Source organism: Somniosus microcephalus, unplaced genomic scaffold (genome assembly GCF_052327205.1).
Source record: "Somniosus microcephalus isolate GS21.2 unplaced genomic scaffold, FLI_Smic_1.0 unresolved_chr1, whole genome shotgun sequence".
Taxonomy (NCBI): Eukaryota; Metazoa; Chordata; class Chondrichthyes; order Squaliformes; family Somniosidae; genus Somniosus; species Somniosus microcephalus.
Genome location: NW_028225179.1, coordinates 130,705,587 through 130,775,184, shown reverse-complemented (window position 1 = coordinate 130,775,184; position 69,598 = coordinate 130,705,587). Strand labels below are relative to the sequence as shown.

General features: G+C 47.7%; 1 protein-coding gene across 1 annotated transcript; it reads right to left on the bottom strand.

The window, feature by feature from the left end:
• Positions 1–9,046: 9,046 nt before the first annotated feature.
• nrm (nurim) lies at positions 9,047–53,109 on the bottom strand. Its single transcript, XM_085974850.1, is given in 5 exon segments — positions 9,047–10,169; positions 14,495–14,640; positions 14,643–14,670; positions 37,966–38,168; positions 52,911–53,109. Coding segments are annotated over 5 exon segments (861 nt in total). The 5' UTR covers positions 53,068–53,109; the 3' UTR covers positions 9,047–9,842.
• Between the last annotated feature and the right edge of the window lie 16,489 nt (positions 53,110–69,598).

Here is a 69,598-nt window from a genome sequence, read left to right as displayed (position 1 = left end):
CTGGGCACCACACCTTAGGAGGGATATATTGGCCTTCGAGATGGTGCAGTGTAGGTTTACCAGAATGATATCCGGACTCCAAGGGTTAGATTACGAGGAGAGACTACACAAACTATAACAAAAGCAAAATACTGCGGATGCTGGAAATCTTTAGCTGTGGCCTAACTAACGTTCTGTACAGCTCCATCATAACCTCTCTGCTCTTATATTCTATGCCTTGACCCAGCATCAATTGCCGTTTGCGGAAGAGAGTTACAAACTTCTACCACCCTTTCTGTGTAGAAGTATTTCCTAATTTCACTCCTGAAAGGTCTGGCTCTAATTTTTAGACTGTGCCCCCTAGTCCTCATCTCCCCAACCAGCGGAAATAATTTCTCTCTATCTAACTTAGTTATCAAGATAGGCTAAAAGAGTTGGGACTCTATACCTTAGAGAAGTGTAGATTAGGGGGGATCTGATTGAGGTTTATATGATAATGAAGGGAATAGATTGTGTTCCAGCTGGCAGTTTATTTCAATTAAACAGGTTAGGCAGGACTAGGGGTCCCAAATTTAAGTTGTATAAGGCTAGATCTCAGTTAGATGTCAGGAGGTGGTTCTTTTCCCAGAGAATAGTGGACCTCTGGAACAGGCTGCCGTCTCGTGTGTTGGACGCAGACTCGCTGAATTCCTTCAAGCGAGAGCTGGACCTGTTTCTGGCTGGGGTGGAGATCACCTCTTACAGAAGGTAGGTACTGCAGAGAATTCAGGGCCAGAGTGATCTCCTGGACTAGTTTTGATTGCCTAGATGGGTTGGAGAGGAAATTCCCAGATTTTTTTCCCCAAATTGGCCTGGGTTTTTTTTCTGGTGTTTTGCCTTGGCTAATGAAGGCAAGTATCCCATATGCCTTTTTAACCACCTTAACTACCTGTCCTGCTGCCTTCGGGGATCTATGTACATGCACACCAAGGTCCCTCTGATCCTCAGTCTTTCCTAGCGTCCTACCATTCATTGTGTATTCCCTTGCCTTGTTAGTCCTCCCAAAATGCATCACCTCACACTTTTCAGGGTTAAATTCCATTTGTCACTGTTCTGCCCATCTAACCAACCTGTCTAAATAGTCCTGTAGCCTGAGGCTTCCCTCCTTGCTATTTACCACTCCACCAACTTTCGTGTCATCTGCGAACTTACTGATCATACCTCCTACATTCATATCTAAATCATTAATGTACACTACAAACAGCAAAGGACCCAGCACTGATCCCTGCAGTACACCACTGGACACAGGCTTCCAGCCACAAAAACAACCTTCGACCATCACCCTCTGCCTTCTGCCACTAAGCCAATTTTGGATCCAATGTGCCAAATTGCCCTGGATCCCATGGGCTCTTACCTTCTTGACCAGTCTCCCATGTGAGACTTTGTCAAAAGCCTTACTGAAGTCCATGTAGACTACATCAACTGAACTACCCTCATCTACACACCTTGTCACCCCCTCAAAAAATTCAATCAAATTGGTTAGACATGATCTCCCCCTGACAAAGCCATGCTGACTATCCTTGATTAATCCTTGCCTCTCCAAATGGAGACTAATTCTGTCCCTCAGAATTTTTTCCAATAATTCCCCTACTACTGATGTTAGGCTCACTGGCTTGTAATTCCCTGGTTCATCCCTACTACCCTTCTTGAATAATGGCACTATGTTAGCTGTTATTCAGTCCTCTAGCCTCTCCCAGGCGATCACATGGTTTCGGGTGGGGTGGAGTGTATATGTTGTGATGCACAAGGTATTGTAATTGCGTGGGATAGGCTCGATGGACCAGATGGTCTTTATCTGTGAGGCTATCAGTGCATACTGTTATTAAGGAGTAAATCGGACAGCAACTTCCGGCGTCCTCCCATATGCAATTAAAGAAAGAAAAGAAAGTCTTGCATTTCTACAGCGCCTTTCATGACCTCAGGACGCCCCAAAGCGCTTTACAGCCAATGAAGTACTTTCAAAGTGTAGTCACTGTTGTAATGTGGGAAACGCGGCAGCCAATTTGCACACAGCAAGCTCCCACAAACAGCAATGTGATAATGACCAGATAATCTGTTTTTGTGATGTTGATTGAGGGATAAATCTTGGCCAGGACACCAGGGATAACTCCCCCGCTCTTCTTCGAAATAGTGCCTTGGGATCTTTTATGTCCACCTGAGAGGGGCCCATCCAGAAGCCTGAAATGTTTCATTAAATGCGGAAATCAGGAAGTTGCTGTCCAATTTGGCCTGCTCCTCCACAAGCTTCGCTGAGTGAATCGGCATTGAAACACATGCAGGGCATGAAGTTGAGGTACTTACCCATTAGATACCCACTAAACACAGTAAAAAGTTAGGGCTGGTCCATTCAAGGGTAAGTGAATTTTTAACGCTGTGATAAGTCTTAATTACTACCAAACAACCTCTCTGGCATGGAAAATTTACTTTTACAAGTGTGGTGTGGAGAATTAAAAAAAATTAAAATCAAAATAATGTTTTTTACTTCTTCTTTCTGTTTCTTCTAACTCTCTCTCTTAATGCCATCTTTCTGTCCCTCTCTTTATTTCGCTTTTTGTATATGATTTTACATTGAATTAAATATTCAAATTTATATTTCCTGGTTTTGACTCTACAGCCTAGAAATTCGTCCCGGGCGGTGTTGCAAAATGGGCAGTATCGGAGCGGCTGGCCATTATATGCAGTGCCTGGTATTCAGTTCCATTGACTGCAAGGAGAGAGAGGTAGCGAGGCGGAGAGGATTGGGGAGGTAATTCCAGAGATTAGGGCCTTGGCAGCTGAAGGCATGGCCGCCAATGGTGAGCCAATTGGGGATGCGCAAGAGTGCAGAATTGGAGATGCGCAGAGATCTCGGAGGGTTGTAGGGGTGGAGGAGGTTACAGAGATAGTGAGCGGGCAAGGCCATGGAGGGAATTTGAAAACAAGGGTGAGAATTTTAAAATCGAGGCTTTGCCAGACCAGGAGCCAATGTAGGTCAGCAAGCACAGGGGTGATGGGTGAACGGGACTTGGTACGATTTAGGATACGGGCAGCAGAGTTTTGGATGAGTTCAAGTTTATGGAGGGTGGAAGATGGGAGGCCGCCGGGATAGTTTTGGAATAGTCAAATCTAGAGGTAGCAAAGGCATGGATGAGGGGTTCAGCAGCAGATGAGCTGAGGCAGGGGCAGAGACGGGCGACGTTACAGAGATGGAAGCAGGCGGTCTTGGTGATGGCACGGATATGTGGTCGGAAGCTCATCTAGGGTCAAATAGGATGCCAAGGTTGCGAGCGATCTGGATCAGCCTCAGACAGTAACCAGGGAGAGGGATGGAGTTGATGGCTAGGAAACGGGGTTTGTGGCGGGGACCGAAGACAATGGCTTGGGTCTTCCCAATATTTAGTTGGAGGGAATTTCTGCTCATCGGCCAAGCAGTGTGAGAAATCAGAGACAGTGGAGAGGTTGTTAGAGGCGGTGGTGAGGTAGAGCTGGGGGGTGACCTGCTGACAATGCTGCCTCTAAGATTTGTGCCTGCACGGCTGCGCAATAATCTGCAAAGTCCCGCGCAAGCCGCTCACAAGCGTTTACGTTGGAAATCCCGCGCATGTGCAGAAATTTAAAGGGAAGGCGCATTGAAAGAAACAGACTGCGCTGAACATAGTGCAACCCACAGGGAACATTGCCTGCAGGTCGCACTTTTTTTTAAAGTGCGTCGATTGTTTTTTAATCAGCGTAGGCACCACGAATTCCCAACTTTGGGCCTCAAAGTCCTGTCTCCCGATCGCCCCTTGTAGAGATGCTTGTTCATCCCAACTTTCAGTTTTAGTTGCGCATTTTCAGGCGAAATAGATAGATTTCGCAACATAATGGGAGGAGAAATTGGATATGGATGGGGACGCAGACTGGGCGGAATCAGTCACCCGTTATACGCCCGGCCCGATATTCAGTTCCATTGACTCCAATAGCATTGACTATCGGGCGTGCGGTATAACGGGTGTCAAAAGTGAGCCCTACCCAAGTCCCAATTTCACTCCCGGTGTGTGATTCTTACGCGATTGAAGGCGTGCAAACGCTACCCACTCGTGCGCGTTCCTGCCTCTATGGAGTCTTAATGGCACAGAAGGAGGCCATTTGGTCCATCGAGTCTGTGCCGGCTCTCTGTAGAGCAATCCAGTCAGTCCAATCCCCCGTTCTATCCCCGTAGTCCTGCAAGTTTATTCCCCTCAAGTGCCTATCCAGTCTCCCCTTGAAAACATTGAGTGTCTCCGCTTCCACTACTTCCGTCGGCAGCGAGTTCCAGGTCCTCACCACTCGCTGCGTAAAAAAGTTTCCCCTCACATCCCCCCTGTATCTCTTGCCCAAAACCTTAAATCTGTGTCCCCTAGTCCTTGTACCATCAACTAGTGGGAACAGCCTTTCCCCGTCTAGCCTATCTAAACCCGTCATAATCTTGTACACCTCTATCGAATCACCCCGCAACCTCCTTTGCTCTGATGAAAACAAATCCAGCTTCTCCAACCCGCCCTTATAGCTAAGATTCCCCCATCCCCGGAACCATTCTGGTAAATAATCTCTGCACCCACTCAAGGGCCTTCACATCCTTCCTAAAGCATGGTGATCAGAACTGGATGCAGTACTCCAGTTGTGGCCTAACCAGCACTTTATAAAGGTTAGGGAATGAGGTCCATTCATTTGTCTTTTGCCGACACCGCCCGCTTTTACTGGCGCGCTCCGTGATGAATTTCTGGTGGCAGTAGGACAGAAGGAGGCCATTCGGCCCATCGAGTCTGTGCCGGCTCTCTCTAGAGCAATCCAGTCAGTCCCATTCCCCCGTAGCCCTGCAAGTTTATTTCCCTCAAGTGCCTATCCAGTCTCCCCTTGAAAAGATTGAGTGTCTCCGCTTCCAACACTTCCGTCGGCAGTGAGTTCCAGTTCCAGGCAGAATGGCCGGTGCTTGGAATTCATTCCTGCAAGCAAACAGTTAACGGTGCATCTTTTACCCTTTCTTCGACAAATGAGGGCTCATATGTAAAATAATACCCTGCACGCACACAAATGTTCATTGTATTCATATGGCGGTGTATTGTGTGTGTGTGAGAGAATGACAAAGGTGTTTATTTACTGATAAACTGGACATAACAAGAAACACATTGAATAATACCAGGCAGTTGAAAAGGTGTGTCCTGGTTATACGTTAGCTCTGGTCGTTCGCTTTGAGTTGCAAATGAACAAAATTTAATATTAAACTTAATCAGCACAAACCTTATCTTTTGTCTTGCCCATTCCTACTTTAGCAGACCGAAAGGTGGAAAGCCTAATCATGAATAGAAACCTGAAGAGAGAGCTGGGCGGGCCGTGACGGTAAAAGGAAACCATTAAAAACGCGCAGGGTGCCAATCTAGGCTGACCTCCTACTGCGATAACACTACAGGTGTCACCCGTGTAGCACGCTATCATCAGTGGTAGCACTGAGTCAGAAGGGCTTGATTTCAAATCCCACGCCACAGACTTGAGCACAAAATCTAGGCTGACACCCCTAGTGCTGCACTGAGGGAGTGCTGTACTGCCGGAGGTGCCATCTTTCAGATGAGATGTTAAACCAAGGCCCCGTCTGCCCTCTCAGGTGGACGTAAAAGATCCCATGGAACTATTTCGAAGAAGAGTGGGGTGGGGGGGGGGGGGGGGGACGGGGGTCATGGCCAATATTTATCCCACAAAACAAAGATTATCTGGTCATTAGCACGTTGCTGTTTGTGGGAGCTTGCTGTGTGCAAATTGGCCGCTGCGTTGTAACAGTGATTACATTTCGAAAAGTACTTCATTGGCTGTAAAGTTGCTTTGGGGCATCCTGAGGGCGCTACAGAAATGCAAGTTCTTTCTTTCTTTAAAGAGGCATTAACATCGTGCATTGTCAAGGCCACCTTTCACGGTTTTTACAGAAAAACATGTGGAACTTTGGACCCTTCGCCCCCCCCCTCCCTCACCCCCCCCCCCCCGATGTAAGAATCCCTAATAATAAAAATGGAACTTGGCACTCCCCGCGATTGTTCCGATAAGATGACCGCTGTGGGCAAGACCCTACGGGGAGAGAGGGGAGGTTGTGGGGCTGTGGAAAATTCCACCTACTCAGGTCGCCAGAAGCCAGTGTCTGAACATCGGGAAACTTATGCAGTAGGAGCTGAGTATTCAATCTCCAGCTGAGCAGAGTTGAATCAGTGTTTACTGACCAGTCGGGGGCCTTATGTAATATAGAAACATAGAAAATAGGAGCAGGAGTAGGCCATTCGGCCCCTCGAGCCTGCTCCGCCATTCAATGAGATCATGGCTGATCATCCAAACTCAGTACCCTGTCCCTGCCTTCTCCCCATATCCCTTGATCCCTTTAGCCTTAAGAAATATATCTAACTCCTTCTTGAATATATTTAATGAATTGGCCTCTACTGCCTTCTGTGGTAGAGAATTCCACAGGTTCCCTGTTTTCTCTCTACCACCTTTTTTAAATAATGGAGGAGTAGAAGACCGCGTGTGGCTTTCTTCATCTCAGACATCATCAATAACAACAACTTGCATTTATGTAACAGCTATAACATAGTAAAACGTCACAGGAGTGATTATCAGACAAGAGTTTAGCACCGATCCACCTAAGGGGGTATTAGGACAGGTGACCAAAAGCTTGGTCAAAGAGGTAGATTTTAAGGGGCATCTAAAGGAGAAGCGGTAGAGAGGTTTAGGAGGGAATTCCAGAGATTAGGGCCTGTTGTGCTGAAGGCACGGCCCCAAATGTGGGGCAAAGGAAGAGGCCAGAACTGGAGGAACGCAGAGCTTTCGGAGGTGTTGTAGGGCTGGAGGAAGTTAGAGAGATAGGGAGGGGGCGAGGCAATAGAGGGATTTGAACACAAGGATGAGAATTTTAAATCTGAGGCACAACATTAAGTTTCACACACGCTAAAATCAGTTTCCCAGAACCAACCAAGCTAGGCTCAACTCTTGTGACTTGTGAAAGTTGCTTGAAGAAAAAGAATGCAGCGACACTCCAGCGTTTAAAGGGTTAACACAAAGGAAGTTTAATACTGGGGTATCACAAAAAGACTGGAACTTCACCAGACAGTGGCAAAAAAAAAACCCAAAGAATTTCTCAATCCGGCAGTCCTGTCATGGGCATGAAGTGGCTGTATCACCATGGCAACCATCTGGGCCCATTGTCAAAGATCTAAAATTGGTCAATAAATGGGGTTTCTATGCAGCTGAGTAAACTGACATTGGATGTTATAGGAGATTAAATGAACATGCATTAAAGTCACTCAAAGCAACAAGCTGCCTGGAAATGGAAAACAATCAGAAACCGTGTAGGAGGAGATTACAGAATAAAAAGGGAAGGCTGCTGGGCACAGTATATACACTGAAGCAAATCGTTCAAAATCCTATGATGCGCAGAAGGTTCATTAATAAATCCAGGGATGAGCACAAGGGACAATCGGGAGCTGACTGGTGGAAAGCTTCCATCACTGTGTGCTGCACAGTGGGGGGGGGGCTGCACCTCTATGATTGGGCTAGGCGAGAGCGGCATTTTGGTTGGTGATTTTCTGAATTCCGACCTCCTCCTTCTGCATTCCCCACCGACAGTGCTAGGGAGGTTAGGACAAGTCTCAGGTGCTAGGGGGGCGGGCGGGTAGTCTAGGACCAGTGGGGTGCTCAATGTGGCTTAATTTTGAAGTTGGGTTACCTTTGAAGGCAATATTCTGACGAGGCCTGTTCCCGAGAGCGACAGAATGCGCACATGGGTCCAAGTAGACTCGCGAAAGATTGGCCTTGGTAGTGCAGCGCAGCTTTACCAGAATGATACCCGAACTCCAGGGGTTAAATTATGAGGAGAGATTACACAAACTAGGGAACTTAGAAGGTTAAGGGGTGATTTGATCGAAGTTTTCAAGATATTAAGAGGAACAGGTTGGGTAAATAGAGAAACTATTTTGGCTGGTTGGGGAGTTTAGGACTGGCGGGGGGGTGTGGGGGGGCATAGTCTAAAAATTAGAGCAAGACCTTTTCAGGAGTGAAATTAGGAAACAATTCTACAAACAATGGGTGGTAGAAGTTTCGAACTCTCTTCCACAAACAGCAATTGATGCTCGATCAATTGTTAATATTAAATCTGAGATTGATAGATTTTTGTTAACCAAAGATATTAAGGGATATGGGCCAAAGGCAGATATATGGAGTTAGGTCACAGATCAGCCATGATCTCACTGAATGGCGGAGCAGGCGCGAGGGGCTGAATGGCCGACTCCTGTTTCTACATTCCTGTATTACACACATGATTTTTTGCATCATCTGAAACTTGTTCAGTCAAACTGTAACCTGCAAAGTAACAATACATTCTCCACTTTATTTCTTAGTCCTCAAACTAGGTTCTTGGTAAACTCTCTCTTACATCCTCATCCTATAGAGTTCTCTGTGAAATTAGGCAGCAACCCCTTTATACAGTTACCAACATAATAGTCCTTGCACTCCAGTAGTTAACTCACTATCTGAAGCAATTTCAGACAGGATAAGGCGCTGTCTCAAAGCAACTATTTCTTATTCTAAGTATATGTGCTTTTCTTATAAAAAATAAAAAATATATATATTTTACACATCGGATTTTCAATCACTATTTTTTGTCACTTTGAGTGAAACTGAATCGTCTGTATACTGTCCCTCTCCACGGCTGGGATTCTTCAGTCAATTTAACCTAGAATCACCACAGCCATCACCGGAGGACTTGCCTCCCACTGCTCTGGGCTGAAGACAGGCCTCCTACTGGACTAGAATTGGGCGACAGTCACAAGAGTCACCTCTCACTTGTTACCTCTGTCCTAAATCACTAGCATCCCTGACTACGTCACACCTTACCCCACACACTCTAAATGGTTATCCTGTGGAAACCAACCGCCCCCCCCCCCCCCCCCCCCCCCCCCACCACCAAATATGGCACCAATGTGGCACTTTCCACTCATGAAAGGCCATGGGATGGCTGGTAATGGAACATTGGAATTGAAACACGACACGTTGGAAATGGAACACGACACGTTGGAAATGGAACACGACACGTTGGAAATGGAACACGACACGTTGGAAATGGAACACGACACATTGGAAATGGAATACGACACATTGGAAATGGAAAGTAAGACATATTGGAAATGGGAAGTAAGACACATTGGAAATGGAACACGACACATTGGAATTGGAACACGATATATTGGAAATGGAACACGATATATTGGAAATGGAACACGACACATTGGAAATTGAATACGATACATTGGAATTGGAACACAATATATTGGAAATGGAAAGTAAGACATATTGGAAATGGGAAGTAAGACACATTGGAAATGGAACACGACACATTGGAATTGGAAAGTAAGACCCGGGGGCAGTAAGAAACTACCCCTAAAACGTCATAGATTGCCACTGATTTAGCAATTTCACTCAAGGCAGTCGACAGGGATGGCTGAGATTGGAAAGCGATACAGTGGTGCAGTAGTGGGGGGAGGGGGGCTCTTCTGAAGTTGGGGCAAAGGCACATTGTTGGGGCAAAATAAATGGAGCTTTACTCCACATCTGACCCGTGTGATACCAAAGCGCGATGGGATGCTGGGTGACAGCAGCTAAAGAAAACGGGCAAGTCTCCAGCACTGACCACTTCAGCAAGCTTGAAATATATCTAAATTTTTCTTTTAAAAAAAAAAACCCCCCCGCTTATCTGCAGCCAAGGTCGCCATGGCAGTGTGCGGTTGCGAGCTACGGCGCAGACGTAAAGCGGCAATCGATCCGGAAGGTCCTCGGCTGGGCGCCCGGCTCGGTGGCTACTCCTGGTGCTCGGTGGGCTCTCTGACGCCGTTGCGAGCTGCCAGGTAGTCATAGGTGGCCTCCTCCCGGGAGAAGATCTCAAACTTCTTGTTGAGCTGCGAGCGCAGGTAGCGGTAGTCCTGGTGGTCCAGGCTGTGGCCACAGATCATGTACAGGGTGAAGGTGGTGGACAGCAGCAGGCGGTCAAGGGGCAGGCTGGGCACCACCCACAGGATGACCAGGAACTCCAGGAAGACGGGGTGCCGCAGGTGGCAGTACAAGCGCTGGGCCTTCTGCGATTTCAGTACCATGGGGTCCCCAAGATCGAGACAGTGGTAATAAACCTGCAGGACACAATAGAGCAATTTTAACTTAACAGGTTTGAAGTCAATGAAAAGTAATATCGGGCGGGGTGTAAAACCGGCGTTCCACCCGATCCCAAGGGCTTCCCGCCTGTGCGTATGGTTAAAATTACCACCCCCCCCAGACCGTTTTTATACAACTCGCTATCCATCAGTCTCCTTGCACCATCATCCCTTTTGTCTCTTAATCTCTCCCGCCTTCCATCCGATCACAGACCTTCCTTTGTGTCCTTTCCTCCCCTCCCCCCTTTCCCTGCCCCTGCACTTGCTTAAAAACCTGTTCCATCTCTAACTTTTTCCAGTTCTGAGGAAGGGGGGTCATCGACCTGAAACGTTAACTCTGTTTCTCTCTCTCCACAGATGCTGCCCTGACCTGCTGAGTATTTCCAGCATTTTCGGTTTTTATTCCAGGATTCATCCTCCCATCAATTATAGTGCCCTTCGTGGTAACAACCTTTTTCAGGAGGGACTAGAGCATCGAGGACTCTTTTTCATTAGAACAAAGAAAGCCGAGGAGATGTGATTGAAGTCTTCAAACATTATGAATGGTTTTGACATACTAAAGCAGGAAATGCTATTCCCACTGGTTGGTGAATTAGAACTAGAGGGCATAAATTTATGATCATCGCCAAAGGAACAAAGGGAGAGGTTTGGAAATATTATTTTTACCGCAGAGAGTTGTTAGGTGGTTGAATGCCCTGCCAGAAACAGTGGTGGAAGCAGAACCCGTAATCACTTTTAAAAGAGAAGTGGATAAATATTTGAGAAAGAAAAATTTAAGAGAGTGTGGTGAAAGGGCAGGGGAGTAGAATTAAATGGATAGCTCATTCAGAGAGTAGGCTCAGGCACGATGGGCAGAATGGCCTCCTTCCGTGCTGTAAAATTCTATGATTCTGGTGTATTTTAGAAAGGGACTCGTCTGTTACCACCTCTGTCGACGGTGAAGCAGGCTGTTGTAAGAGGCCCCACAGCAGGCCACTGCTCCTCTTTGACCACCAGGTGAGGTCCACAGTCGAAGCCTGGTCAATCGTTACTGGCCAAGTAAGGGCCGCCTTGTCGGGGAGACCACTGGATGAGCAGGTTTATCTGAATTAAACTCAAACAGAGGACTGCTGCCGTGGGACCGGGTCTGTGGAAAGTTTCTCACTGGATCCATAAGAACATAAGAAATAGGAGCAGGAGTAGGCCATTCGGCCCTTCGAGCCTGCTCTGCCATTCAATGAGATCATGGCTGATCTTCTGCCTCAACTCCATTCACCGGCCCTATCGCCATATCCCTTGATGCCTTTACTAGTCAGAAATCTATCGACTTCTGTTTTGAATATACCCAATGACTGAACCTCCACAGCCCTCTGGGGTAGAGAATTCCAAAGATTCACCACCCTGTGTGTGAAGAAATTTCTTCTCATCTCAGTCCTGAATGGCCTACCCTTTATCCTGAGGCTGTGGCCCCTGGTTCTAGACTCCCCAGCCAAGGGAAACATTCTCCCAGCATCCACCCTATCAAGCCCTGTAATAATTTTGTATGCTTCAATGAGATCCCCTCTCATTCTTCTGAATTCAAGAGACTACAGGCCTAATTTACTCAATCTCTTCTCATATGACAGTCCCGCCATCCCAGGAATCAATCTTGTGAACCTTCGTTGCACTCCCTCTATGGCAAGTATATCCTTCCTTAGGTAAGGAGACCAAAATTGCATACAGGACTCCAGGTGTGGTCTCACGAAAGCCCTATATAATTGGAGTAAGACTTCTTTACTCCTGTACTCAAATCCTCTTGTAATGAAGGCCAGCATACCATTTGCCTTCCTAATGGCTTGCTGCGCCTGCGCATTCACTTTCAGTGACTCATGTACAAGGTCACCCAGGTCCCTTTGAGCATCTGCATTCCCCAATCTTTCACCATTTAGGAAATACTCTGCCTTTCTGTTTTTTCTACCAAAGTGGATAACGTCAAAATTATCTACATTATATTCCATCTGCCATGTTCTCCCCCACTCACTGAGCCTGTCGAGATCCCCTTGAAGCCTCTTCACACCCTCTTCGCAACTGACACTGCTACCTAGCTTTGTATCATCAGCAAATTTGGAAATGTTACATTTAGTCCATGACCTCTTCCGCTGTGGGATGCTGGGAGGTGGGGGGAACGTCAGGTCAGAGGATACCATAAACAGGTCCACCGGCAGAAAGGCTTTCTGCCGGGTAGTTCACAATAATGGTGCCAAGAACCTTAGTTCTGATGTGGGTTGTAGCTGGGGCTTCTCCTAACTGACCATTGAGGCTGGCTCCTTGCCCGTAGTGAGTGCCGGCAGCATGGCTCTGCCAGCAGACTTTGGACAAGGGGGCTGTGATGTGCCAACTGCCCAGATGGATGAACATCACTGCCCACGCGATAGGAGACTGTGTAACTGTTCGGGTCTGAGGAATTAGTTGGGAACTGCGAGGTCCAGCATTGAATGTCTGCTATCTTTCTGACAACTATCAAATCCCAGGAGTTGGGAGCCATGCTCTCCCTCTCTGTCGCACCTGTTTCTGGCAATCATTGCTAAATGAAACAGTGTGTACCATCTACAAGATGCACTGCGGCAACTCACCAAGGCTTCTTCGACAGCACCTCCCAAACCTGCGACCTCTACCACCTAGAAGGATAAGGACAGCAGGCGCATGGGAACACCACCACCTGCAAGTTACCCTCCAACTCACGCACCATCCTGACTTGGAAATATATCGGCCGTTCCTTCATCGTCGCTGGGTCAAAATCCTGGAACTCCCTCCCTAACAGCACTGTGGGAGCACCTTCACCACACGGACTGCAGCGGTTCAAGAAGGCGGCTCACTACAGGAAACTTTCGATTTACCGGCACCTAAATAACCGGAAATCTCAGTTAACTGGCAAAATTCAGGAGTAGGTTCAGGTAACTTTTATTACTTGCCTTCCTTCATTTGTTGCTGTGCAAGGGTGTGGCTGCAGCTGTTGCTAAGCTACAGAGACGCTTGCAACTTGTGGCCATTGTTTTGAACCTGTTGCTAAGGGTTTGTTGCTTTATACGGAGCTCTCAGCTCCGTATCTTTTACTATAGCGTTCGGTTATCCAGAATTTTTGACGAACCGGCACCACGTCGGTCCCGTCCGTGCCGGATAAAAAAAAAGTTTCCTGTACCACCTTCTCAAAGGCAATTAGGAATGGGCACTAAATGCTGGCCTTGCCAGTGACGCCCACATCCCAGGAATGAATAAAAAAAAACCAAAAGGTTTGTCCCGTGAAACCTCAGGAGTGAGCTCATGAAATGAAGCAGGTAGTCCAGTCTTAGTGTCTCAGAGCCCAAAGTCCACTCTGACAATGTCTCAGAGCCCCAAGTCCACTCTGACAGTGTCTCAGAGCCTCACGTCCTCTCTGACAGTGTCTCAGAGCCCCTGTACCCCTCTCCTCTCCCCTGTACCCCGCTCCTCTCCCCTGTACCCCTCTCCTCTCCAAATGGTTTGTCCCATGAAACCTCAGGAGTGAGCTCATGAAATGAAGCAGGTAGTCCAGTCTTACAGTATCTCAGAGCCCAAAATCCACTCTGACAGTGTCTCAGAGCCCCAAGGACCTTCCCCCAGCAGTGCCACAGGAAGGCTGCTGTTCTACCAGGCTTTGGTGGTGGGAATTGCTTGTGTTTCCTTCAGTAACCACCTGGAATCACAGACCCTCTAGTGAATAAACTAGTGCAATCAGTGACATCCCATCCAGGCCCAGTTAGATCCTAATGTCGCCGGGGGGTGGTGGGGGGGGGAGGATATCGGATAGCAATCAAGAACAGGGACCCTGGATGATTGTTTCCCTCCCTAACCCAGCGCCAGTGGCGCTCTGGCTGTGTGAGGTCCGAGTTTGAAGTTAGCCAATTTGCAGGAATTGGCATTGGGGCTTAACTGCCCCACACGGACGAGCACGGAGAATTACAGGGACCGGTGTAGTGTTCGAGCAGTAACATGCCATACTTATGGCAAACTACTGCTTTGACAATCTTAACAACTGCACAGACATCTAATGATGCTGCGGTGTACCATTCGATGTCTGTGCGGTTGTTAAGATTGTGCCAATGTAGGGCCCCTCAAGCCACAAGGTTCTTGCTAGTTCTTAGATTGAGGACCTGAGAGAGTTGAACTGTAATGTGGGAAAGGAAGTGTTTACTGCATTTATCAATAGTTGCTTTGCACACCAGTCACACACAAGCCCCCACTGTGGCTGCTCTCCTGTTGCTGCTGCACTGAGGCCCCACAACCAGACCACACTGACTGCTCCCACCTTGCAAGAGCCTGTGACTCACCTGCTTGAGACCCATGAGCTCAGCGTAGTCGAAGATGAGGACAATGCTGAAGATGATCAGCCAGGCGATGACGTGAATAATTAAACAGATCAACGGGAACCAGGAAAGCCAGGGCTCTCTGGATACATTCCACAGGAAGGGAGCAGCTGGATAGGTTGCCAGTAGAGCATCAGCAACTGGGGAACAAGACAAGCATTCAGGCTGGAGAGGGGACAATGGAGAGAGATGCAAGGTACAAGGGAGAGAGTTGGAGAGGAGAGGGAACAGCATTAGCAACTGGGACAGCAACCGGGGAAGAAGAGAACCATTCAGACTGGAGAGGGTACAAGAGATACAAGGGGGAGGGAGAGGCTACAAAGGGAGAGAGAAAACAGCATCAGCAACTGTGGGAAAAGAGAACAATTTATGTGGTAGAGGTACAGGGATGACAAGTGAGGAGTGTGGAAAGAGAGAGAGAACAGTATTAGCAAATCCAGCTAGAAGATGGTCATTCAGACTGGAGGGGTACAATAAAGGGAGAAGAGGGGGACACAAGAGAGACAGGGGGAGGAGAGGGGGACAGGGGAGAGGAGAGGGGGACAGGGGAGAGGAGAGGGGGACAGGGGAGAGGAGAGGGGGGACAGGGGAGAGAGGTACAGGGGAGAGGAGAGGGGGACAGGGGAGAGGAGAGGGGGACAGGGGAGAGAGGTACAGGGGAGAGGAGAGGGGGGACAGGGGAGAGGGAGAGAGGGATGGGAGAGGGAGAGAGGGACAGGGGAGCGGGAGAGAGGAAGAGAGGGAGGGAGGAGAGAGGAAGGGGAGGGGAGGGGAGGGGACGGAGAGAGGGAGGGAGAGAGGGCGGGAGGGAGAGAGAGAGGGGGAGAGAGGGAGAGGGGCAGAGGGAGGGGGCAGGGGGAGAGGGGCAGGAGGGAGGGGAGAGGGCAGGGGGGAGGGGCAGAGGGGGAGGGGCAGAGGGGGAGAGGCAGAGGGGGAGAGGCAGAGGGGGAGAGGCGGGGGGGGAGAGGCAGGGGGGGAGAGGCAGGGGGAGAGGCAGGGGGGGAGAGGCAGGGGGGGAGAGGCAGGGGGGGAGAGGCAGGGGGGGGGAGAGGCAGGGGGGAGAGGCAGGGGGGGGAGAGGCAGGGGGGGGGCGGAGGCGGGGGCGAGAGGCGGGGGGGGAGAGGCAGGGGGGAGAGGCAGGGGGGGAGAGGCTGGGGGGAGAGGCAGGGGGGGGAGAGGGGCAGAGGGAGAGGGGCAGAGGGAGAGGGGCAGAGGGAGAAGGGCAGAGGGAGAGGGAGAGGCAGAGGAGAGAGGCAGAGGGAGAGGAGAGGCAGAGGGAGAGGAGAGAGGCAGAGGGAGAGGAGAGAGGGAGAGGAGAGGGAGTGGAGTGGGGGAGTGGAGTGAGGGAGGGGAGTGGAGTGGGGGACAGGGGAGAGGAGAGAGGGACGGGGAGAGGAGAGAGGGACAGGAGAGTGGGAGAGAGGGGAGAGGGAGATAGGGGGAGGGGAGAGGGAGAGAGAGAGGGAGAGAGAGAGAGAGGGGGAGAGGAGGAGAGGGAGAGGCAGAGGGAGAGAGAGAGGGGGAGAGAGGGGGAGAGAGAGAGGGGTAGAGAGGGGGGAGAGACGGAGAGAGAGGGGGGAGAGAGGGGGGAGGGGGAAGGAGAGAGGGGGGAGAGGGAGAGGGGGGGAGAGGGAGAGGGAGAGAGGGGGAGAGGGGGAGAGGGAGAGGGGGGAGAGGGAGAGAGAGAGGGGGAGGGGTGGGAGAGGGGGACAGGAGGGGAGGGAGAGGGAGAGGGGGGAGAGGGGGAAGGGGAGGGGGAAGGGGGAGAGCGGGGGAGAGGGAGAGGCGGTGGGAGAGGGAGAGGGAGAGGGAGAGAGGGGGAGAGGCAGAGGGAGAGAGGCAGAGGGAGAGAGAGAGAGGCAGAGGGAGAGAGAGAGGCAGAGGGAGAGGGAGAGGGAGAGAGACAGAGGGGGAGAGGCAGAGGGAGAGGAGAGAGGCAGAGGGAGAGGAGAGTGGAGTGAGGGAGTGGAGAGAGGGAGTGGGGAGAGGGAGGGGGGAGAGGGAGGGGGGAGAGGGACGGGGGAGAGGGACGGGGGAGAGGGGGAGGGGAGAGGGGGGAGGGGAGAAGGGGAGGGGAGAAGGGGAGGGGAGAAGGGGAGGGGAGAGGAGAGGGGGAGAGGAAAAGGGAGGGGAGGGGGGAGAGGGGAGAGGAGGGGAGAGGAGAGGAGAGGAGAGAGGAGAGGAGAGGGGAGGGGAGAGGGGAGAGGGGAGAGGGGGAGGGGGGAGGGGAGGGGAGGGGAGGGGAGAGCAGAGGGGAGAGCGGAGGGGAGAGGGGAGGGGAGAGGGGAGGGGAGAGCGGAGGGGAGAGCGGAGGGGAGAGGGGAGGGGAGAGGGGAGGGGAGAGGGGAGGGGAGGGGAAAGGGGAGGGCAGAGGGGAGGGCAGAGGGGAGGGCAGAGGGGAGGGGAGAGAGGAGGGGAGAGAGGAGGGGAGAGGAGAGGGGAGAGGGGAGAGGGGAGAGGGAGAGGAGAGAGGAGAGAGGGAGGGAGAGGAGAGAGGGAGGGAGAGGAGGAGGGGAGAGGGGGAGGGTAGAGGGGGAGGGTAGAGGGGAGAGGAGAGGAGAGAGACAGAGAGGGGAGAGAGGGAGAGGAGAGAGGGGAGAGTGGGAGAGGAGAGGGAGAGGAGAGAGGGAGAGGAGAGAGGGAGAGGAGAGAGGGAGAGGAGAGAGAGAGGAGAGAGGGAGAGGAGAGAGGGAGAGGGAGAGGAGAGAGAGAGGGAGAGGAGAGAGGGAGAGAGAGAGGGAGAGGAGAGAGGGAGAGGAGAGACAGCACAGCACAACAACTGGGGAGAAGAATAGGGTACGAGTCAGAGCAGAACGGTAGATGGTAGAGGTGAGGGAAAGCAGACACATGGCATGGGAGTACGAGATGCATGAAGGACAAAAAAATACATATCCAAGGCACAGGAGAGAGGCATACACACAGAGATGAAGGAGGGGACCTAGATCCAAGGGCAAGGGACAGACAAGGGAAACAAAGACAAATAGTGCGACAGAGGTCAGGGGGCGAGGAGGGGAGGAGCGGTTAAAGAAGAGAAAGACAGGCTCAACGTATGAAAGAGGAAGACAGACAGACTGTCAGAGAATGGTACAAGGACAACACACACAAGGAGCAACATAGATGTGCAAATCACAAGGGCGAAAGAGCAGTGATAATAAAAAAAGAGAAAAATGGGAAGAGAGAGAGAGCAGTGCCAAGGGTTATGAGCAGAGAAAGATGTTTGATGCTAGAGGGAGGGAGGTATGCCAGGAACCAGAGGGAGAGACATAAGGGGTGGAAGGGAAGAGTGGAAGGGAGGTGAGGAAAAAGAGGGAGGGAGAGAAGCGGGATGGAGGCAAAGAGTGAGCAGCAGATGGTGAAAAAGCAGGAGAGACAGACACACACATCAGAGAGAAATATAGAGGAGGGGTCAGAGAAATATAGAGGAGGGGTCAGAGAAATATAGAGGGTCAGAGAGAAATATAGAGGAGGGGTCAGAGAAATATAGAGGAGGGGTCAGAGAAATATAGAGGAGGGGTCAGAGAAATATAGAGGAGGGGTCAGAGAAATATAGAGGAGGGGTCAGAGAAATATAGAGGAGGGGTCGGAGAAATATAGAGGAGGGTCAGAGAGAAATATAGAGGAGGGGTCAGAGAAATATAGAGGAGGGGTCAGAGAAATATAGAGGAGGGGTCAGAGAAATATAGAGGAGGGGTCAGAGAGAAATATAGAGGAGGGGTCAGAGAGAAATATAGAGGAGGGGTCAGAGAAATATAGAGGGTCAGAGAGAAATATAGAGGAGGGGTCAGAGAGAAATATAGAGGAGGGGTCAGAGAGAAATATAGAGGAGGGGTCAGAGAAATATAGAGGAGGGGTCAGAGAGAAATATAGAGGAGGGGTCAGAGAAGTATAGAGGAGGGTCAGAGAGAAATATAGAGGAGGGGTCAGAGAAATATAGAGGAGGGGTCAGAGAGAAATATAGAGGAGGGGTCAGTGAGAAATATAGAGGGGGATCAGAGAAATATAGAGGAGGGGTCAGAGAAATATAGAGGAGGGGTCAGAGAGAAATATAGAGGAGGGGTCAGAGAGAAATAAAGGAGGGTCAGAGAAATATAGAGGAGGGATCAGAGAAATATAGAGGAGGGGTCAGAGAAATATAGAGGAGGGGTCAGAGAGAAATATAGAGGAGGGGTCAGAGAAATATAGAGGAGGGGTCAGAGAAATATAGAGGAGGGGTCAGATAAATATAGAGGAGGGGTCAGAGAAATATAGAGGGTCAGAGAGAAATATAGAGGAGGGGTCAGAGAGAAATATAGAGGAGGGGTCAGAGAAATATAGAGGAGGGGTCAGATAAATATAGAGGAGGGGTCAGAGAAATATAGAGGAGGGTCAGAGAGAAATATAGAGGGGGGGGTCAGAGAAATATAGAGGAGGGGTCAGAGAGAAATATAGAGGAGGGGGTCAGAGAAATATAGAGGAGGGGTCAGAGAGAAATATAGAGGAGGGGTCAGAGAGAAATATAGAGGAGGGGTCAGAGAAATATAGAGGAGGGGTCAGAGAGAAATATAGAGGAGGGGTCAGAGAAATTAGAGGAGGGGTCAGAGAAATATAGAGGAGGGGTCAGAGAAATATAGAGGAGGGTCAGAGAGAAATATAGAGGGGGGGTCAGAGAAATATAGAGGAGGGGTCAGAGAGAAATATAGAGGGGTCAGAGAAATATAGAGGAGGGGTCAGAGAAATATAGAGGAGGGGTCAGAGAAATATAGAGGAGGGGTCAGAGAGAAATATAGAGGAGGGGTCAGAGAAATATAGAGGAGGGGTCAGAGAGAAATATAGAGGAGGGGTCAGAGAGAAATATAGAGGAGGGGTCAGTGAGAAATATAGAGGAGGGGTCAGAGAAATATAGAGGAGGGGTCAGAGAAATATAGAGGATGGGTCAGAGAAATATAGAGGAGGGGTCAGAGAGAAATATAGAGGAGGGGTCAGAGAAATATAGAGGAGGGTCAGAGAGAAATATAGAGGAGGGGTCAGAGAAATATAGAGGAGGGGTCAGAGAGAAATATAGAGGAGGGGTCAGAGAGAAATAAAGGAGGGTCAGAGAAATATAGAGGAGGGGTCAGAGAGAAATATAGAGGAGGGGTCAGAGAGAAATATAGAGGAGGGGTCAGAGAAATATAGAGGAGGGGTCAGAGAGAAATATAGAGGAGGGGTCAGAGAAATATAGAGGAGGGGTCAGAGAAATATAGAGGAGGGTCAGAGAAATATAGAGGAGGGTCAGAGAGAAATATAGAGGGGGGGTCAGAGAAATATAGAGGAGGGGTCAGAGAGAAATATAGAGGAGGGGTCAGAGAAATATAGAGGAGGGGTCAGAGAAATATAGAGGAGGGGTCAGAGAGAAATATAGAGGAGGGGTCAGAGAGAAATATAGAGGAGGGGTCAGTGAGAAATATAGAGGAGGGGTCAGAGAAATATAGAGGAGGGGTCAGAGAGAAATATAGAGGAGGGGTCAGAGAGAAATATAGAGGAGGTGTCAGTGAGAAATATAGAGGAGGGGTCAGTGAGAAATATAGAGGAGGGGTCAGAGAAATATAGAGGAGGGGTCAGAGAGAAATATAGAGGAGGGGTCAGTGAGAAATATAGAGGAGGGGTCAGAGAGAAATATAGAGGAGGGGTCAGTGAGAAATATAGAGGAGGGGTCAGAGAGAAATATAGAGGAGGGGTCAGAGAGAAATATAGAGGAGGGGGTCAGTGAGAAATATAGAGGAGGGGTCAGTGATAAATATAGAGGAGGGGTCAGAGAGAAATATAGAAGAGGGGTCAGAGAAATATAGAGGCGGGGTCAGAGAAATATAGAGGAGGGGTCAGAGAGAAATATAGAGGAGGGGTCAGAGAAATATAGAGGAGGGGTCAGAGAGAAATATAGAGGAGGGGTCAGAGAGAAATATAGAGGAGGGTCAGAGAGAAATATAGAGGAGGGGTCAGAGAAATATAGAGGGGTCAATGAAATATAGAGGAGGGGTCAGAGAGAAATATAGAAGAGGGTTCAGAGAAATATAGAGGAGGGGTCAGAGAAATATAGAGGAGGGGTCAGAGAGAAATATAGAGGAGGGGTCAGAGAGAAATATAGAGGAGGGGTCAGAGAGAAATATAGAGGAGGGGTCAGAGAGAAATATAGAGGAGGGGTCAGAGAGAAATATAGAGGAGGGTCAGAGAAATATAGAGGAGGGTCAGAGAGAAATATAGAGGAGGGGTCAGAGAGAAATATAGAGGAGGGGTCAGAGAGAAATATAGAGGAGGGGTCAGAGAGAAATATAGAGGAGGGGTCAGAGAAATATAGAGGAGGGGTCAGAGAAATATAGAGGAGGGGTCAGAGAAATATAGAGGAGGGTCAGAGAGAAATATAGAGGGGGGTCAGAGAAATATAGAGGAGGGGTCAGAGAAATATAGAGGAGGGGTCAGAGAAATATAGAGGAGGGGTCAGAGAAATATAGAGGAGGGTCAGAGAGAAATATAGAGGAGGGTCAGAGAGAAATATAGAGGAGGGGTCAGAGAAATAGAGAGGAGGGGTCAGAGAAATATAGAGGAGGGGTCAGAGAGAAATATAGAGGAGGGGACAGAGAGAAATATAGAGGAGGGGTCAGTGAGAAATATAGAGGAGGGGTCAGAGAAATATAGAGGAGGGGTCAGAGAGAAATATAGAGGAGGGGTCAGAGAAATATAGAGGAGGGGTCAGTGAGAAATATAGAGGAGGGGTCAGTGAGAAATATAGAGGAGGGGTCAGAGAAATATAGAGGAGGGGTCAGAGAAATATAGAGGAGGGGTCAGAGAGAAATATAGAGGAGGGGTCAGAGAGAAATATAGAGGAGGGGTCAGTGAGAAATATAGAGGAGGGGTCAGAGAGAAATATAGAGGAGGGGTCAGTGAGAAATATAGAGGGGGGGTCAGAGAGAAATATAGAGGAGGGGTCAGAGAGAAATATAGAGGAGGGGTCAGAGAGAAATATAGAGGAGGGTCAGAGAAATATAGAGGAGGGTCAGAGAGAAATATAGAGGAGGGGTCAGAGAGAAATATAGAGGAGGGTCAGAGAAATATAGAAGAGGGTCAGAGAGAAATACAGAGGAGGGGTCAGAGAAATATAGAGGGGTCAGAGAGAAATATAGAGGAGGGGTCAGAGAGAAATATAGAGGAGGGGTCAGAGAAATATAGAGGAGGGGTCAGAGAGAAATATAGAGGAGGGTCAGAGAGAAATATAGAGGAGGGGTCGGAGAAATATAGAGGAGGGGTCAGAGTGAAATATAGAGGAGGGGTCAGAGAGAAATATAGAGGAGGGGTCAGAGAGAAATATAGAGGAGGGTCAGAGAAATATAGAGGAGGGGTCAGGGAGAAATATAGAGGAGGGTCAGAGAGAAATATAGAGGAGGGGTCAGAGAAATATAGAGGAGGGGTCAGAGAGAAATATAGAGGAGGGTCAGAGAAATATAGAGGAGGGGTCAGAGAGAAATATAGAGGAGGGTCAAAGAGAAATATAGAGGAGGGGTCAGAGAGAAATATAGAGGAGGGTCAGAGAAATATAGAGGAGGCGTCAGAGAGAAATATAGAGGAGGGGTCAGTGAGAAATATAGAGGGTCAGAGAGAAATATAGAGGGTCAGAGAGAAATATAGAGGAGGGGTCAGAGAGAAATATAGAGGGGGGGTCAGAGAGAAATATAGAGGGGGGGTCAGAGAGAAATATAGAGGGGGGGTCAGAGAGCAATATAGAGGAGGGGGTCAGAGAAATATAGAGGGGGGGTCAGAGTGAAATATAGAGGGGGGGTCAGAGAGAAATATAGAGGAGGGTCAGAGAGAAATATAGAGGAGGGGTCAGAGAAATATAGAGGAGGGGTCAGAAAAATATAGAGGAGGGGTCAGAGAGAAATATAGAGGAGGGGTCAGAGAAATATAGAGGAGGGGTCAATGAAATATAGAGGAGGGGTCAGAGAAATATAGAGGGTCAGAGAGAAATATAGAGGAGGGGTCAGAAAAATAGAGAGGAGGTTCAGAGAGAAATATAGAGGAGGAGTCAGAAAAATATAGAGGAGGTTCAGAGAGAAATATAGAGGAGGGTCAGAGAGAAATATAGAGGAGGGGTCAGTGAGAAATATAGAGGAGGGGTCAGAGAGAAATATAGAGGAGGGGTCAGAGAGAAGTATAGAGGAGGGTCAGAGAGAAATATAGAGGAGGGGTCAGAGAAATATAGAGGAGGGGTCAGAGAGAAATATAGAGGGTCAGAGAGAAACATAGAGGAGGGGTCAGAGAAACATAGAGGAGGGGTCAGAGAAATATAGAGGAGGGGTCAGAGAAATATAGAGGAGGGTCAGAGAGAAATATAGAGGGGTCAGAGAGAAATATAGAGGAGGGGTCAGAGAGAAATATAGAGGAGGGTCAGAGAGAAATATAGAGGAGGGGTCAGAGAGAAATATAGAGGAGGGGTCAGAGAGAAATATAGAGAAGGGGTCGGAGAAATATAGAGGAGGGGTCAGAGAGAAATATAGAGGAGGGTCAGAGAGAAATATAGAGGAGGGGTCAGAGAAATATAGAGGAGGGGTCAGAGAGAAATATAGGAGGGGTCAGAGAGAAATATAGAGGAGGGGTCAGAGAGAAATATAGAGGAGGGGTCAGAGAAATATAGAGGAGGGGTCAGAGAAATATAGAGGAGGGGTCAGAGAAATATAGAGGAGGGGTCAGAGAAATATAGAGGAGGGGTCAGTGAGAAATATAGAGGAGGGGTCAGAGAGAAATATAGAGGAGGGGTCAGAGAGAAATATAGAGGAGGGGTCAGAGAAACATAGAGGCGGGGTCAGAGAAATATAGAGGAGGGGTCAGAGAAATATAGAGGAGGGGTCAGAGAAATATAGAGGAGGGGTCAGAGAAATATAGAGGAGGAGTCAGAGAAATATAGAGGAGGGTCAGAGAGAAATATAGAGGAGGGGTCAGAGAGAAATATAGAGGAGGGGTCAGAGAGAAATATAGAGGGTCAGAGAGAAATATAGAGGAGGGGTCAGAGAAATATAGAGGAGGGGTCAGAGAAATATAGAGGAGGGGTCAGAGAGAAATATAGAGGAGGGTCAGAGCGAAATAAAGAGGAGGGGTCAGAGAGAAATATAGAGGAGGGTCAGAGAGAAATATAGAGGAGGGGTCAGAGAGAAATATAGAGGAGGGGTCAGAGAGAAATATAGAGGAGGGGTCGGAGAGAAATATGGAGGAGGGGTCGGAGAGAAATATAGAGCAGGGTCAGAGAGAAATATAGAGGAGGGGTCAGAGAAATATAGAGGAGGGTCAGAGAGAAATATAGAGGAGGGGTCAGAGAGAAATATAGAGGAGGGTCAGAGAGAAATATAGAGGAGGGGTCAGAGAAATATAGAGGAGGGGTCAGAGAGAAATATAGAGGAGGGTCAGAGAAATATAGAGGAGGTGTCAGAGAGAAATATAGAAGAGGGGTCAGTGAGAAATATAGAAGAGTGGTCAGAGAAATATAGAGGAGGGGTCAGAGAAATATAGAGGAGGGGTCAGAGAAATATAGAGGAGGGGTCAGAGAGAAATATAGAGGAGGGGTCAGAGAAATATAGAGGAGGGGTCAGAGAAATATAGAGGAGGGGTCAGAGAGAAATATAGAGGAGGGGTCAGAGAGAAATATAGAGGAGGTGTCAGTGAGAAATATAGAGGAGGGGTCAGTGAGAAATATAGAGGAGGGGTCAGAGAGAAATATAGAGGAGGGGTCAGAGAAATATAGAGGAGGGGTCAGAGAGAAATATAGAGGAGGGGTCAGAGAGAAATATAGAGGAGGGGTCAGAGAGAAATATAGAGGAGGGGTCAGTGAGAAATATAGAGGAGGGGTCAGAGAGAAATATAGAGGAGGGGTCAGTGATAAATATAGAGGAGGGGTCAGTGATAAATATAGAGGAGGGGTCAGAGAGAAATATAGAAGAGGGGTCAGTGAGAAATATAGAGGAGGGGTCAGTGAGAAATATAGAGGAGGGGTCAATGAAATATAGAGGAGGGGTCAGAGAAATATAGAGGAGGGGTCAGAGAGAAATATAGAGGAGGGGTCAGAGAGAAATATAGAGGAGGGGTCAGAGAGAAATATAGAGGAGGGGTCAATGAAATATAGAGGAGGGGTCAGAGAAGTATAGAGGGGTCAGAGAGAAATATAGAGGAGGGGTCAGAGAGAAATATAGAGGAGGGGTCAGAGAGAAATATAGAGGAGGGTCAGAGAGAAATATAGAGGAGGGTCAGAGAGAAATATAGAGGAGGGGTCAGAGAAATATAGAGGAGGGGTCAGAGAAATATAGAGGGGTCAGAGAGAAATATAGAGGAGGGGTCAGAGAGAAATATAGAGGAGGGGTCAATGAAATATAGAGGAGGGGTCAGAGAGAAATATAGAGGAGGGGTCAGAGAGAAATATAGAGGAGGGTCAGAGAGAAATATAGAGGAGGGTCAGAGAAATATAGAGGAGGGGTCAGAGAGAAATATAGAGGAGGGTCAGAGAAATATAGAGGAGGGGTCAGAGAAATATAGAGGAGGGGTCAGAGAGAAATAGAGAGGAGGGTCAGAGAGAAATATAGAGGAGGGGTCAGAGAAATATAGAGGAGGGGTCAGAGAGAAATATAGAGGAGGGGTCAGAGAGAAATATAGAGGAGGGGTCAGAGAAATATAGAGGAGGGGTCAGAGAGAAATATAGAGGAGGGTCAGAGAGAAATATAGAGGGTCAGAGAGAAATATAGAGGAGGGGTCAGTGAGAAATATAGAGGAGGGGTCAGAGAGAAATATAGAGGAGGGGTCAGAGAGAAATATAGAGGAGGGGTCAGAGAGAAATATAGAGGAGGGGTCAGAGAGAAATATAGAGGAGGGGTCAGAGAGAAATATAGAGGGTCAGAGAGAAATATAGAGGAGGGGTCAGAGAGAAATATAGAGGAGGGGTCAGAGAAATATAGAGGAGGGGTCAGAGAAATATAGAGGAGGGTCAGAGAAATATAGAGGAGGGCTCAGAGAGAAATATAGAGGAGGGGTCAGAGAGAAATATAGAGGAGGGGTCAGAGAGAAATATAGAGGAGGGGTCAGAGAAATATAGAGGAGGGGTCAGAGAAATATAGAGGAGGGGTCAGAGAAATATAGAGGAGGGGTCAGAGAGAAATATAGAGGGGGGTCAGAGAAATACAGAGGAGGGGTCAGAGAGAAATATAGAGGAGGGTCAGAGAGAAATATAGAGGAGGGGTCAGAGAAATATAGAGGAGGGGTCAGAGAAATATAGAGGAGGGGTCAGAGAGAAATATAGAGGAGGGGTCAGAGAGAAATATAGAGGAGGGGTCAGAGAGAAATATAGAGGAGGGGTCAGAGAGAAATATAGAGGAGGGGTCAGAGAGAAATATAGAGGAGGGGTCAGAGAGAAATATAGAGGAGGGTCAGAGAGAAATATAGAGGAGGGTCAGAGAGAAATATAGAGGAGGGGTCAGAGAAATATAGAGGAGGGGTCAGAGAGAAATATAGAGGAGGGGTCAGAGAGAAATATAGAGGAGGGGTCAATGAAATATAGAGGAGGGGTCAGAGAGAAATATAGAGGAGGGGTCAGAGAGAAATATAGAGGAGGGGTCAGAGAGAAATATAGAGGAGGGGTCAGAGAAATATAGAGGAGGGGTCAGAGAGAAATATAGAGGAGGGTCAGAGAGAAATATAGAGGGTCAGAGAGAAATATAGAGGGGTCAGTGAGAAATATAGAGGAGGGGTCAGAGAGAAATATAGAGGAGGGGTCAGAGAGAAATATAGAGGAGGGGTCAGAGAGAAATATAGAGGGTCAGAGAGAAATATAGAGGAGGGGTCGGAGAAATATAGAGGAGGGGTCAGAGAGAAATATAGAGGAGGGGTCAGAGAAATATAGAGGAGGGGTCAGAGAAATATAGAGGAGGGGTCAGAGAAATATAGAGGAGGGGTGAGAGAGAAATATAAAGGGGGGTCAGAGAAATATAGAGGAGGGGTCAGAGAGAAATATAGAGGGTCAGAGAGAAATATAGAGGAGGGGTCGGAGAAATATAGAGGAGGGGTCAGAGAGAAATATAGAGGAGGGGTCAGAGAAATATAGAGGATGGGTCAGAGAGAAATATAGAGGAGGGGTCAGAGAGAAATATAGAGGAGGGTCAGAGAGAAATATAGAGGAGGGGTCAGAGAGAAATATAGAGGAGGGTCAGTGAGAAATATAGAGGAGGGGTCAGAGAGAAATATAGAGGAGGGGTCAGAGAAATATAGAGGAGGTGTCAGAGAAATATAGAGGAGGGGTCAGAGAGAAATATAGAGGAGGGGTCAGAGAGAAATATAGAGGAGGGTCAGAGAGAAATATAGAGGAGAGGTCAGAGAGAAATATAGAGGAGGGGTCAGAGAAATATAGAGGAGGGGTCAGAGAGAAATATAGAGGAGGGGTCAGAGAGAAATATAGAGGGGTCAGAGAGAAATATAGAGGAGGGGTCAGAGAGAAATATAGAGGAGGGGTCAGAGAGAAATATAGAGGAGGGGTCAGAGAAATATAGAGGAGGGTCAGAGAGAAATATAGAGGAGGGGTCAGAGAAATATAGAGGAGGGTCAGAGAGAAATATAGAGGAGGGGTCAGAGAGAAATATAGAGGAGGGGTCAGAGAGAAATATAGAGGAGGGGTCAGAGAAATATAGAGGAGGGTCAGAGAGAAATATAGAGGAGGGTCAGAGAAATATAGAGGAGGGTCAGAGAGAAATATAGAGGAGGGGTCAGAGAAATATAGAGGAGGGGTCAGAGAGAAATATAGAGGAGGGGTCAGAGAAATATAGAGGAGGGGTCAGTGAGAAATATAGAGGAGGGTCAGAGAAATATAGAGGAGGGGTCAGAGAGAAATATAGAGGAGGGTCAGAGAGAAATATAGAGGAGGGGTCAGAGAGAAATATAGAGGAGGGTCAGAGAGAAATATAGAGGAGGGGTCAGAGAGAAATATAGAGGAGGGGTCAGAGAAATATAGAGGAGGGGTCAGAGAGAAATATAGAGGAGGGGTCAGAGAGAAATATAGAGGAGGGGTCAGAGAAATATAGAGGAGGGGTCAGAGAGAAATATAGAGGAGGGGTCAGAGAAATATAGAGGAGGGGTCAGAGAGAAATATAGAGGAGGGGTCAGAGAGAAATATAGAGGAGGGGTCAGTGAGAAATATAGAGGAGGGTCAGAGAAATATAGAGGAGGGGTCAGAGAGAAATATAGAGGAGGGGTCAGAGAGAAATATAGAGGGTCAGAGAGAAATATAGAGGGGTCAGTGAGAAATATAGAGGAGGGGTCAGAGAGAAATATAGAGGAGGGGTCAGAGAGAAATATAGAGGAGGGGTCAGAGAGAAATATAGAGGGTCAGAGAGAAATATAGAGGAGGGGTCGGAGAAATATAGAGGAGGGGTCAGAGAGAAATATAGAGGAGGGGTCAGAGAAATATAGAGGAGGGGTCAGAGAAATATAGAGGAGGGGTCAGAGAAATATAGAGGAGGGGTGAGAGAGAAATATAAAGGGGGGTCAGAGAAATATAGAGGAGGGGTCAGAGAGAAATATAGAGGGTCAGAGAGAAATATAGAGGAGGGGTCGGAGAAATATAGAGGAGGGGTCAGAGAGAAATATAGAGGAGGGGTCAGAGAAATATAGAGGAGGGGTCAGAGAGAAATATAGAGGAGGGGTCAGAGAGAAATATAGAGGAGGGTCAGAGAGAAATATAGAGGAGGGGTCAGAGAGAAATATAGAGGAGGGTCAGTGAGAAATATAGAGGAGGGGTCAGAGAGAAATATAGAGGAGGGGTCAGAGAAATATAGAGGAGGTGTCAGAGAAATATAGAGGAGGGGTCAGAGAGAAATATAGAGGAGGGGTCAGAGAGAAATATAGAGGAGGGTCAGAGAGAAATATAGAGGAGGGGTCAGAGAGAAATATAGAGGAGGGGTCAGAGAAATATAGAGGAGGGGTCAGAGAGAAATATAGAGGAGGGGTCAGAGAGAAATATAGAGGGGTCAGAGAGAAATATAGAGGAGGGGTCAGAGAGAAATATAGAGGAGGGGTCAGAGAGAAATATAGAGGAGGGGTCAGAGAGAAATATAGAGGAGGGGTCAGAGAAATATAGAGGAGGGTCAGAGAGAAATATAGAGGAGGGGTCAGAGAAATATAGAGGAGGGTCAGAGAGAAATATAGAGGAGGGGTCAGAGAGAAATATAGAGGAGGGGTCAGAGAGAAATATAGAGGAGGGGTCAGAGAAATATAGAGGAGGGTCAGAGAGAAATATAGAGGAGGGTCAGAGAAATATAGAGGAGGGTCAGAGAGAAATATAGAGGAGGGGTCAGAGAAATATAGAGGAGGGGTCAGAGAGAAATATAGAGGAGGGGTCAGAGAGAAATATAGAGGAGGGGTCAGAGAGAAATATAGAGGGTCAGAGAGAAATATAGAGGAGGGGTCGGAGAAATATAGAGGAGGGGTCAGAGAGAAATATAGAGGAGGGGTCAGAGAAATATAGAGGAGGGGTCAGAGAAATATAGAGGAGGGGTCAGAGAAATATAGAGGAGGGGTGAGAGAGAAATATAAAGGGGGGTCAGAGAAATATAGAGGAGGGGTCAGAGAGAAATATAGAGGGTCAGAGAGAAATATAGAGGAGGGGTCGGAGAAATATAGAGGAGGGGTCAGAGAGAAATATAGAGGAGGGGTCAGAGAAATATAGAGGATGGGTCAGAGAGAAATATAGAGGAGGGGTCAGAGAGAAATATAGAGGAGGGTCAGAGAGAAATATAGAGGAGGGGTCAGAGAGAAATATAGAGGAGGGTCAGTGAGAAATATAGAGGAGGGGTCAGAGAGAAATATAGAGGAGGGGTCAGAGAAATATAGAGGAGGTGTCAGAGAAATATAGAGGAGGGGTCAGAGAGAAATATAGAGGAGGGGTCAGAGAGAAATATAGAGGAGGGTCAGAGAGAAATATAGAGGAGAGGTCAGAGAGAAATATAGAGGAGGGGTCAGAGAAATATAGAGGAGGGGTCAGAGAGAAATATAGAGGAGGGGTCAGAGAGAAATATAGAGGGGTCAGAGAGAAATATAGAGGAGGGGTCAGAGAGAAATATAGAGGAGGGGTCAGAGAGAAATATAGAGGAGGGGTCAGAGAAATATAGAGGAGGGTCAGAGAGAAATATAGAGGAGGGGTCAGAGAAATATAGAGGAGGGTCAGAGAGAAATATAGAGGAGGGCTCAGAGAGAAATATAGAGGAGGGGTCAGAGAGAAATATAGAGGAGGGGTCAGAGAAATATAGAGGAGGGTCAGAGAGAAATATAGAGGAGGGTCAGAGAAATATAGAGGAGGGTCAGAGAGAAATATAGAGGAGGGGTCAGAGAAATATAGAGGAGGGGTCAGAGAGAAATATAGAGGAGGGGTCAGAGAAATATAGAGGAGGGGTCAGTGAGAAATATAGAGGAGGGTCAGAGAAATATAGAGGAGGGGTCAGAGAGAAATATAGAGGAGGGTCAGAGAGAAATATAGAGGAGGGGTCAGAGAGAAATATAGAGGAGGGTCAGAGAGAAATATAGAGGAGGGGTCAGAGAGAAATATAGAGGAGGGGTCAGAGAAATATAGAGGAGGGGTCAGAGAGAAATATAGAGGAGGGGTCAGAGAGAAATATAGAGGAGGGGTCAGAGAAATATAGAGGAGGGGTCAGAGAGAAATATAGAGGAGGGGTCAGAGAAATATAGAGGAGGGGTCAGAGAGAAATATAGAGGAGGGGTCAGAGAGAAATATAGAGGAGGGGTCAGTGAGAAATATAGAGGAGGGTCAGAGAAATATAGAGGAGGGGTCAGAGAGAAATATAGAGGAGGGGTCAGAGAGAAATATAGAGGGTCAGAGAGAAATATAGAGGGGTCAGTGAGAAATATAGAGGAGGGGTCAGAGAGAAATATAGAGGAGGGGTCAGAGAGAAATATAGAGGAGGGGTCAGAGAGAAATATAGAGGGTCAGAGAGAAATATAGAGGAGGGGTCGGAGAAATATAGAGGAGGGGTCAGAGAGAAATATAGAGGAGGGGTCAGAGAAATATAGAGGAGGGGTCAGAGAAATATAGAGGAGGGGTCAGAGAAATATAGAGGAGGGGTGAGAGAGAAATATAAAGGGGGGTCAGAGAAATATAGAGGAGGGGTCAGAGAGAAATATAGAGGGTCAGAGAGAAATATAGAGGAGGGGTCGGAGAAATATAGAGGAGGGGTCAGAGAGAAATATAGAGGAGGGGTCAGAGAAATATAGAGGAGGGGTCAGAGAGAAATATAGAGGAGGGGTCAGAGAGAAATATAGAGGAGGGTCAGAGAGAAATATAGAGGAGGGGTCAGAGAGAAATATAGAGGAGGGTCAGTGAGAAATATAGAGGAGGGGTCAGAGAGAAATATAGAGGAGGGGTCAGAGAAATATAGAGGAGGTGTCAGAGAAATATAGAGGAGGGGTCAGAGAGAAATATAGAGGAGGGGTCAGAGAGAAATATAGAGGAGGGTCAGAGAGAAATATAGAGGAGGGGTCAGAGAGAAATATAGAGGAGGGGTCAGAGAAATATAGAGGAGGGGTCAGAGAGAAATATAGAGGAGGGGTCAGAGAGAAATATAGAGGGGTCAGAGAGAAATATAGAGGAGGGGTCAGAGAGAAATATAGAGGAGGGGTCAGAGAGAAATATAGAGGAGGGGTCAGAGAGAAATATAGAGGAGGGGTCAGAGAAATATAGAGGAGGGTCAGAGAGAAATATAGAGGAGGGGTCAGAGAAATATAGAGGAGGGTCAGAGAGAAATATAGAGGAGGGGTCAGAGAGAAATATAGAGGAGGGGTCAGAGAGAAATATAGAGGAGGGGTCAGAGAAATATAGAGGAGGGTCAGAGAGAAATATAGAGGAGGGTCAGAGAAATATAGAGGAGGGTCAGAGAGAAATATAGAGGAGGGGTCAGAGAAATATAGAGGAGGGGTCAGAGAGAAATATAGAGGAGGGGTCAGAGAAATATAGAGGAGGGGTCAGTGAGAAATATAGAGGAGGGTCAGAGAAATATAGAGGAGGGGTCAGAGAGAAATATAGAGGAGGGTCAGAGAGAAATATAGAGGAGGGGTCAGAGAGAAATATAGAGGAGGGTCAAAGAGAAATATAGAGGAGGGGTCAGAGAGAAATATAGAGGAGGGGTCAGAGAAATATAGAGGAGGGGTCAGAGAGAAATATAGAGGAGGGGTCAGAGAGAAATATAGAGGAGGGGTCAGAGAAATATAGAGGAGGGGTCAGAGAGAAATATAGAGGAGGGGTCAGAGAAATATAGAGGAGGGGTCAGAGAGAAATATAGAGGAGGGGTCAGAGAGAAATATAGAGGAGGGGTCAGTGAGAAATATAGAGGAGGGTCAGAGAAATATAGAGGAGGGGTCAGAGAGAAATATAGAGGAGGGGTCAGAGAGAAATATAGAGGAGGGGTCAGAGAGAAATATAGAGGAGGGGTCAGAGAGAAATATAGAGGAGGGGTCAGAGAGATATAGAGGAGGGGTCAGAGAAATATAGAGGAGGGGTCAGAGAAATATAGAGGAGGGGTCAGTGAGAAATATAGAGGAGGGGTCAGAGAGAAATATAGAGGAGGGGTCAGAGAGAAATATAGAGGAGGGGTCAGTGAGAAATATAGAGGGGGGGTCAGAGAGAAATATAGAGGAGGGGTCAGAGAGAAATATAGAGGAGGGGTCAGAGAGAAATATAGAGGAGGGTCAGAGAAATATAGAGGAGGGGTCAGAGAGAAATATAGAGGAGGGGTCAGAGAGAAATATAGAGGAGGGGTCAGAGAAATATAGAGGAGGGGTCAGAGAAATATAGAGGAGGGGTCAGAGAGAAATATAGAGGAGGGTCAGAGAGAAATATAGAGGAGGGTCAGAGAGAAATATAGAGGAGGGGTCAGAGAAATATAGAGGAGGGGTCAGAGAGAAATATAGAGGAGGGGTCAGAGAAATATAGAGGAGGGGTCAGAGAGAAATATAGAGGAGGGGTCAGAGAGAAATATAGAGGAGGGGTCAATGAAATATAGAGGAGGGGTCAGAGAGAAATATAGAGGAGGGGTCAGAGAGAAATATAGAGGAGGGGTCAGAGAGAAATATAGAGGGTCAGAGAGAAATATAGAGGGGTCAGTGAGAAATATAGAGGAGGGGTCAGAGAGAAATATAGAGGAGGGGTCAGAGAGAAATATAGAGGAGGGGTCAGAGAGAAATATAGAGGGTCAGAGAGAAATATAGAGGAGGGGTCGGAGAAATATAGAGGAGGGGTCAGAGAGAAATATAGAGGAGGGGTCAGAGAAATATAGAGGAGGGGTCAGAGAAATATAGAGGAGGGGTCAGAGAAATATAGAGGAGGGGTGAGAGAGAAATATAAAGGGGGGTCAGAGAAATATAGAGGAGGGGTCAGAGAGAAATATAGAGGGTCAGAGAGAAATATAGAGGAGGGGTCGGAGAAATATAGAGGAGGGGTCAGAGAGAAATATAGAGGAGGGGTCAGAGAAATATAGAGGAGGGGTCAGAGAGAAATATAGAGGAGGGGTCAGAGAGAAATATAGAGGAGGGTCAGAGAGAAATATAGAGGAGGGGTCAGAGAGAAATATAGAAGAGGGTCAGTGAGAAATATAGAGGAGGGGTCAGAGAGAAATATAGAGGAGGGGTCAGAGAAATATAGAGGAGGTGTCAGAGAAATATAGAGGAGGGGTCAGAGAGAAATATAGAGGAGGGGTCAGAGAGAAATATAGAGGAGGGTCAGAGAGAAATATAGAGGAGGGGTCAGAGAGAAATATAGAGGAGGGGTCAGAAAAATATAGAGGAGGGGTCAGAGAGAAATATAGAGGAGGGGTCAGAGAGAAATATAGAGGGGTCAGAGAGAAATATAGAGGAGGGGTCAGAGAGAAATATAGAGGAGGGGTCAGAGAGAAATATAGAGGAGGGGTCAGAGAGAAATATAGAGGAGGGGTCAGAGAAATATAGAGGAGGGTCAGAGAGAAATATAGAGGAGGGGTCAGAGAAATATAGAGGAGGGTCAGAGAGAAATATAGAGGAGGGGTCAGAGAGAAATATAGAGGAGGGGTCAGAGAGAAATATAGAGGAGGGGTCAGAGAAATATAGAGGAGGGTCAGAGAGAAATATAGAGGAGGGTCAGAGAAATATAGAGGAGGGGTCAGAGAAATATAGAGGAGGGGTCAGTGAGAAATATAGAGGAGGGTCAGAGAAATATAGAGGAGGGGTCAGAGAGAAATATAGAGGAGGGTCAGAGAGAAATATAGAGGAGGGGTCAGAGAGAAATATAGAGGAGGGTCAGAGAGAAATATAGAGGAGGGGTCAGAGAGAAATATAGAGGAGGGGTCAGAGAAATATAGAGGAGGGATCAGAGAGAAATATAGAGGAGGGGTCAGAGAGAAATATAGAGGAGGGGTCAGAGAAATATAGAGGAGGGGTCAGAGAGAAATATAGAGGAGGGGTCAGAGAAATATAGAGGAGGGGTCAGAGAGAAATATAGAGGAGGGGTCAGAGAGAAATATAGAGGAGGGGTCAGTGAGAAATATAGAGGAGGGTCAGAGAAATATAGCGGAGGGGTCAGAGAGAAATATAGAGGAGGGGTCAGAGAAATATAGAGGAGGGGTCAGAGAAATATAGAGGAGGGGTCAGAGAAATATAGAGGAGGGGTCAGAGAGAAATATAGAGGAGGGGTCAGAGAGAAATATAGAGGAGGGGTCAGAGAGAAATATAGAGGAGGGGTCAGAGAGAAATATAGAGGAGGGGTCAGAGAGATATAGAGGAGGGGTCAGAGAAATATAGAGGAGGGCTCAGCGAAATATAGAGGAGGGGTCAGTGAGAAATATAGAGGAGGGGTCAGAGAGAAATATAGAGGAGGGGTCAGAGAGAAATATAGAGGAGGGGTCAGGGAGAAATATAGAGGGGGGGTCAGAGAGAAATATAGAGGAGGGGTCAGAGAGAAATATAGAGGAGGGGTCAGAGAGAAATATAGAGGAGGGTCAGAGAAATATAGAGGAGGGGTCAGAGAGAAATAGAGAGGAGGGGTCAGAGAGAAATATAGAGGAGGGGTCAGAGAGAAATATAGAGGAGGGGTCAGAGAAATATAGAGGAGGGGTCAGAGAAATATAGAGGAGGGGTCAGAGAGAAATATAGAGGAGGGTCAGAGAGAAATATAGAGGAGGGTCAGAGAGAAATATAGAGGAGGGGTCAGAGAAATATAGAGGAGGGGTCAGAGAGAAATATAGAGGAGGGTCAGAGAGAAATATAGAGGAGGGGTCAGAGAAATATAGAGGAGGGGTCAGAGAGAAATATAGAGGAGGGGTCAGAGAAATATAGAGGAGGGGTCAGAGAGAAATATAGAGGAGGGGTCAGAGAGAAATATAGAGGAGGGGTCAGAGAGAAATATAGAGGAGGGTCAGAGAGAAATATAGAGGAGGGGTCAGAGAGAAATATAGAGGAGGGGTCAGAGAGAAATATAGAGGAGGGGTCAGAGAAATATAGAGGAGGGGTCAGAGAGAAATATAGAGGAGGGGTCAGAGAAACATAGAGGCGGGGTCAGAGAAATATAGAGGAGGGGTCAGAGAAATATAGAGGAGGGGTCAGAGAAATATAGAGGAGGGGTCAGAGAGAAATATGGAGGAGGGGTCAGAGAGAAATATAGAGGGTCAGAGAGAAATATAGAGGAGGGTCAGAGGGAAATATAGAGGAGGGGTCAGAGAGAAATATAGAGGAGGGGTCAGAGAGAAATCACAAAATGGGACAATAATTGAAGAAATATAATAAATTACTCTCAATTAAACAATCAGTAATATAGGCGAGGGTGGTATTTAATATAATATGCTGATATGGGACGGTGCGATATTCTGGTGTCTGTACAAGATTCTGATGTGGGACGGTGCGATATTCTGGTGTCTGTCCAAGATTCTGACGTGGGACAGTGCGATAATCCGGTGTCTGTCCAAGATTCTGATGTGGGACGGTGCGATATTCTGGTGTCTGTACAAGATTCTGATGTGGGACGGTGCGATATTCTGGTGTCCGTACAAGATTCTGATGTGGGACGGTGCGATATTCCGGTGTCTGTACAAGATTCTGATGTGGGACGGTGCGATATTCCGTGTCTGTACAAGATTCTGATGTGGGACGGTGCGATATTCTGGTGTCTGTACAAGATTCTGATGTGGGACGGTGCGATATTCCGGTGTCTGTACAAGATTCTGATGTGGGACGGTGCGATAATCCAGTGTCTGTACAAGATTCTGACGTGGGACAGTGCGATATTCTGGTGTCTGTACAAGATTCTGATGTGGGACGGTGCGATATTCCAGTGTCTGTACAAGATTCTGATGTGGGACGGTGCGATAATCCGGTGTCTGTACAAGATTCTGACGTGGGACGGTGCGATATTCTGGTGTCTGTACAAGATTCTGATGTGGGACGGTGTGAGATTCCGGTGTTTGTACAAGATTCTGATGTGGGACGATGTGATATTCCGGTGTCTGTACAAGATTCTGACGTGGGACGGTGCGATATTCTGGTGTCTGTGCAAGATTCTGATGTGGGACGGTGCGATATTCCAGTGTCTGTACAAGATTCTGATGTGGGACGGTACGATATTCTGGTGTCTGTACAAGATTCTGATGTGGGACAGTGCGATATTCCAGTGTCTGTACAAGATTCTGATGTGGGACGATGTGATATTCTGGTGTCTGTACAAGATTCTGATGTGGGACGGTGCGATATTCCGGTGTCTGTACAAGATTCTGATGTGGGACGGTGCGATATTCCGGTGTCTGTACAAGATTCTGATGTGGGACGGTGCGAGATTCCGGTGTTTGTACAAGATTCTGATGTGGGACGGTGCGATATTCCGGTGTCTGTACAAGATTCTGATGTGGGACAGTGCGATAATCCAGTGTCTGTACAAGATTCTGATGTGGGACAGTGCGATATTCTGGTGTCCGTACAAGATTCTGATGTGGGACAGTGCGATAATCCAGTGTCTGTACAAGATTCTGATGTGGGACAGTGCGATAATCCAGTGTCTGTACAAGATTCTGATGTGGGACAGTGCGATAATCCAGTGTCTGTACAAGATTCTGATGTGGGACAGTGCGATAATCCAGTGTCTGTACAAGATTCTGATGTGGGACAGTGCGATAATCCAGTGTCTGTACAAGATTCTGATGTGGGACGGTGCGATAATCCAGTGTCTGTACAAGATTCTGATGTGGGACGGTGCGATAATCCAGTGTCTGTACAAGATTCTGATGTGGGACGGTGTGATATTCTGGTGTCTGTACAAGATTCTGATGTGGGACGGTGCGAGATTCCGGTGTCTGTACAAGGTTCTGATGTGGGACAGTGCGATAATCCAGTGTCTGTACAAGATTCTGATGTGGGACGGTGCGATATTCCGGTGTCTGTACAAGATTCTGATGTGGGACGGTGCGATAATCCAGTGTCTGTACAAGATTCTGATGTGGGACAGTGCGATATTCCGGTGTCTGTACACGATTCTGATGTGGGACGGTGCGAGATTCTGGTGTCTGTACAAGATTCTGATGTGGGACAGTGCGATATTCCGGTGTCTGTACACGATTCTGATGTGGGACGGTGCGATATTCCGGTGTCTGTACAAGATTCTGATGTGGGACGGTGCGATAATCCAGTGTCTGTACAAGATTCTGATGTGGGACAGTGCGATATTCCGGTGTCTGTACAAGATTCTGATGTGGGACGGTGCGAGATTCCGGTGTCTGTACAAGGTTCTGATGTGGGACAGTGCGATAATCCAGTGTCTGTACAAGATTCTGATGTGGGACGGTGCGATATTCCGGTGTCTGTACAAGATTCTGATGTGGGACGGTGTGATATTCTGGTGTCTGTACAAGATTCTGATGTGGGACGATGTGATATTCCGGTGTCTGTACAAGATTCTGATGTGGGACGGTGCGAGATTCCGGTGTTTGTACAAGATTCTGATGTGGGACGATGTGATATTCCGGTGTCTGTACAAGATTCTGATGTGGGACGGTGCGATATTCTGGTGTCTACAAGATTCTGATGTGGGACGATGTGATATTCCGGTGTCTGTACAAGATTCTGATGTGGGACGATGTGATATTCCGGTGTTTGTACAAGATTCTGATGTGGGACGATGTGATATTCCGGTGTCTGTACAAGATTCTGATGTGGGACGGTGCGATATTCTGGTGTCTGTACAAGATTCTGATGTGGGACAGTGCGATATTCCGGTGTCTGTACAAGATTCTGATGTGGGACAGTGCGATATTCCGGTGTCTGTACAAGATTCTGATGCGGGACAGTGCGATATTCTGGTGTCTGTCTGACAGTGTGTGAACTGGGTTAGAACTTTTAGTTTCTATCATCACAAGGGTCAATCTCTGCCTTTCTTTACCTACCTGGAGAGAGGCTGCTGTGCAGAACACGTAGACCGATCGCTGGAGGACCCCGAAACAGGCTAGTGTCCAGCCTCTCACAGTCTCTGCTGCCATGATGCTGTGCTGCAGAATGAAAAATGCGAGGAGCGCCAGGTTGAAGAGGATCGCCTGCAGCACCTGCCTGTCTCCGAGGGCGGACTGCCATTCCACATGTGCATGTACGTCTATTAGAATATCGGAGGGAGTCAGTCGGGCAGGCATGAAGAAACCCCGCTCAGCAGCAGACAGTTCAGAACATGTACAGCACATTACACCAACAGTACAGCTAACAGAAGCAGACTTACAGCAAGAAGCAATGCCTCAACGTTATCTGCTACTGCAGTCGTATGATAGATCCCACAGCGAATCTTAAACACGATCTGGTGTTAACAAAGGCCCAGAAATTAAAGTTTGAATGATATCTGGAACACTGCCGTGTCACCCAGCAGTATTGTCCACAAAGAAAAGTGTTCTGGTCACACACGGCCGGGTTCTCTGGATCTCACACCAACAATCTATACTTGGTGCAACCCGATCGTAATAGTCTACACTGTATTTTGTTTTATTCATGGGATGTGGGCATCAGCGGCAAGGCCAACATTTATTGCCCATCCCTAATTGCCCTCAAGAAGGTGGTGGTGCGCCGCCTTCTTGAATACAACTGAGTGGCTTGGTAGGCCATTTCAGAGGGCAGTTAAGAGTCAACCACATTGAGTATAAGAGTAAAGACCTCTTACTGCAATTATATAGGGCTCTGGTGAGACCACACCTGGAGTATTACGTACAGTTTTGTTCTCCTTACCCAAGGAAGGATGTACTTGCCATAGAGGGAGGGCAACGAAGGTTCACCAGACTGGTTCCTGGGATGGGGCGATTGTCCTGTGAGGAGAGATTGCGTAGACTAGGCCTATATTCTCTAGAGTTTAGAAGAATGAGAGGTGATCTCATGGAAACATACAACATTGTTACAGGACTTTAAAGGGTAGATGCAGGGAGGATGTTTCCCCCTGGCTAGGGAGTCTGGAACCAGGGGTCACAGTCTCAGAATAAGGGGTCGGCCATTTAGGACTGAGATGAGGAGAAATTTCTTCACTCAGAGGGTGGTGAATCTTTGGAATTCTCAACCCCAGAGGGCCGTGGAGGCTCAGTTGTTGAGTATATTCAAGGCTGAGGTCGATAGGTTTTTGAATATTAAGGGAATCAAGGGATATGGGGATAGTGCAGGAAAGTGGAGAGGAGTTCGAAGATCAGCCATGATCTTATTGAATGGTGGAATAGGCTCGAAGGGCCAAATGGCCGACTCCTGCTCCTATTTCTTATGTTCTTGCTGAAGGTCTGGAGTCACATGTAGGCCAGACCGGGTAAGGACGGCAGATTTCCTTCCCTAAAGGACATTAGTGAACCAGATGGATTTTTACGACAATCCAGTCATTTCATGGTCACCATTACTGATACTAGCTTTTTATTCCAGATTTATTTAAATAAATTCAAATTCCCCAGCTTGGGATTTGAACTCTGGTCTCCGGACCATTAGACCAAGCCTCTGGATTATATCCAATATCATAACCGCTATATTACCATACCCCTGTTTACCAAGTGACAGTGATCATCTACACTTTGTACTGCCCGAAAATAATAGTCTATACTATTTACCTTCAGGGAGTAATAATCTACACTCAGTACCGCCTCTCAGTAAAAGTCCACACGCAGTACCAGCCCTGGCAGTAATACTGCACTCCCAGTACCCGCAACAGTAACAGTATACACTCAACAGCATGTCCCTGATTGCAAGTCAAAGTCAGAGAGAGCGATAAGTACGCTCTTGTTCTGCCACTTTTCCTCTGAAATGCCAAGAATTGGAATTGCTGAGAGTTAAATGTCTTCAATAAAACAGATTTGACAGCCTAGTGGTTATGGTACTGCACTAGCAACCCAGAGGCTGTGAGCTACAATCCCATTATGGCATGTTGTGAAACCGAACTGATTAAATTGTTTAACATGTGGGTGGGCACCAGATAAAATGACAATGAACAGCAATAACTTGCATTTACATAGCGCCTTTAACATAGTAACATGTCCCAAGGTGCTTCACAGGAGCGTTATCAGACAAAAGTTGACACCGAGCCACATAAGGAGATATTAGGACAGGTGTCCCAAAAAGCTTGGTCAAAAAAGTAGGTTTTAAGGAGCGTCTTAAAGGAGGAGAGAGAGGCGCATAGGTTTAATGAGGGAATTCCGCAGCTTAAGGGCCTAGGCAGCTGAAGGCACAGCCGCCAATGGTGGAGCGAAGAAACTCCGGGAGGGGCACAAGGTCAGAATTGGAGGAGTGCAGGGATCTCGGAGGGTTGTAGGGCTGGAGGAGGTTACAGTGATAGGGAGAGGGCGAGGCCATGGAGGGATTTGAACCAAAGGGTGAGAATTTTAAATCCGGGGCGTTGTTGAAATTTCTGCTCATCCAATACTGGATATTGGACTAGCAGCCTGACAACACAGAGGCAGTGGAGGGGTCGAGATAGGTGCTGGTGATGTACAGCTGGGTGTCATCAGCGTACATGTGGACCCTGACGCGTTTTCAGATGATTTCGCCGAGGGTCAGCATGTGGATGAGAAGTGGGAGGGGGGGGCCAAGGATAGGTCCTTGGGGGGGGACACCAGAGGAAACGGTGCGGGAGCGGGAAGAGAAGCCATCGCAGGAGATTCTCTGGCTACAACTAAATAGGTAAGAATGGAAGCGGGTGAGAGCAGTGGTGATCAACTGGACAACAGAGGAGAGAAGTTGGAGGAGGGTGGTGCAGTGAACGGTGTCAAAGGCTGCAGACAGGTTGAGAAGAATGAGGAGGGACAGGGCCCCATAGTCCCAGTCACACCGCATGCCATTTGTCACTTTGATTAGGGTCGTTTCAGTGCTGTGGCAGGGGCAGAAACCTGATTACATAAGAGCAGGAGTCGGCCACTCGGCCCCTCGAGCCTGCTCCGCCATTCAATAAGATCATGGCTGATCTTGGGCTCAAAGCCACTTCCCTGCCCGCTCCCCATAACCCTTCACTCCCTTATCTTGCAAAAATCTGTCTATCTCCACCTCAAATGTATTTAATGACCCAGCCTCCACAGCTCTCTGGGGCAGAGAATTCCACAGGTTTACGACCCTCTGAGAGAAGAAATTCCTCCTCATCTCAGTTCTAAAAGGGCGACCCTTTATTCTGAAACTGTGTCCCCACGTTCTAGATTTCCCCACGAGGGGAAACATCCTCTCTGCATCTACCTTGTCGAGCCCCCTCAGTATCTTATATGTTTCAATAAGATCACCTCTCATTCTTCTAAACTCCAATGAGTATAGGCCCAGACTGTTCAACCTTTCTTCATAAGTCAAACCCCTCATCTCAGCAATCAACCGAGTGAATCGTCTCTGAACTGCCTCCAATGTAAGTATATCCTTCCTTAAATAAGGAGACCAAAACTGTACGCAGAACAGTCCACAGATTGGAGGGATTCAAACAGGGCGTTGAGGAAAAGATGAGCGCAGATTTGGGAGGTGACTAGATTGCCATTATAAACCCAACTGGTTCACCAATGCCATCAGAGAAGGGATGTCGCCCACACTTATTTTGACTTACACATGACTCCTGTTCCACACTACACGGGTTGACTCGCAATGCCCTCAAACCAACCCGGGGTTAGTAATGAATATCGCCTTGCCAGTGACGCTCACATCCCAGAAACAAATTAAAAGTAGTGTTTTAAAATTGTGCTCGTGTTGGCGAGATGAGATAAGGTGGAGAATGTTCGCTAGATTTCGCCATCCCATTAAGGTGCCTGGAAATAAATGGAGGATTGTCGTCAGCTGTTGGGCGAGGTGGGGAGAAATAGATAATGCAATAGCTGCCTGTGTTAACCCCTCGCTTCTGTGAGGAGGATCAACCCCAAACTTGGGGAATCAAGGTTCGCTGCTTTAGGAGACTCAACACGCTGGTCAGTCTATTGTCACTTTCTCAGTAATACACAAAGTCAGAAACTGTAAAATAAGCAAAGTTTTATTCCAGTAACTGGTACTGGACTTCACTCTGAGAAACCCCTTGTGTTTGCACACAAGGAAGTCTCCTCTAGAGTGCGCCCCTAGACTCACTGGGCTACAATATTTATACATTTTCATAAATTGCAAGTCATCATGAGAATACAGAAAACTAGGCGATCACACGCTGCACAAGTCATTTGTTTCTTTTTACAGAGCTCTGTTTAAAATTCACTTTTAACTTTCAACAAAATTCGACCATGAGACTGTCTCCATCAGTTATCTAAACATTCTGTTCCTGTCCTTTCTTATCTATGTGTACTGCATTCCCACAGTCCTGCATCAGTTTTTTACATTTAAACTATTCACTGCATGTCAAGTAGTCCATCATGCTTTGCGAATCATTGGTAAGGCAGTATGGGATTCATCCAGCTTAACACCTGAACATTGGAAAGGTAGGATCCTAGGCTTTATAAATAAAGGCCTAGAGTACAAAAGCCAGGAAGTTATGCTAAGCTGGGGTTGTTCTCTTTCGAGCAGAGGTGACTAAGAGGAGGTCTGATAGAGGTGTTTAAAATCACGAAGGGTTTAGATAGAGAAAATAAAGAGAAACTGTTTCCAATGGCTGAAGGGTCGATAAACCAGAGGGCAACAGATTTAAGGTGATTGGCTAAAGAACCAGAGGCGACATGAGGAAAAGCTTTTTTACGCAACGAGTGGTTAGGATCTGGAATGCACTGCCTGAAAGGGTGGTGGAGGCAGTGCATCAGACAGGTTCATCATAATTTCCACGCTTCTGTACTCTATACCTCTATTTATGAAGCCCAGGATCCCATAAGCTTTTTTAACTGCTTTCTCAACCTGCCCTGCCACCTTGAATAGAAACATAGAAACACAGAAGATAGGAGCAGGAGTAGGCCATTCGGCCCCTCGAGCCTGCGCCGCCATTCAATGAGATCATGGCTGATCATCCAAACTCAGTACCCTGTCCCTGCCTTCTCCCCATATCCCTTGATCCCTTTAGCCTTAAGAAATATATCCAACTCCTTCTTGAATATATTTAATGAATTGGCCTCAACTGCCTCCTGTGGTGGAGAATTCCACAGGTTCACCACTCTCTGGGTGAAGAAATTCCTCCTCATCTCTGTCCTAAATGGCCTACCCCTTATCCTTAAACTGTGAGCCCTGGTTCTGGACTCCCCCGCCATCGGGAACATCCTTCCTGCATCTAGTCTGTCTAGTCCTGTTAGAATTTTATAAATTTCAATGAGATCCCCTCTCATTCTTCTAAACTCCAGCGAATATAAGCCCAATCGATCCAATCTCTCCTCATACATCATTCCTGCCATCCAGGGTATCAGTCTGGTGAATCTTCACTGCACTCCCTCCATGGCAAGAACATCCTTCCTCAGATAAGGCGACCAAAACTGCACACAATACTCAAGGTGTGGTCTCACCAAGGCCCTGTACAACTGCAGCAAGACATCCTTGCTCCTGTATTCGATTCCTCTCGCTATGAAGGCCAACATACCATTTGCCTTCTTAACCACCTGCTGCACCTGCATGCTTACCTTCAGCGACTGGTGCACAAGGACACCCAGGTCTCATTGCACTTCCCCTTCTCCCAATCTATTGCCATTCAGATAATAATCTGCCTTCCTGTTTTTGCCACCAAAGTGGATAACCTCGCATTTATCCACATTATACTGCATCTGCCATGCATCTGCCCAATCACCTAACCAGTCCAAATCATACTGGAGTTTCTCTGCATCCTCCTCACAGCACAGACGCCCACCTAGCTTTATGTCTTCTGCAAACTTGGAGATATTACATCTAGTACCCTCGTCTAGATCATTAATATATGTTGTGAATAGCTGGGGTCCTAGCACCGATGCCTGCGGTACCCCAATAGTCACTGCCTGCCACTTGGAAAAAGACCCGTTTATTCCAACTCTTTGCTTCCTGTCTGCCAACCAGTTCTCTATCCAAGTCAATACCTTGCCCCCAATCCCATGTGCTTTAACTTTGCACACTAATCTCTTATGCGGGACCTTATCGAAAGCCTTCTGAAAGTCCAAATACTGGTTCTCCCTTATCAGTTACATCCTCAAAAAATTCCAGTAGATTAGTCAAGCACGATTTACACATGTAAATGATTTGTGCATATATACCCTAGATCTCTCTGTTCCTGCACTCCCTTTAGGATTGTACCCTTTAGTTTATATTTCCTCTCTTCATTCTTTCTACCAAAATTTATCACTTCACACTTTTCAGCGTTAAATTTCATCTGCCATGTGCCCGCCCATTCCACCAGCCTGTCTATGTCTTCCTGAAGTCTATTACTCTCCTCCTCACTGTTCACTATACTTCCAAGTTTTGTGTCATCTGCAAATTTTTAAATTGTGCCCTATACACCCACATCCAAGTCATTAATATAGATCAAGAAAAGCAGTGGTCCTAGAACCAACCACTGTATACCTTCCTCCAGTCTGAAAAACAAACAACCGTTCACCACTACTCTCTGTTTCCTGTCACTTAGCCAATTCTGTATCCATGCTGTCATTGTCCTTTTTATTCCATGGGCTTCAACTTTGCTGGCGAGTCCATTATGTGGCACTTTGTCGAACGCCTTTTGGAAATCCACGTACACGTCAACCGCATTGCCCTCATCAACCCTCTCTATTACCTCATCAAAAACCTCGATCAAGTCGGTTAAACACGATTTGCCTTTAACAGATCCATGCTGGCTTTCCTTAAATAATCCACACTTGTCCAAGTGACTGTTAATTTTGTCCCTGATTATTGTTTCTAAAAGCTTCCCCACTACTGAGGTTAAACTGACTGGCCTACAGTTGCTGGGTTTATCTTTACATTCTTTTTTTAACAAGGGTGTAACATTTGCAATTCTCCAGTCTTCTGGCACTAACCCCGTTTCTAAGGAGGATTGGAAGATTATGGCCAATACCGCCACGATTTCCTCCTTTACTTCCCTCAGCGTGCTAGGACACATCCCATCCGGTCCTGGTGACTTATCTACTTTAAGTACAGCCAGCCTTTCTAGCACCTCGTCTTTATCAATTCTTATCCCATCCAGTCTCCCCCCTACCTCTTCCTTCACTATGTGCCTATGTCTACTTGAAGGAGAATAAGTTGCAGGGATATGGGGAAAGAGCAGGGGAGTGAGACTAACTGGATTGCTCTTCGAAAGAGCTGGTGCAGACGTGATGGGTTGAATGGTCTCCTTCTGTGCTGTACTATTCTATGATTTAATAAGAATGAAACGGGACGGACCACCCGGCATTGACCTCGGCACCGGCTACGGACACGGCACACCCAGCCCAGTCAACCCTGCAAAGTCCTCCTCACCAACATCTGGGGACTTGTGCCAAAATCGGAAGAGCTGTCCCACAGACTAGTCAAGGAACAGCCTGACACAGTCATACTCACAGAATCATACCTTTCAGCCAATGTCCCAAACTCCTCCATCACCATCCCTGGGTACGTCCTGTCCCACCGGCAGGACAGACCCACCAGGGGTGGTGGCACAGTGGTATCCAGTCGGGAAGGAGTGGCCCTGAGAGTCCTCAACATTGAATCCGGACACCTGGAAGTCTCAAGGCTTCAGGTCAAGCATGGACAAGGAAACCTCCTGCTGATTACCACCTACCGCCCTCCCTCAGCTGATGAATCAGCACTCCTCCATGTTGAACACCACTTGGAAGAAGCACTGAGAGTAGCAAAGGCGCAGAATGTACTCTGGGTGGGGGACTTCAATGTCCATCACCAGGAGTGGCTCGGTAGCACCACTACTGACCGAGCTGGCCGAGTCCTGAAGGGCATAGTTGCCAGTCTAGGCCTGCGACAGGTGGTGAGAGAACACGAGGGAAAAACCTACTTGACCTCGTCCTCACCAATCTACCTTTCGCAGATGCATCTGTCCATGACAGTATTGGTAGCAGTGACCACCGCACAGTCATTGTGGAGGCAAAGTCCCGTCTTCACACTGAGGACACCCTCCATCGTGTTGTGTGGCACTACCACCGTGCTAAATGGGGTAGATTCAGAACAGATCTAGCAGCACAAAACTGGGCATCCATGAGGTGCTGTGGGCCTTCAGCAGCAGCAGAACTATATTCCGCCACAATCTGTAACCGCATGGCCCGGCATATCTCTCACTCTACCATTACCATCAAGCCAGGGGACCAACCCTGCTTCAATGAGGAGTGTAGAAGACATACCAGGAGCAGCACCAGGCACACATAAAAATAAGGTGCCAACCTGGGGAAGCTGCAACACAGCACTACATGAATGCTAAAAAGCAGAAGCAGCATTCTATAGACAGGGCGAAGTGATCCCACAATCAACGGATCAGATCAAAGCTCTGCAGTCCCGCCACATCCAGTCGTGAATGGTGGTGGACATTTAAACAACTAACGGGAGGAGGATGCTCCATGACTATCCCCATCCTCAGTGATGTTGGAGCACAGCACGTGAGTGCAAAATACAAGGCTGAAGCGTTTGCAACCAACTTCAGCTAGAAGTGCCGAGTGGATGATCCATATCGGCCTACTCCTGAGGTCCCCATCATCACAGAAGTCAGTCTTCAGCCAATTCGATTCACTCCACGTGATATCAAGAAACGCCAGAGCGCACTGGACACAGCAAAGGCTATGGGCTCCAACAACATCCCAGCTATCGTGCTGAAGACTTGTGCTCCAGAACTAGCCGCGCCTCTAGCCAAGCTGTTCCAGTACAGCTACAACACTGACATCTATCCGACAATGTGGAAAACTGCCCGGGCATGTCCTGTCCACAAAAAGCAGGACAAATCCTATCCGGCCAATTACCGGCCCATCAGTCTACTCTCAATCATCAGCAAAGTGATGGAAGGTGCCATCGACAGTGCTATCAAGCGGCACTGACTCACCAATAACCTGCTCACTGATGCACAGTTTGGGTTCCGTCAAGACCACTTGGCTCCCGACCTCATTACAGCCTTGGTCCAAACATAGACAAAGGAGCTGAATTCCAGAGGAGAAGTGAGAGTGACTGCCCTTGACATCAAAGCAGCATTTGACCGAGTGTGGCATCAAGGAGCCCTAGTAAAACTGAAGTCAATGGGAATTGGGGGGAAAACTCTCCACTGGCTGGAGTCATACCTAGCACAAAGGAAGATGGTTGTGGTGGTTGGAGGTCAATCATCACAGCCCCGGGACATTGCTGCAGGAGTTCCTCAGGGCAGTGTCCTAGGCCCAACCATCTTCAGCTGCTCCATCAATGACCTTCCCTCCAACATAAGGTCAGACATGGGGATGTTCGCTGATGACTGTACAGTGTTCAGTGCCATTCACAACTCCTCAGATAATGAAGCAGTCCATGCCAGCATGCAACAAGACCTGAACAACGTTCAGTCTTGGGCTGATAAGTGGCAGGTAACATTCGTGCCACAGAAGTGCCAGGCAATGACTATCTCCAACAAGCAAGAGTCTAACCACTGCCCCTTGACATTCAATGGCATTACCATCGCCGAATCCCCCACTATCAACATACTGGGGGTCACCATTGACCATAAACCTAACTGGACCAGCCACATAAATACTGTGGCAACAAGAACAGGTCAGAGGCTAGGTATTCTGCGGCGAGTGTCTCACCTCCTGACTCCCCAAAGCCTTTCTAATATCTACAAAGCACAAGTAAGGAGTGTGATGGAATACTCTCCACTTGCCTGGATGAGTGCAGCTCCAACAACACTCAAGAAGCTCGACACCATCCAGGACAAAGCAGCCCGTTTGATTGGCACCCCATCCACCACCTTAAACATTCACTCCCTCCACCACCGGCGTACCGTGGCTGCAGTGTGTACCATCTACAAGATGCACTGCAGCAACTCGCCAAGGCTTCTTCGGCAGCACCTCCCAAACCCGCGACCTCTTCCACCGAGAAGGACAAGGGCAGCAGGCGCATGGGAACACCATCACCTCCAAGTTCCCCTCCAAGTCACATACCATCCTGACTTAGAAGTATATCACCAATCCTTCATCGCCGCTGGGTCAAAATCCTGGAATTCACTCCTAACAGCACTGTGGGTGTAACTTCACCACACGGACTGCAGCGGTTCAAGAAGGCGACTCACCACCACCTTCTCAAGGGCAACTAGGGATGTGTGAGGTACAGAAGGCTGGAGTCAGAGGCCACACAGGAAGAGGACAAGGCTTGAGGGGGTGAAACAGAGAGGGCTGGGCTGGGCTCTGAGGGAATTTGGACGAGGATGTGAAATTCAGTGTAGTGGGGGTGTGGGGAGGTGTGGAATACAGGGAGCCAGTGTTGGTCAGAGAGGAGGGGGTGATGGATGATTGGGATTTAGCGCAAAAATTTGATATGGGCAATCCCGAAAACAGGATGCAAGCCGAGGTGGTTTGGGAATCTGCTGCTTGGTCTGCTGCTGTCCCTCAAGCTTCACACCAGGAGCTGTAACTCCATCTGTAATGCACATTTGGGAAAGTACCTTAAATACTCAGCAGGAAATAAAACACTTTGCGTATTAAAGGTGGTGGAGTTCATAGAACGTTACAGCACATAAGGCCATTCAGCCCATCGTGCCTGTGCCAGCTCTTAGAAAGAGCTGTCCGATTAGACCCACTCCCCCTGCTCTTTCCCCATAGCCCAGCAAATTTGTATTTTCAGGTATATATCCAATTCCCTTTTGAAAGTAACCACGTGATACTATTAGTTTCACCCTTCAACTCATCCTGCAGGAGAGCCACAATTCCAGTGACAGACCCCAGTTCGATCACCTTCCTCCCAGGATTCCTTACCATGCCCTGTGTTCCTTGTTCTGTTCCCAGTATTTACATAGAATTTACATATAGGATTAACAGCACAGAAACAGGCCATTCGGCCCAACTGGTTCGTGCCGGTGTTTTATGCTCCACACGAGCCTCCTCCCACCCCTGCTTCATCTCACCCAGTTAGCGTGTCCTATGTCCCTTTCTCCCTCGTGTGTTTATCTAGCTTCCCCTTAAATGCATCTCTGTTATTCGCCTCAACCACTCCTTGTGGTCGCGAGCTCCACATTCTCACCACTCTCTGGGTAAAGCAGTTTCTCCGGAATTCCTGGTTAGATTTATTAGTGACTATCTTATATTTATGGCCCCCAGTTTTTTTTTAAATCTCCGCCACAAATGGAAACAGCTCCTCTACGTCTACCCTATCAAACCCCTTCATCATTTTAAACAGCTCGATTAGGTCACCCCTCAACCTTCTCTTTTCTAGAGGAAAAAGCACCCAGCCTGCTCAGTCTTTCCTGATGGTTATAACCTCTCGATTCTGGTATCATACTTGCAAATCTTTTTTTGCAGCTTTATATATTTATTTATTATTTATATATTAACTTCTTGTCAGCCGTGGCTCAGTGGGCAGCACACTCGCCTCTGAGTCAGAAGGTCGTGGGTTCAAGTTCCACTCCGGAGACTTGAGCACATAAAGCTAGGCTGACACTCCCAGTGCAGTGCTGAGGGAGTGCTGCACTGTCGGAGGTGCCGTCTTTCGGATGAGACGTTAAACCGAGGCCCCGTCTGCTCTCCCAGGTGGACATAAAAGATCCCATGGCCACTATTTTGAAGAAGAGCAGGGGAGTTCTCCCCAGTGTCCTGGGCCAATATTTATCCCTCAACCAACATCACTGAAACAGATTATCTGGTCATTATCACATTGCTGTTTGTGGGAGCTTGCTGTGTGGAAAATGGCTGCCGCGTTTCCCACATTACAACTGTGACTACACTCCAAAAGTACTTCATTGGCTGTAAAGTGCTTTGAGACGTCCAGTGGTTGGGAAAGGCGCTATAGAAATGCAAGTCTTTCTTTCTTTATATTGATTTTAATAGTATGAGCAGTGGTTTGAAGAGGGCTCAATTGTACAGCAGTGGACATTTGATCGTGAACTGGAGCAGCCCAGTTCTGCCCCCCTGTGGTACGGGAGTCAGTGTCGGGTCTGCATCTGCCTGGTGCTGCCTTCTGGTCAGTACTTCGTATGTGTCCTTTCAGTACTGCCATGTAGCATTGGGGGGATGGGGGGGGGGGGGTACATGCTGGATCTGTAAATACACTGTGCTACCCACCCCACCAGCCTGTGGGACAAGATTTTAAATCCTTTTACGGCCTCATATCTCCCCGTGTCTGTAAACTCCTCTAACCCTACATCTCCCCAAACTCTCTGTTCCTCTGCTTCTAACCTCCTGTGCAGCTCCCTCCCTTTCACCCACAATTTGTGGCTCTGTTTTCACCCACTGGGGCCCCATGCTGTGGCATTCCCGCCTTAAACCCCTCCACGGCCCTCTCCTCTTTTAAAACATTCTTAAAAGCCATCTCGTTGCCCAAGCTTTTGGTCAGCCCTTCTAAAATCTCCTTCTTTGGCTCTGTGTCGTTTTGTTTTGAATACTGCGAGGTGACTTGTGTCCCCTTCTATGTTACAGGTGTAATATAAATACAAGTTGTTGTTGGAAATAACAGTTCTGTACCTGCCCAGTGCTCCCCCTGCAGTGGCGGAGGGTCAGTGCTGGCTCAATTTCTGCCCAGGGCTGCCCCCTGCAGTATTGCAGGGTCAGTGTCTGGTATGTACTGGGTGCTGCTCCTGGACGACAGGAGGCCCAGTGGTTGGCATCTGCCCCCTGGTTTGTGTGGGGTCTGTATCGGCTCTGTGCTGCCCCCTGCAGTACCGGAGGGTCAGTGTCTGCTATCTACCCAGTGCTGCCCCCTGCAGTACCAGAGGGGCAGTGTCTGCTATCTGTCCGGTGCTGCCCCCTGCAGTACTGGAGGGTCAGTGTCCAGAATTTGCCCAGTGCTGCATCCTGCAGTACTGGAGGGTCAGTGTCTGATATCTGTCCAAGCTGCCCCCTGCAGTACTGGAGGGTCAGTGTCTGCTATCTGTCTGGTGCTGCCCCCTGCAGTACTGGAGGGTCAGTGTCTGATATCTGTCCAAGCTGCCCCCTGCAGTACTGGAGGGTCAGTGTCCAGAATTTGCCTGGTGCTGCCCCCTGCAGTACTGGAGGGTCAGTGTCTGATATCTGTCTGGTGCTGCCCCCTGCAGTACCGGAGGGTCAGTGTCTGATATCTGTCTGGTGCTGCCCCCTGCAGTACTGGAGGGTCAGTGTCTGATATCTGTCTGGTGCTGCCCCCTGCAGTACTGGAGGATCAGTGTCTGATATCTGTCCAAGCTGCCCCGTGCAGTGTCTGGTATCTGTCCGGTGCTGCCCCCTACAGTACCGGAGGGTCAGTGTCTGATATCTGTCTGGTGCTGCCCCCTGCAGTACTGGAGGGTCAGTGTCTGATATCTGTCTGGTGCTGCCCTCTGCAGTACTGGAGGGTCAGTGTCTGATATCTGTCTGGTGCTGCCCCCTGCAGTACCGGAGGGTCAGTGTCTGATATCTGTCTGGTGCTGCCCCCTGCAGTACTGGAGGATCAGTGTCTGATATCTGTCCAAGCTGCCCCGTGCAGTACTGGAGGGTCAGTGTCTGGTATCTGTCCGGTGCTGCCCCCTACAGTACCGGAGGGTCAGTGTCTGATATCTGTCTGGTGCTGCCCCCTGCAGTACTGGAGGGTCAGTGTCTGCTATCTGTCTGGTGCTGTCCTCTGCAGTACTGGAGGGTCAGTGTCTGATATCTGTCTGGTGCTGCCCCCTGCAGTACCGGAGGGTCAGTGTCTGATATCTGTCTGGTGCTGCCCCCTGCAGTACTGGAGGATCAGTGTCTGATATCTGTCCAAGCTGCCCCGTGCAGTACTGGAGGGTCAGTGTCTGGTATCTGTCCGGTGCTGCCCCCTACAGTACCGGAGGGTCAGTGTCTGATATCTGTCTGGTGCTGCCCCCTGCAGTACTGGAGGGTCAGTGTCTGCTATCTGTCTGGTGCTGTCCTCTGCAGTACTGGAGGGTCAGTGTCTGATATCTGTCTGGTGCTGCCCCCTGCAGTACTGGAGGGTCAGTGTCTGATATCTGTACAGTGCTGGCCCCCTGCAGTACTGGAGGGTCAGTGTCTGATATCTGTCCAGTGCTGCCCCCTGCTGTAGTGGAGGGTCAGTGACTGCTGGCTGCCTGGTGCTGGCCCCTGCAGTACTGGAGGGTTAGTGTCTGATATCTGTCTGGTGCTGCCCCCTGCAGTACTGGAGGGTCAGTGTCTGATATTTGCCCGGTGCTGGTCCTTGCAGTACTGGAGGGTTAGTGTCTGATATCTGTCAGGTGCTGCCCCCTGCAGTACTGGAGGGTCAATGTCTGCTATCTGTCTGGTGCTGCCCCCTGCAGCACTGGAGGGTCAGTGTCTGATATCTGTCTGGTGCTGCCCCCTGCAATACCGGAGGGTCAGTGTCTGCTATCTGCCTGGTGCTGCCCCCTGCAGTACTGGAGGGTCAGTGTCTGATATCTGTCTGGTGCTGTCCCCTACAGTACTGGAGGGTCAGTGTCTGGTGCTGCCCCCTGCAGTACTGGAGGGTCAGTGTCTGATATCTGTCTGGTGCTGTCCCCTGCAGTACTGGAGGGTCAGTGTCTGATATCTGTCCGGTGCTGCCCCCTGCAGTACTGGAGGGTCAGTGTCTGATATCTGTCTGGTGCTGCCCCCTGCAGTACTGGAGGGTCAGTGTCTGATATCTGTCCGGTGCTGCCCCCTGCTGTAGTGGAGGGTCAGTGACTGCTGGCTGCCGAGTGCTGGCCCCTGCAATACTGGAGGGTTAGTGTTTGATATCTGTCTGGTGCTGCCCCCTGATGTACTGGAGTGTCAGTGTCCAGAATCTGTTCGGTGCTGCCCCCTGCAGTACTGGAGGTATCAGCCCTCCCTGCAGCGTCTCTCTCACACACGCCGGCGCCACTGATGGTCCCAGACCAGCTCCCCTTGGCTCTCAGGCCGAAGCCGCCGTTACCAGGCGCCTCTCTCACCTGTCTCCGGGGCGGCCGCGCCCAGCCTCCCGCTCTCCCGGTAGATCTGCCGCAGCGAGACAAACGCCACGAACTCGGCCGCGCTCCAGGAAACGAAAACAAAATTAATCAGCGACAGGCCCGCCAGCGCGGCCGAACGGAGCACGGCCATGGCCATGGCAACGGCGCCGGGCACTTCCGGGTTAGGGCCGGGGGGCCGGGTCACGCTCCCGCCCACCGGCCATCTTCGTAAAGGGACTGGGACGGACCCACCCGACCCTGGGGGCCATCTTGGTAAAGGGCCGTGCCTGGGCCGAACAGGCCCAATTGTGTGGCCAATCGGGCACTTTCAGCAGCGCCGCGCAGGCTGGGCGAGTGAGACGTTTGTCTCACCCCACTGTCCATCACAAGGTTCCCCTTGTCCTCACCTTTCACCCCATCACCCTGCACATTCAAGGGATTATCCTCCGCCATTTCTGCCACCTCCAGCGTGATCCCACCACCAAACACATCTTCCCCTCGCCTCCCATTTCAGCGTTCTGAAGGGAATGCTCCCTCTGCAACACCCTGGTCCACTCCTCAATCACCCCCTCCCCTTCCCGCGGCACCTTCCCGTGCAAGCGCAGGAGATGCAACACCTGCCCTTTTACCTCCTCCCTTCCCACTGTCCAGGGCCCCAAACACTCCTTCCAGGTGAAACAGCGATTTACTTGTACTTCTTGCAATTTAGTATACTGTATTCACTGCTCACGATGTGGTCTCCTCTACACTGGGGAGACGAAAAGCAGATTGGGTGACCGCTTTGCGGAACACCTCCGTTCAGTCCGTAATTATGACCCTGAGCTTCCAGTCGCCTGTCACTTTAATTCTCTGCTGCACTCCCACTCTGACCTCTCCGTCCTCGCCTTCTTGCACTGTTCCAGTGAAGCTCAACGTAAGCTCAAGGAACAGCACCTCATCTTTCTATTATTTCAGATTTCCAGCATCCGCAGTATTTTGCTTTTGTATGTCCATCACCGTGGCTGGGCTGGGCAGCGAGAGAAAGTTAACCACAGCGCTCCATAGGTCGTTTTGGGAAAGAAGAGATAAAAAGGAAAGGTTTAACATACAAGAGACTATAAAAGAAAGAGAGAAAACTAAATGAAGTGTAACTGTGTATGTATTTGATAGGATAGATAGAGAGAAACTATTGCCTCTAGTGGGGGAGAAAGAACAAGGGGGAATGACCACAAAATTAGAGCTAGGCCGTTCAGGGGTGATTTTAGGAAGCATTTCTTCATAAAAAGGGTGGTGATAATCTGGAACTCTCCCCCAAATAGCTGTTGAGGCTGGAGGTCAATGGATAATTTCAAAGCTGAGTTTGATAGATTTTTGTTGGGCAAGGGCATTAAGGGATATCATAGAATCATACAGCACAGAAGGAGGCCATTTGGCCCATCAAGCCCGTGCCAGCTCTCTGCAAGAGCACTTCAGCTAGTTTCACTTTCCCGCCCTTTACCTGTAGCCCTGCAAATTTTTTCCTTCAGGTACTTATCCAACTCCCTTTTGAAAGCCACAATTGAATCTGCCTCCACCATCCTTTCAGGCAGTGAATTTCAGATCATAACCACTCACTGCATAAATTTTTTTTTTCCTAATGTTGCCTTTGGTTCTTCTGACAATGACCTTAAATCTGTGTCCTCTGGTTCTCGACCCTTCCGCCAATGGGAAGGGTCGAGAACGTAGAAATCTGTCTACTTTGTCCAGACCCCTCATGATTTTGAACACCTCTATCAAATCTCCTCTCAATCTTCTCTGCTCTAAGGAGAACAACCCCAGCTTCTCCAGTCTATCCACGTAACTGAAGTCCCTCATCCCTGGAACCATTCTTGTAAATCTTTTCTGCAACCTCTCTACAGCCTTTACATCCTTCCTAAAGTGAGGTGCCTAGAATTGGATACAATACTCCAGTTGAGGCCGGACCAGTGTTTTATAAAGGTTCATCATAACTTCCTTGCTTTTGTACTCTATGCCTCTATTTCTGAAGCCCAAGATCCTGTATGCTTTTTTAAATGCTTTCTCAACCTTCCCTTCAGTGATTTGTGCACATGTACCCCCAGGTCTCTCTGTTCATGCTCCCCCTTTAGAATTGTACCCTTTAGTTTATATTACCGCTCCTCATTCTTCCTACCAAAATGTATCACTTCGCACTTCTCTGAGCTAAATTTCATCTGCCACGTGTCCGTCCATTCTACCAGCCTGTCGATGTCTTCTTGAAGTCTATCACTAGCCTCCTCACTGTTCACTATACTTCCAAGTTTTGTGTCATCTGCAAATTTTGAAATTGTGCCCTGTACACCCAAGTCTAAGTCATTAATGGCCCGTATTTTCCGATCTGGAAAAATCTGCGCCCTTACCTGAGGGCTCCCGGGAGGCACACAGTTCCGCTCCTGGGCCTCACCAAACTCCAAGTGCGAAGGGCCCACGTATCCCAGAGGCGCATGTAGTTCGCAGCGTCCCTGGGATCACGTGGGCCATGGGGAGCCAATCACAGAAGGGAATCTCCCTTCATGCATTTGACAGGAAGACCTGTCAAATATATGAATGGAGATCAATGAAAAACATAATAAAACTTTAAATAAATTTTTAAAAAAAATCACATTTTTAAAATGACTTGAAATTACAATGGCCCAGAAATTCGGGTCTCCCAAGGTGAGTACGCACGGGGTACTCACCCGTAAGCCCGATGGAAGTGCCGGTTTCCTGCATGCACTGCGCATGCGCGGGAAACCGGCACTTCCGTTCCTCTGAACGAAGAGGTTCAGAGGTTGAACGCGTGCATGGGGGAGGATGCGCGTCGAACTTACGTTTTTTTTTACAGGTTTTCCTGGGATCGTAAGCCTGCAGGATTTAGAAATGTAAAAAGCAGGCGCAGGCGTAAGGCCTGCTTTTTACAAGGTAAGTGGTGAATTAATTAAAATTAAATATTTTTTTCCACAGGTTTATTATTTTTAAATACTTTAAAGCAATATAAGTTTATTTTTAGCCCCATTAGAATATAAAATTATTTTTTTCAAAAATTTATGTTATTGTTTAAAATAGTTATTTCATGTAATTTATAGTTTATTTTAAAAATGTGATTTAAAATTTTTTTTTATTTGAATGTTTAGTGCTATTTTGGGGCCGTAGTATTTATAAGTCTTGACAGCACTTCCTGTCAGACTTATGAATGGGCTTTTCCCTGCTCCGATTGGCTGCCCATGGCCCACGTGATCCCAGGAGACGCATCGAACTAACTGCGCCCCTGGGATACGCAAGCACTGCGCGCCGGCAGCTGGACCAGGCCCCGGATCGGAATTCCACAGGGCCCTACAGCTCAACGGCCGGTGCGCAAGGTAAGTGCAGATCGGGGGCTTGCACCCACGGGAAGCCCCGGACCCGAATTTCTGGGCCAATAAATTAAGTATTTTAAACAAAAATTTAATTTTTTGAAAAAAATAATTAAAGCATTTTACGGGGCTAAAAATAAACTTACCTTTTTTAAGGTATTTTTAAATGATAAATCAGTGAAATTAAAAAAAATAACTTTTTTCTGCTCTTATCCTGGTAAAAGCAGGCCTTATGAGGGCTCCCAGGACACGCACAGTTCCGATGCTGGGTCTCACCAAACGCCAAGTGCGCAGGGCCCACGTATCCCAGAAGCGCAGGTAGTTCGCAGCGTCCCTGTGATCACGTGGGCCATGGGGAGCCAATCACAGAAGGGTATCTCCCTTCATACATTTGACAGGAAGACCAGGCGTAAGAATTGTAAGGGTTTTCTGTGGGCAGAGGGCCTCCAAAAAGCGAAACTATCCGCCCGCAGAGGCCCTTCTCCAGGGCAGCCGGAGAATCTGTCAAGAGGATTCTTGACAGATCGGAAATGCCGATTTTCAGCGCATGCGCTGTGCATGCCTGAAACCGGCATTTCCGATGTCCCTACGGGTGGGTGCACAGCGCGTACCCACCTGTAGGGATCGGAATATCTGGCCCAATATATATCAAGAAAAGCAGTGGTCCTAGTACTGACCCCTGGGGAACACCACTGTATACCTTCCTCCAGTCCGCTAAACAACTGTTCACCACTACTCTCTGTTTCCTGTCACTTAGCCAGTTTCGTATCCATGCTGCCACTGTCCTTTATCCCATAGGCTTCAGCTTTGCTGGCTAGCCTATTATGTGGCACTTTATTGTAGAGACAATTAGTCTCACTCCCCATCTCTTTCTCTGCAGTCCTTTATTCTTTTCCCTTCAAGAATTTATCCAATTCTTTTTTGAATGTTACTATTAAATCTGCTTCATCGACCCCTTCAGGCAGCGCATTCCAGATCACAACTCGCTGTGTAAAAAAAAGTGTCCTCATGTTGCCGCTGGTTCTTTAGCCAATCACCTTAAATCTGTGTCCTCTGGTTTCCGACCCTTCTGCCACTGGAAACAGTTTTTCCTTATTTACTCTGTCTGGACCCCTCATGATTTTGAACACCTCCATCAAATCTCCTTTCAATCTTCTCTGCTCTAAGGAGAACAACCCCAGCTTCTCCAGTCTATCCACGTAACTGGAGTCCCTCCTCCCTGGTACTATTCTAGTAAATCTCTTCTGCACCCTCTGTAAGACTGTTATCTTTTTTAAAGTGCGGTGCCCAGAATTGATACACCAGCCAGTGTTTCATAAAGGTTTTGCAAATCTTCCTTGCCTTTGTATTCTACAGCCTAGAAATTTGTCTTGGGTGGAGGTGAAAAATGGGTGTTATCGAATCAGCCGCCCGTTACAGGCGGCACCTGATATTCAGTGCCATTGTGCTCTCATCTTTCTCCAGCAAGACAAGGAAGGAGTAAGCCTCTTGCAGACTTCTGCACGACCCTGCTTGGGATTTGGAGGCTGCTCGTTGAAATGGCAAGCTTGGGATGATTTTAACTTTGGGCGACAGTGTAAAATGCGCAATATCGGATCGAGCGCCCGTTATCCGCCCCACCCGATTTTCCTTTGTATTGAAGGCTATCATGATATGGCCCATTTTACACTGTTGGCAAACGTTAAAAATACTCATAAGCAGTGCAGCTGCGCCGCTCAGTGGACGTCTTCGGTATAACAAGACAATCCAAATACTTTGCCAACTGGTATGAAAAAAAATTCCGGTGGGAATCAATGCCTGGATCACCGCCAAGCTGGTAGGATCAACGTTGCTCAGAATGGGAATGAGACCTGTTATTTATTTATTTAAAAAAAATTCGTTTATGGGATGTGGGCGTCACTGGCAAGGCCAGCACTTATTGCCCATCCCTAATTGCCCTTTAGAAGGTGGTGGTGAGCTGCCCTCTTGAACCGCTGCAGTCTGTGTGGTGAAGATACTCCCACAGTGCTGTTAGGGAGGGAGTTCCAGGATTTTGACCCAGCGACGAGGAAGGATCGGCGATATACTTCTTTTCTGAACATGGCGCTGTATGAATAGCTGATGTGTCCCTACGGGGAGTAAGCATTCCATTGTAATTGTACTCGTACTGGTTACATATGGCAAATAAAATTGAATTGAATTGAATTGAAGTCAGGATGGTGTGTGACTTGGAGGGGAACTTGGAGGTGGTGGTGTTCCCCTCCAAGGCCTGCTGCCCTTGTCCTAGGTCGCGGGTTTGGGAGGTGCTGCCGAAGAAGCCTTGGCAAGTTGCTGTAGTGCATCTTGTAGATGGTACACACTGCAGCCACGGTGCACCGGTGGTGGAGGGAGTGAATGTTTAAGGTAGTGGATGGGGTGCCAATCAAGCGGGCTGCTTTGTCCTGGATGGTGGCGAACTTCTTGAGTGTTGTTGGAGCTGCACTCATCCAGGCAAGTGGAGAGTATTCCATCACACTCTTTACTTGTGCCTTGTAGATGGTGGAAAGGCTTTGGGGAGTCAGGAGATGAGACACTCACCGCAGAATACCTAGCCTCTGACCTGCTCTTGTTGCCACAGTATTTATATGGCTGGTCCAGTTAAGTTTCTGGTCAATGGTGATCCCGAGGATGTTGATAAGAACATAAGAAATAGGAGCAGGAGTAGGCCAATCGGCCCCTCAAGCCTGCTCCGCCATTCAATAAGATCATGGCTGATCTGATCCTAACCGCCAATCCACTATCACAGAACCATCTCCTGAATCTAACAGAATTAGACACACGAAATAGGAGCAGGATCAGGTTACACGGCCCCTGGGCCCGCTCCGCTACCCACAGGGCCATGACCGATCCGAACCTAGACTCATGTCCAAATTCCTGCCTGCTCCCCGTAACCCTTAATTCCCTTTACTTCTAGGAAACTGTCTATTTCTGTTTTAAATTTATGTAATGATGTAGCTTCTACAGCTTTTTGGGGCAGCATATTCCATGGACCTACCACCCTCTGAGTGAAGTAGTTCCTCCTCATCTCAGTTTTAAGGAGCAGCCCCTTGTTCTAAGACTATGCCCCCTAGTTCTAGTTTCACCCATCATCGGGAACATCTTCCCCGCATCCACCCGATCCAACCCCTTCACAATCTTATATGTTTCAATAAGATCGCCTCTCATTCTTCTGAACTCCAATGAGTAGAGTCCCAATCTACTCAACCTCTCCTCATATGTCCATCCCCTCATCCCTGGGATTAACCGAGTGAACCTTCTTGGTACTGACTCGAGAGCAAGTATGTCCCTTCTTAAGTATGGACACCAAAACTGTACGCAGTATTCCAGGTGCGGTCTCACCAATACCTTGTACAACTGAAGCAATAGCTCCCTATTTTTATATTCTATCCCCCTAGCAATGAAAGCCAACATTCCATTGGCCTTCTTAATCACTTGCTGCACCTGTATACTAACCTTTTGAGTTTCGTGCACCAGGACCCCCAGATCCCTTTGTACTTCAGTACTTTCCAGTTTCTTGCCATTAAGATAATAACTTGCTCTACGATTTTTCCTGCCAAAGTGCATAACCTCACACTTTCCAGTATTGTATTCCATCTGCCAAATCTCTGCCCACTTACTTAGCCTGTCGATGTCCCCTTGCAGGTTTTTTATGTCCTCCTCACTCACTACTTTCCCTCCCATCTTAGTATCATCTGCAAACTTTGATATATTACACTCGGTCCCCTCCTCCAAATTGTTAATATAGATTGTAAAGAGTTGGGGACCCAGCACTGACCCCTGCGGAACACCACTAGTTACTGATTGCCAGTCTGAGAATGAACCATTTATCCCAACTCTCTGCCTTCTGTTAGATAGCCAATCCTCTATCCATGCCAGAATATTACCCCCAATCCTGTGATTTTTTATCTTAAGCAATAATCGTTTGTGTGGCACCTTGTCAAATGCCTTTTGGAAGTCTAAATACACTACGTCCACTGGTTCCCCTTTATCCACCCTATACGTTACTTCCTCAAAGAACTCCAGCAAATTTGTCAAACATGACTTCCCCTTCATAAAACCATGCTGACTTTGTCCTATTAAATTATGATTATCCAAATGTCCTGTTACTGTCTCCTTAATAATGGACTCCAAAATTTTACCTACCACAGATGTTAGGCTAACCGGTCTATAGTTTCCAGCCTTCTGTCTACTGCCCTTTTTAAATAAGGGTGTTACATTAGCAGTTTTCCAGTCTGCCGGGACCTTTGCTGAGTCCAGGGAGTTTTGGAAAATTATTACCAATGCATCCACAATCCCTACCGCCACTTCCCTCAAGACCCGAGGATGTAAGCCATCAGGTCCAGGTGATTTATCCGCCTTGAGTCCCATTATTTTACCGAGTACCACTTCCTTAGTGATTTTGATCGTGTTTAGCTCCTCCCCTCCTTTAGCCCCCTGTTTGTCCAGTATTGGGATATTCTTAGTGTCTTCTACTGTAAAGACTGATGTAAAATATTCATTCAGTGTTTTTGCCATCTCCATATTTCCCACCATTAATTTCCCGGTCTCATCCTCTAAGGGACCAACATTTACTTTAGCCACCCTTTTTCTTTTTATATAACTATAAAAACTCTTACTATCTGTTTTTATATTTTTTGCTAATTTAATTTCATAATCTATCTTCCCTTTCTTAATCAATCCTGGTGTTATTTTTTGCTGTCTTTTAAAGTTTCCCCAATCCTCTATCCTCCCACTAGATTTGGCGACCTTATATGCCCTTGTTTTTAGTCGAATACTATCCTTAATTTCTTTACTTAGCCACAGATGGCTGTCTTTTCTTTTACACCCTTTTCTTCTCAGTGGAATATATATTTTTTGGAAGTTGTAAAATAACTCCTTAAATGTACACCACTGATCATGTATCGTCTTACCCTTTAATCTATTTTCCCAATCCACTCTACTCAATTCCGCTCTCATACCTTCATAGTCTCCTTTATTCAAGCTTAGCACGCTTGTTTGAGATCCAACCTTCTCACCCTCTAATTGAATATGGAATTCAACCATGTTATGGTCACTCATTCCAAGGGGATCCTTTACTAGGACATTTTTAATTAGTCCCATCTCGTTACACAGGACCAGATCTAAGGTTGCTTGCCCCCTGGTCGGTTCAGTTACATACTGCTCAAGAAACCCATCCCTAATACACTCAATGAACTCATCCTCAAGGCAGCCCTGCCCAATTTGATTTGTCCAATTAATATGATAGTTAAAATCCCCCATAATTATAGATGTTCCCTTATTACATGCCTCAACTATTTCCTGATTGATACTCTGTCCAACAGAGTTGCCACTGTTCGGAGGCCTATAGACTACGCCCACTAGTGTTTTTTTCCCTTATTATTCCTTACCTCCACCCAAACTGTTTCATTATCCTGATCTTTTGACCCAATATCATTTCTCTGTATTACAGTGATTCCTTCCTTTATTAACATAGCCACCCCACCTCCCCTTCCTTCCTGCCTGTCCTTCCTGATCGTTAAATAACCTGGTATGTTTAATCCCAGGCATTGTCACCCTGCAGCCATGTTTCTGTAATGGCCACAAGATCATACCCATATGTAGTTATTTGTGCCATTAACTCGTCTATTTTGTTACGAATGCTACGTGCATTCAGATAGAGAACTTTCAAAGATGTTTTGTGACACTTAGTTCCTGCTTTTGCCCTTTTTATTACTTTACCTTTTACTCCACACCTTCTGCCCCTTCCTGACACGCTCTGGTTTTTAATTTCCCCACTGCTACCTAAGTCTATGACCTTCTCTGTTGTCATTTTTATTATTTGCTCTCTAGGAACCTCCCCCCCCACTGGTTAGTTTAAAGCCCTCTCTACAGATGGTGGGGGATTCGGTGATGGTAATGCCGTTGAATGTCATGGGGAGGTGGTTAGACTCTCGCTTGTTGGAGATAGTCATTGCCTGGCACTTCTGTGGCGTGAATGTTACCTGCCACTTATCAACCCAAGCCTAAACATCATCCAGGTCTTGTTGCATGCGGGCAAGGACAGCTTCATTATCTGAGGAGTTGTGAATGGTGCTGAACACTGTGCAGTCATCAGCGAACATCCCCATTTCTGACCTTATGTTGGAGGGAAGGTCATTGATGAAGCAGCTGAAGATGGTTGGGCCTAGGACACTGCCCTGAGGAACTCCTGCAGCGATGTCTTCAGGCTGTGATGATTGACCATCTTGCTTTGTGCTAGGTATGACTCCAGCCAGTGGAGCATTTCCCCCCCGATTCCCATTGACTTCAGTTTTACTAGGGCTCCTTGATACCACACTCGGTCAAATGCTGTCTTGATGTCAAGGGCAGTCACTCTGACCTCACCTCTGGAATTCAGCTCCTTTGTCCATGTTTGGACCAAGGCTGTAATGAGGTCAGGAGCCAAGTGGTCTTGGCGGTACCCAAACTGGGCATCAGTGAGCAGGTTATTGGTGAGTAAATGGCGCTTGATAGTACAGTCGATGACACATTCCATCACTTTGCTGATGATTGAGAGTAGACTGATGGGGCGGTAATTGGCCTGGTTGGATTTGTCCTGCTTTTTGTGGACAGGACATACCTGGGCAGTTTTCCACATTGTCGGGTAAATGCCAGTGTTGTAGCTGTACTGGAACAGCTTGGCTAGAGGCGCGGCTAGTTCTGGAGCACAAGTCTTCAGCATGATAGCCAGGATGTTGTGAGGGCCCATAGCCTTTGCTGTATCCAGTGCGCTCAGCTGTTTCTTGATATCACGTTGAGTGAATCGAATTGGCTGAAGATTGGCTTCTGTGATTGTGGGGACCTCAGGAGGAGGCCGATATGGATCAACCACTTGGCACTTCTGGCTGAAGATGGTTGCAAACGCTTCAGCCTTGTCTTTTGCACTCACGTGCTGGGCTCCACCATCATTGAGGATGAGGATATTCATGGAGCATCCTCCTCCCGTTAGTTGTTTAATGGTCCACCACCATTCACGACTAGATATGGCAGGACTGCAGAGTCTTGATCTGATCCGTTGATTGTGGGATGCTTAGCCCTGTCTATAGCATGCTGCTTCTGCTTTTTAGCATGCATGTAGTCCTGTGTTGCAGCTTCCCCAGGTTGGCACCTCATTTTTAGGTATGACTGGTGCTGCTCCTGGCATGCTCTTCTACATTCCTTCATTGAATCAGGGTTCCTCATGGATGCCCAGTTTTGAGCTGCTAGATCTGTTCTGAATCTACCCCATTTAGCACGGTGGTAGTGCCACACAACACGATGGAGGGTGTCCTCAGTGTGAAGACGGGACTTTGTCTCCACAATGACTGTGCGGTGGTCACTGCTACCAATGCTGTCATGGACAGATGCATCTGTGACAGGTAGATTGGTGAGGACGAGGTCAAGTAGGTTTTCCCTCATGTTGGTTCTCTCACCACCTGTCGCAGGCCCAGACTGGCAGCTATGCCCTTCAGGACTCGGCCAGCTCGGTCAGTAGTGGTGCTACCGAGCCACTCTTGGTGATGGACATTGAAGTCCCCCACCCAGAGCACATTCTGTGCCCTTGATACCCTCAGTGCTTCACAGTCCCGCTGGATCTAACGTGCACGTAGTTGGCTGTTCGGTGGTCCTCACTTTAAGCTTCTTCCCTCCATTCCTGATGGGGGGAGGCTGGCCATCAGTCCCTTTAAACGGGCTCTTATCTGCCCGAGCTTGCAGTACGGGCTGAAGTGTGTTTTCTCCGTCAGTAATGCTCAAATTCGCAGCACATGTGTTTGAGTGACCAGCTAGGTTTCCTTTCCCAGTCCTGTCTTCAGAAGCTCAACTGTTTCACAGTGGCAGCTCATTGTTGCTTTACAAGACTTAGTGCTTCGCATTGACTGGCCCACTGCGTGGAAGAGACCTGCCAACATTTTAGACTGAAAACAGGTAATTTCTGGGGAAACAAATGAGGGAAATCGCTCACCAAAGACATGGGAGCAACCCATAATGGGCCCATGATTTGCACAGGAACAGTAATTTCCAGGTGTACAAGGCTAAAGGTTACTGTTTTGATATTAGAAGATAAAGGGGCGAAATTGGGCATGGACGAGTACGCAAAACTGGCAGCACTAATTTTACACCCCGCCCGATATTCATTTCTATTGGCTTCAAGAGAACTGAATATCGGGCGGGCGTATAACGTTCGGTAAATGAGATTCCGCCGGTTTTGCGTCCCCCGGCCAAGTCCATTTTCACCCCGTACGCTTCATGCATTTGTATGACATTGGGGGAGTTGTTTACCCATTTAACAGAAACTGGTTAATGCCCACTGTTCCAATAGTGGATAGATGAACGTCACACAAACATGGTAGACGTTAATCTCCTTTTATTGCTCATTGGCAGTAGTGTCACCTTGGCTTAATTTGTGTCATTCTTGCCTCTGAGTTAGGTAATTGTGGTTTCAAACCACATTCCAAGACTGGAACCTATAATCTATACTGTCATTCCTGTGTAGTATTGAGGCAGTGCTGTATTGTCTCAGATGCTGACTTTTGGATGAAATATTGAATGGAGGTCCTTTGCATTCTGTTCCAGTGGTGTCGCTGGGTGTTAAGAATCCCATGACATTATTCGAAGAAGAGCAGGGAGTTCGCCCAGTTTCTGGCCAGCGTTCCTTCCTTAATCAACATCACCTGAAACAGCTTGTCTCTTACTGTTTATGGGGTCTTGCTGTGTGCGAAATGTCTATCATGGTTCTGAGAGTTGTGATGAGGTGCTATAGAAATTCAAGTCTTTCTTTCTATAGTTTCACTGCATGTACCTGATCAAACCAGCTCATCTGTGCAAAGTGGGGCCCAAAGTCTCACAGAAGCACATACCTAATCATAGGAGCTTAAACTCTCCCGGCTGCTACTGCAGATATAACAGCACCGTAATGCTCGGAGTCTGAAAAGTGTGCTCCCATTCCAAACACGTGGATCTTTACTCTGCATTTCTCAGGATTACGCTGCAACTCATAAATGCAGAGCGAGTAGCAGAAACAGAAAAAATTACTCAAGTCACCCCCAAAAAATTGTTACAAATCCTGATGGTACAAGAAGAAAGCTAAGAGAAAATGATACATCCTAGGGACACACCCGTGTACTAATGTATCATGGAATGTACATGAAAATACCATGAGGTGATCACCATGGGGTGATTGCCGTGGGATGATTACTATAGGATGGTTAGATGGTTATTGTTGAGTGTAAAATGGGTATCGTTGATTGTACGATGGTTCCCATGAGATGGTAGATGGTTATTATTGAGTGTCTCTCTTAGGCAGTCTCTCGAGACCAAGGATGACTTGCTTCCACATTAAAAATGAGTTCTCAGGTGACTGATGAGTCCAATGCGGGACCTACAGTCTCTGTCACAGGTGGGGCAGATGATGGTTGAAGGGGCGGGTGGGTGGGGTGCTTGGATTGATGTGCGTTCCTTGTACTGCTTGCGCTTGGCTTCTGCTTGATCCCGGCGAAGAGACTCGAGGTGTTCAGCACCTTGCCGGATGCTTCTCCTCCACTTTGTGCAGTCTTGGGCCAGGGATTCCCAGGTGTCGGTGGGGATGTTGCACTTTTCAAGGAGGCTTTGAGGGTGTCCTTAAAGCGTTTCCTCTGCCCACCTGGGGCTCTCTTGCCGTGTTGGAGCTCCGAGTAAAGCGCTTGTTTTGGGAGTCTCGTATCGGGCATGCGGACAATTTGACCTGTCCATCGGAACTGATCGAGCATGGTCAAAGCTTCGATGTTGGGGATGTCGACCTGAGTGAGAACACTGACGTTGGTGCACCTATAATGCCAATGGATTTACAGGATTTTGCGGAGGCAGTGTTGGTGGGACCTCCCAAGTGCATTGAGGTGCCTGCTGTACATTGAGTATAAGAAGTGGATCATTGAATGTAGGATGGTTCCCATGAGAGGGTAAGATGGTTATTATTGAGTATAAGATGGGGATCATTGAATGTAGGATGGTTCCTATGAGAGGGTAAGATGGTTACTATTGAGTATAAGATGGGGATCATTGAATGTAGGATGGTTCCCATGAGCGGTAAGATGGTTATTATTGAGTGTAAGATGGGGATCATTGAATGTAGGATGGTTCCCATGAGTGGTAAGATGGTTATTATTGAGTGTAAGATGGGGATCATTGAATGTAGGATGGTTCCCATGAGAGGGTAAGATGTTTATTATTGAGTATAAGATGGGAATCAGTGAATGTAGGATGGTTCCCATGAGAGGGTAAGATGGTTATTATTGAGTGTAAGATGGGGATCATTGAATGTAGGATGGTTCCCATGAGAGGGTAAGATGGTTATTATTGAGTATAAGATGGGGATCATTGAATGTAGGATGGTTCCTATGAGAGGGTAAGATGGTTACTATTGAGTATAAGATGGGGATCATTGAATGTAGGATGGTTCCCATGAGCGGTAAGATGGTTATTATTGAGTGTAAGATGGGGATCATTGAATGTAGGATGGTTCCCATGAGTGGTAAGATGGTTATTATTGAGTGTAAGATGGGGATCATTGAATGTAGGATGGTTCCCATGAGCGGTAAGATGGTTATTATTGAGTGTAAGATGGGGATCATTGAATGTAGGATGGTTCCCATGAGAGGGTAAGATGGTTATTATTTAATGTAAGATAGGGATCATTGAATGTAGGATGGTGATGGTAAGATGGTTATTATTGAGTGTTAGTTGGGGATTACTGAATGTAGGATGGTTCCCATAAGATGGAAAGATGGTTATGATGGAGTGTAATGTGGGGATCGTTGAATGTAGAATGGTTCCCATGAGAGGGTAAGATTGTTATTATTGAGTGTTAGATGGGGATCACTAAATGTAGGATGGTTCCCATAAGATGGTAAGATGGTTATTATTGAGTGTAAGATAGGGATCATTGAATGTAGGATGGTTCCCATGAGAGGGTAAGATGGTTATTATTGAGTGTAAGATGGAGATCATTGAATGTAGGATGGTTCCCATGAGATGGTAAGATGGTTATTATTGAATGTAAGATGGAGATCATTGAATGTAGGATGGTTCCCATGAGAGGGTAAGATGATTATTATTGAATACAAGATGGAGATCATTGAATGTAGGATGGTTCCCATGAGAGGGTAAGATGATTATTATTGAACTTAAGATAGGGATCATTGAATAAACGATGGTTCCCATGAGAGGGTAAGATGGTTATTGTTGAGTGTAAGTTGGGGATCATTGAATGTAGGATGGTTCCCATGAGAGGGTAAGACGGTTATTATTGAGTGTCTCTCTTAGGCAGTCCCTCAAAACCGAGGATGACTTGCTTCCACATTAAAAAGGATTTCTCAGGTGACTGATGAGTCTAATGCGGGGCCTACAGTCTCTGTCACAGGTGGGGCAGACGGTGGTTGAAGGGGCGGGTGGGTGGGGTGCTTGGGTTGACGTGCGCTCCTTGCGCTGCTTGCGCTTGGCTTCCGCTTGCTCCTGGTGAAGAGACTCGAGGTGTTAGGCGCCTTCCCAGATGCTTCTCCTCCACTTTGTGCGGTCTTGAGCCAGGCATTCCCAGGTGTCGGTGGGGATGTTGCACATTTTCAAGGAGGCTTTCAGGGTGTCCTTAAAGCATTTCCTCTGCCCACCTGGGGCTCTCTTGCTGTGTCGGAGCTCCAAGTAAAGCGCTTGTTTTGGGAGTCTGATATTGGGCATGCGGACAATGTGACCTGTCCATCGGAGCTGATCGAGCATGGTCAAAGCTTCGATGTTGGGGATGTTTGACTAAGCGAGAACACTGATGTTGGTGCGCCTATCCTGCCAATGGATTTGCAGGATTTTGTGGAGGCAGTGTTGGTGGTAGCTCTCCAGTGCTTTGAGGTGCCTGCTATACATTGAGTGTAAGAAGTGGATCGTTGAATGTAGGATGGTTCCCATGAGAGGGTAAGATGGTTATTATTGAGTGTAAGAAATGGATCGTTGAATGTAGGATGGTTCCCATGAGAGGGTAAGATGGTTATTATTGAGTGTAAGATGGGGATCATTGAATGTAGGATGGTTCCCATGAGAGGGTAAGATGGTTATTATTGAATGTAAGATGGAGATCATTGAATGTAGGATGGTTCCCATGAGAGGGTAAGATGATTATTATTGAATGCAAGATGGAGATCATTGAATGTAGGATGGTTCCCATGAGAGGGTAAGATGGTTATTATTGAGTGTAAGATGGGGATCGTTGAATGTAGGATGGTTCCTATGAGAGGGTAAGATGGTTATTATTGAGTGACAGATGGGGATCATTGAATGTAGGATGGTTCCCATGAGAGGGTAAGATGGTTATTATTGAATGTAAGATGGGGATCATTGAATGTAGGATGGTTCCCATGAGAGGGTAAGATGGTTATTATTGAGTGTAAGATGGGGATCGTTGAATGTAGGATGGTTCCTATGAGAGGGTAAGATGGTTATTATTGAGTGTAAGATGGGGATCATTGAATGTAGGATGGTTCCCATGAGAGGGTAAGATGGTTATTATTGAGTATAAGATGGGGATCGTTGAATGTAGGATGGTTCCTATGAGAGGGTAAGATGGTTATTATTGAGTGTAAGATGGGGATCATTGAATGTAGGATGGTTCCCATGAGAGGGTAAGATGGTTATTATTGAACTTAAGATAGGGATCATTGAATAAACAATGGTTCCCATGAGAGGGTAAGATAGTTATTATTGAATGTAAGATGGGGATCATTGAATGTAGGATGGTTCCCATGAGATGGTAAGATGGTTATTATTGAGTGTAAGATGGGGATCGTTGAATGTAGGATGGTTCCCATGAATGTAAGAACATAAGAAATAGGAGCAGGAGCAGGCCATTTGGCCCCTCGAGCCTGCTCTGTCATTCAATAAGGTCATGTCTGATCTTCTACCTCACCTCCACTTTGCTGCACTATCCCCATATCCCTTGATTCCCTTAATATTCAAAAATCTATCGATCTCTGCCTTGAATATACTCAACGACTGAGACTCCACAGCGCTGTGGGGTAGAGAATTCCAAAGATTCACCACCCTCTGAGTGAAGAAATTTCTCCTCATTTCAGTCCTAACTGGCCGACCCCTGATTCTGAGACTGAGATGGAAAGATGGTTATTATTGAATGCCTGATGGTTATCATGTGATTGTAAGATGCAGGTTGTATCCACATTTCACCACATGACAAGTTTGTGATTCAGTCAGTGAGACAGTAAAATATTCAAAATGTGGACCAAGGGAAGGAGCTATAGTGAGAACAGGAGTCAGCTGGGTTGTGTTCACAAGTCTGCCAGTGGCAGGTTTAAG